Source organism: Fringilla coelebs (genome assembly GCF_963513975.1).
Source record: "Fringilla coelebs genome assembly, chromosome: 13".
In the NCBI taxonomy this organism is placed as follows: domain Eukaryota; kingdom Metazoa; phylum Chordata; class Aves; order Passeriformes; family Fringillidae; genus Fringilla; species Fringilla coelebs.
The window spans coordinates 7181712-7235823 of NC_140039.1; the positions used below are offsets into that span (position 1 = coordinate 7181712).

The 54112-nt window shown below is 43.2% G+C and overlaps 1 protein-coding gene across 1 annotated transcript; it reads left to right on the forward strand.

Annotated features, from left to right (window-relative positions):
- Positions 1 to 15868: 15868 nt before the first annotated feature.
- SFMBT1 (Scm like with four mbt domains 1) lies at positions 15869 to 46833 on the forward strand. Its single transcript, XM_084214399.1, has 20 exons — positions 15869 to 16000; positions 22374 to 22468; positions 26900 to 27140; positions 27497 to 27585; positions 28519 to 28765; positions 29440 to 29537; positions 30288 to 30389; positions 31244 to 31394; positions 33668 to 33750; positions 35648 to 35774; positions 36442 to 36555; positions 37939 to 37981; positions 38859 to 38923; positions 40327 to 40466; positions 42336 to 42445; positions 44123 to 44298; positions 45023 to 45201; positions 45331 to 45576; positions 45802 to 45930; positions 46634 to 46833. The coding sequence occupies exons 1-20, from the start codon at positions 15973 to 15975 to the stop codon at positions 46772 to 46774; spliced, it is 2604 nt and encodes an 867-aa protein (XP_084070525.1). The 5' UTR covers positions 15869 to 15972; the 3' UTR covers positions 46775 to 46833.
- The last annotated feature ends 7279 nt before the right edge of the window (positions 46834 to 54112 follow it).

Consider the following 54112-nt stretch of genomic DNA (forward strand, 5'->3'; position numbering starts at 1 on the left):
AGGAAACTTAAGAGCAGCTCTGAGTTTTATCTTCAACTCCTGAGCAGCATTTGGCTTTAGCATCATTAATCCCCAGCTGCCTCCTAGGAAGGCAGTGGCCTTTTAGGAAAGCTTTTCTGATCAGCCTTACAGCAGTGGAAGGAGCTGGAAACAGCCAGCCAGAGGAAAAAGCCAGCCATAAATTCCACATTTCCTCATTTTTCTCACTGTGTTTTCCCCTACATGTGTGGGAGGATTGCATCCCTCTGTATTTAGATGTAGCACTTTCAGATCTTTCTAATTTCTGTTATTTTATCTTCTCTGCTGGCTTAGAAGAAAGGCAGGACTAGGTAGACAAACTGACTGGTGCACTGGGGTTCATTGCCTTGCTTTTAGAGAAGAGTGCCAGGGATGCAGGGCACACAGCAAAGTTGGAATGTCACATTCCCTTCTCCAGAGCTCTGCTGCAGCAGCAGGCAGCTGTCCTCTTGCTGCACTCTAGAGGCATCAGGATAACATGATGTGCTGGGCAATAGAGACCTCTGAACTTAGAATTTGCTGCTCTTTAGATCTGTTCTACCTGTGTTACTCTAAGCTCAGGGGAAATCATCTTTATTCACCAGTCCAAAACAGATCTGGCGCCATAAACCAAAGGCAAATTGAGTAAGCCTCAATTAAAATTAAAGAGGGATTGCCTAAGAAGAACTATTAAGTAAAACCCACAAAATGACATTATATTATCCTGACCAAGGAGGGAAATGACCAGGCTGAAGGGTCAATTTTCCAAGGTTGAACAGCTGGTGCTGTTTGTGCCAGGGGGCAGGTTCAGAGCACTGGTGGCTGTGGCTGTGTCAGTGCTGTGCCAAATGGTTTTTCTGCTTTGCCAGAGCAGAGGGCTCACAGATGATGCTCAAAGGCTGGTGGCATTCCCCACCTGGGGACTTAGCTCTGTGACTCTTGTGATGGATCTGGCATCATCATTGTAGCACAAACAATGGTTTTCAGGTGAAAGCAAGGAGATATTTCCTCTTCTGAGCAATGAGTATCACAGATCTGGTCCAGCTGACTGCATGGTGCAGGATAGATGTCTGAGGCTTTTGGTAGTTCTAGACAAAAGTGTTCTTTCCCATAAAATAAAAGTGTTATTTCCCACTGTTCAGTGAGTGCTAAGAGGAGAAAGGAAGATACCACTCACCCAAATCATTAATAAGTAACACTGAATTCTCTTGACAATGGACATTTTTTTTATGTGAAGGAAGCTGGAGTACAGGTGCTGTGTTCTTGACAGTGACTGATGGATGCAGCTCAGTGTCTAAACTGTAAGCTGGCTTTTATATTGATAAAAATGTATTTGTGTACCTTAAAAGTTTGGTCTGGTGAGCACAGATGAATTTTTACATATAAGTAAATGAAACGTACTGAAGTGGATAAATGAAACAACTCTTTTCCCTATATTTGAGGTTCAGTTTGTATTCCTGATCTATCATAAATAAAGTTGTACCTTTAAAAGCAGCTGCTAAAGTAAAGATTTTCATTTGACACGAGAAGCTGAAGCATGTTTCCTTGTCTTAACAGGTTTTTTTCCCTTGGAACCAGCACAATTACTGGGGGATATAAGTTCACTTGAGTTTCAGAGGTACCAGACTGTGGTATAGTGTAAACACAGCTGCTATTGAGTAAAATAGCTTCAGTCTTCTCTAAAGTATACAAGTTCAGTGTTAGTGCAATAATAGATGCTTATTTCATTAACTGTTGGGCTGCCTGTGGACTCCCCTGGCAGACTGAAATGATGAAGTTCACCATGGGCTTGGCCTTCCATTCACTGATAAAGGAGGGTGGTGCTGGAGCTTCCCTGGGAAAATCTGCATCTCCTGGTCACCCAAAGGATTGGAGAGAGGGGGAATTCCTTCCTCAGATTGTGTTGGAAGAGTCCATGCAATGAAGTGCAAACCCTGCTGGTTAAGTTAGTTTATATAACATGCCCGAATGCCAGTTGCTGTTGTGTGTACTTCAAATATCAGCACAGATAAGGTCATCTCCTGTTCAGCACTGAGTGGGAAACTGATCAGGAGCAATTAATCAAGTACTGCTGGTGTCAGGGAAGCACAGGTAACAACCATCCATATAGAAATCCTGATTTTTTTTTTTTTTTCATTTTATTTTTTTGGTCACTGTATGCTTGTGTTTCCTGTGGCTCTTTTTCTGACTGAGAGAAGGTGGAGGTTTTTTTTAATTATTTTTTAGTTTGTGGAGGACAGCTTATTTAATGCATAAATGGCATAGTGATACAGCTTAGCTGATAAATGAGAATCTCTGCATGGCTGTGCTTATTTCAGACAATCTGGGCATAATGGTTCTCTCATCAGAACCAGCTTTAATGATATCCCATAGAAGTGTCCCAGCTCTGCAAGTTCTTGGATTGAAAAAGTGAAAGTGCAGTATGGAATTTTGTCCTTAGGGTAACTAAAATATAATTTAAATAAAGCAGGTCAGCTTTGTGTGTGCAACCATCCAGAGACTGACTATGTGAAGCTTGTGAAGTACCAACATCTAACTTACATAACGAGGCTGAATTCCCTCGTGCTGGTTGTGAATTGGTATTTTTGAGGACTCTGCTGTGTAGATCTCCTGGAGCTGTAGGAGCACTGTTCTTCTGTTCACAGAACCTCTGGAGCAAGTGGGTGATGCTCTGGTGGGTGGAAAGCATTGAGAGCAAACAGCTAGAAGGGGAAAAAGGGTTTCAAGGCTTCCCAAACATTATTTGGGACTGATACCCAAAGAAATCAGCTGTTGCTGTAAGTGCAGGTAAAGTATGATCCAAACTCCTGTTTTGCCCTCCATAACTCACTGAAAGCTGCTGTGTAGCTCCAAAGGCAAGTTGCATTGATCAGCCAGGTCCTAGATGACAGAGCTGCCTTCCTGTGGCTTCTCCTGGCACGATGCCTGGGGAGATTTCCAAAATGTGAGAGCCACAGAACTGTGTCAGGCTGCTGTGCTGCTCTGTGGCTGCAGGACAGGCTCGTGCTTGAGCTCTGCTGCACATCCCTTCTCAGGAAAAACAGTCACTGACCTGTGAGCTGGCTGCTGCCAGTGCTGATGTTGCCAGTGAATGCCTGCTCGAGACCTTGGGGCAGTTCAGGTCAATCTGGAAAGTCAACATTTTCTTACCTGAGCTCCACAGTTTCTGGTCTGTGCTTGGATATTTCCTGTGCTCCATCATCCTGTGGAGCAAAGCACACTGTGTGACAGCCAGGGTGATGGGACACTGACAGGCTTATAAATAACAGGAGGCTGGAAGCTTCATTCATCTCTGCTGTTAGAATTGAATACTGTGCCTGATCAGGAAGATGAAGGGGGTAGTAGTTGTTTATAAATCTTATAAATAAAGGTTTAGCCTAGACACAGTCTCCTCTTTGGCTTTGCTGTGAGTTTTTCCCTGTGGAAAGTTTAGTGTGGGGTTGGATGAATGAGTGGGTGTGGAACCACCTTCTTCAGAGTGGTGCAGCCTTGTTTTCCTTAAGTTATGAGAAGAACGACAGCCAGGTTACAAAGAATGTTCACAAGTCTTTTAAGAACATGTAAGTGGTGAAGTCTGGAGACAAACATTTGGAGGTACATTTCCTTGCTGAGGCTGAGCCCTGAGGAGCTGTTATTCTCAAGAAAAGCCTGACCTCTTCTTTCAGGTTCCTCCTCTTTCTTTAACATCAAAGGTTCTCATAGCACATGTTGAGGCAAGAACTTATTTGGACATTTACTGTTAGCACTTTGATTTTTGTTCTCTTCGTTGTTGCTCAGTTCTTTGTGAAAGCAATAAAATAAATTCTCAATTCTTCTGCTGAAGGGTTGGTGGGCTTGGTCCCCAACTTCTTCATGATAATCTCTGTTAATGTTTAAAGAAGGAAATTTTGTTTCTGAAGCAACTGGCTGTTTTCTAGGTATTTGCTCTTCCTTTTCCCCTTAGTTTCTCTGATCCTGAGGGCAAAACTCCAGTGATTGCTTTTACTGATCCTCTTCTTTCCCTTGCTCCCCCTCTCCCCAGCTGTGTGTGTATCAGGAGGAAGAGCCTAACACCCTTTCCTACTTGAGACTTTTCTTATCAAATCTAAGTTTTTCAGGCATGATACTTCTTTAAATATGTATGACCTAATGTGTCTGTGGTCAGGGAATTGAGTGGTGCTAAAAGTGATCTTGTTGTCTGAGGAATATTCTGGTGTTTGCTCTTTATAATCCAATGAGCACTAAGGATGGAGCAGAGCTGTTTCCAAGGCAGTAGTGAATCTCCACATTTAAAAATGCTAAAAAAGTAACTGGTACCACTGAGTGAACACATGTAAGATAATGTTTAAAAGTGCATGGAAAGAAAAAGTGTTTAAAATCTGCCTCGCTCAAGATTTCAGAGTGAGGTTTGAATAAGAAAAGCTCCTGATCTTTACCTGTTGCATTTGCAGCATCTGAAGTACAAAGGTACAGTTTTTGTATGTTTTGACCTCAGCATTGCAAGGCTGCAAGAGCACCGTGTCTGGGTTTGTTTTGTGTTTTTTAAGTAAAGTGCCTTCTGAGTGATCCCAGCTCCAGAGCTGCCAGGTGTTCATTTAACCTTCCAGCTCACCATGACATCTTTTTGACCTGCTTGGGAAAAGCTGCTTCTTTATGGGGTCCCCCACAAGTTGATCCTCTTTTTCCCTTGGAAGTCCTTGCCTCACTGTAAAGACTGATTTGCTGTGCTGTCTCCCTTACCTCACAGCACTGTTTTTCTCTCCTTCCTATTTTGGTAGCTCCCATTTTAGAGAGCTGCAAGTGTGCTGGGTGGCTGAGGATGCAGTTCAGTGCCACTGCAACCTTACTGGGGCTCATCAGCATCTTCACCTTTGCCTTTCTTGCCTTGAGCACTTAGACTTAAAAAAAAACCTCTCCTCCTATGCCAAAGCCTCCTTTACCCTTCACCCTGAGAATTAAAATTAATAGCACTTGGACACATCTAAAAGTGAAAGGTGCCGTTTTTCTGTGGAAAAGAAGTAGATTGTACAGATTATCTATTGCACAAAGGTATGAAATAAGTTTTGTAAAAATTAAAATTCAGGTGGGGGGGTTATGCAGATTACCTTATTTGAATATCTAAATGTTCTTTAGCTTTCTGATGACTGCTTTATCATTGTTTTCCATATATATGCAATGATGCTCATTTACAGCCTTCCCCAATCAGTTATACAGCAAAATACCACTGCTATAAATAAAATGTCATTTGCAGGAGACAGAGTTTTGGAAGTTAAATGAGGAAGAAATATTAGCTGTGATCAGTTGGTCAGGATTTTCTCTACAGTATTATTAAAAGGAGTGGTTGAAATGTGCATTTTCCATTCCTTTCTGATACTAGCCAAGGGATACTTCAGGGCTTTGGATAATGTTTCAGAAAGATTGTCCAAGAGGAAAAAAAAAAAAAAAAGTCTGGGGATGTTATCTCATGTTGCAGCTTAGCCAGTGTAGTATTTGGCAATCAAAAAGCAGCAGTGCTGCTTGTCACCATCCCTGGCCATGCAGTCTCGCCCTCCTCTCTGCCATGGCTGCTGTCTTAATCCTGTAGTCAGCTGTTTCTTCTCTCCAGCAGGAAACTAATAGCTGTTGGGTTTGTTTTTTTTTTTTTCCTTGTTCTTTTCTTGGTCAGATCATGCTTTGGCTTGTTTGGTGCTTCTGCACTGTCTACTAAATAATTCAGATATTTCTGTCTAGTTATTCAGTATCACTGGCTTTGCTTTTAGCATTTGAGCTGTGTCAGTAAACTCATATTTGTCACCATCAGGGAAAATACTCTTATTTTTGCTGCTACACTCTGAAGCCCCAGCAGTATCTGCCAGATGCTCACACAGGCACACCTCAGGCTGCTCCTGCTTCTGCCATGGGCTTTCCTGCACCTGCAGGGAAATCATGTAACCTCCTCTGCAGTTTTATCATGTCTCACATGGGAGTGATAGATCCTGCCCTGGAATGGGGAATCCTGTCTGATCAGTCCTAAAGTAACTTGGATTAGATTAGTTTGGGGTGATTATACTCAAGGCTTCCTCATCAGGATGCTATCTTTGGGGGATATGGGGCAGCTCAGGTCAGGTAACAGCACAGGGGGTGTTCAAGAATGCACAGGAGACCCATGAAACAGGCTGGGGATCAAAGATCTCTTGAACCCAGGCTGCAGAGGGCTTTTTCTTGTACAACTGCTGGAACTTAGGATGTAAGATAACCTGCTCTCAGCACTTATTTTTATAAGGGATCTTTCAGGATGCATTGTAGGAAGTTGAATTTTACCTCATCTAGGATTTCTGATTTGAGGTGATAATTTTCACTCAGTGGTTGAGGTGGAAAGTGATTCTATTTAATAAAAATGGAATTAGAAGTTCTTATATTCACATTTGGAGACTCGAGCAGAGGGACACAGGCTTTGAGGCACATTCCCCAGTGGTGCCCATGCATGGTAGAATTGTGGTTTTGTTTTTGGCTTCCCCTCAATTTTAGGGTGATAATTGACAGTTATGTTTTGACTTTCAAACTGGAGAGTGCCTGTGAGTAGGAAATCACTGTAGTCCTGGCAAAGTTTAACATCTGGATGGTGTGTGGGTAATTGAGCTGGTCTGCTGGGGAGGAGGAGAAGAGAACATATCCTTGCAGAAGAAGTGAGACCTGCTGCTGTTTGATTGTCTGTGCTGCTGCTGCTTCTGTGCAGTGCTGGGGGAGCACTTTGGGAAGGGGGGTCAATCCCAGGCTGCAGGAGCTGTGAGGAGGAGGAGGAGGAAGGGGTGTCCTCACTCCTTGTCCCCAGGCTGGCAGAGCAGGGCTCTCTGTGTCCCTGTGCAGATGCTGTGCTGGTGCTGGCACCTGCTGCCTGCAGAGCTCTCAGGGAATGTTCCAGACTGCTCTGGTCATCAGACCTGCCTTGCACAGTAATGAACCAGTGGGACTGAGCTATGGCAGTGAAAACCTGAGGCACACAGGTCCTGGAGTGATGCTGGACTCTGAATCGTGGGTCTGTGAAGGAAATGACAGGGCAGGCCCTGAGACCTGACTCCTCGAAATCTGTACTCTCATTTATTTGAGTTTCATCTGAAATGAAGAACTGCTTCTCAGCATTTCTGAAAGGCCTGAGCACTGATGGCCTTGAAGAGTGGGGTCAGTGTGTGTTGGGTGTGGCTGTCACCTTTTAGAGTCCTCTTTCCTTTTAGAGTTCATCTTCTTGCTTGTAGGTACCACAGCATCCCTGTTAGGGAAAATGACCTCAGATGTCACTTTCCAAAGAGCACTTCCAGGCTTTCCCTGTTCGTTTGCCTGTTCGGTGCCCTGTGCTGGCCACTCAGGAGTAAGTTAGTTAATTTCTTTGTAAGGAAAATTGTAAGGAGTTCTTAGTCTGTTTTGATCCAACTTGATTTGTTGTGATGACTGCTTTTGCTAAAACTGTGTCCTATTTGCTTCTGCAGCTTTTGTTTGCAGTCATGGAGGTTGTTTTTTTTTTTAGTGCCACTGCTTGTTAAAATAGGTTTTCTGTCTCTTGGACAGTTTGATTTGCAGTTGTGTCTGTTTGTGCAGACCTTATGTTCAAATAACATTAGTGGGCATAAAAACAAATAGATGCTGTGATTCAGGGCTTTTTAATTGAAATTATTTAAGATTAAATTACTTAGATTGAAATTATATGATACCAAAACTGCAAACTTTGAAATAAGTTATTTTCTGTCTTAATTTTCACTCCAGCCTGCCACTGACAATTTGACTAATGGATTGTTTGTCCAAGGAAGAAGGCCTGATGATCCATGTATGCAAAGAAATAGAAATGAAATTCACCTCCCTTTGTTTTTCTCTAGTACAAGTATTTTAAAAACAGGAATATAAAGTTCAACAACTGAGTCAATTTCTAAACCCAAATCTGAGTTGTCCTGTGGTTGTGGTGGCGCTCATGGGAGTGTAGCTTGTGGATGAGAAATGAGTGTAATACTTTAGTTTTTTCTGTACCATGTGCCATTTCAATGGCATGGCAAAAGAAGGAAACGAGTAGGAGTGTGCTTTTACATGCAAAAGGCATTTTATGTCATGGATTTTTTCTTAAATGTCTTACTTGCAAGATACCTTCCTTCCCCCACCAGTCTTCTCCTTTCAATGTTGTATTGTCTGCAGTGATGCCATCCATTAGTTGGTTCTCTGAAACAGGAGTTCATTTTCAAAGAAGGATTTGGGAGATTGTGCTGAGTTTTTTTCCCTTCATGTGACTTGGGTGCTGGGTCAAGCTGAGTGTCCTGTTCAGATTTTATTCAAAGATTTTCCTGTAACACAGGCACAGAATATGAGTCAGTAGCAAAGACTTGTTTGAACAAATCAAACCTCGTGGCAGTGTTAGGGAACCATTTTTGTAGCTTTGTGAAGACTGCATTGACCTTCATATGTTGTCTGCAGGCCTGGCATCCTTTGTAGATTGAAATTTGTTTCCAAAGCTGGTGTTCTGAGGTTTGTCCAGTAATTCTCATGTTTTGAGCACTTACAGATTAATTTGTATCTTTGGTAATTGCCCTGATGTATGTGCAGTGAAGGTACTTTTTGATTTAAAACTCTTTTCTCTCACATAGTGAACAGGCTCCTCAAAGGGAGTGTAAAGGGTTCCTTGCTCTCCTGGCAGATTAACTCTTGCCTATGGCTTCCTCACAGGCAGCATCCCTTTCCCCATCACTGTATCCCATGGCATTCCCTACTTATATGCACCAGGGGTTCAGATCCAGAGGTAGAAGTCAGTTTCTTTCCATCTGAGCACTCTGTTTTATCTCACCATGAATCATACTACATTTTACTGGTAGAATATTTGCTTGTTCATGCTGCTTGTCTTTGTAAGGAGGATAAGAAGCTGCCAGGCCGTTGTCTGGGACTTGGTAGCAGCAGGAACTCCACGTTTTTCCTTCATCTTCTTTTCCAACTTGTAACTTCAGGCAGTTATATTCATGCAATAGGACATGAATTAAAAAGTCAACAATGAAAACAGAGCAATCTGTTCTGTGTGGTTTCTTTATTTGGCCCATAACCCCCAATGTGCTTGTAGTCTGCATGCCATGAACGTAGATGAAGAGAGCACAATAATGCTGAAGATTTTGCATTTAAAAAAGAAACAGAACTCCCAACTATCTTAAAAGTTAGAGGCAAATTGTATTTAACAGCTCCTCTTTGCAACCACTTACAAACATAAGGGAACTTTTTGGGACACCCTGTTGTGTGTTATTCCTCTGTCAAGTCAATGCTCTCTCTGTCCAGTGGCATTTAAATTAGCTGGGAATAGAGCTGTGACTGTTACATTCTCACCTGGACTTAACCTGCAGTCCCATGGAAATTGCTTTACTGGCTGGGGAGCTCAGCACAGGTTGTACAGTCAGATCCTGTAATTTGTTGAGCTGGACCTGTGTGGTTCAAGATTCATTAACCAGGCTTCCCAGTTCCAGGTGTGTTACCTGGATGGTCAGGCAGATCCAGGCTCTGAGTCAGGTCCTGGAAGCCACTGGACTTCACACAGGGGTCAGGGTTGGAAAACAGACATTATCTTTTCCACTTAGAGTAGGTCAATTAAACATCATGTATGGTATCAGCAAAATTCTGCTAAATAGGTTATTGTTCATTGTTTTTTTTCTGTGATGTACAATAGCTCTAATGAAAGACGGAGTTAAAAGTGGGACCGCTGGTCCCATTTTGTGACCAAATAGATTCTCCTTTTCTCTGGTAAATATTTTTATGCTAATAAAATATACATTCACAGACATCTCCACATGTTCAAGGCAGAAAGGACTGCCAGGCTGTAACCTTTCAGTCTGCTGTGAGGTTCCTGTTTATTTGACTGTGTAATGCCAGCACTTGCTGCATTTAACCTGATGTCAAGGGCTCTGGTTCCCTGGTGCAGCACCCCCATGCCCTGTCCTGGTGACACAGACACCCTGTCCCTGCCTGCTGCAGGCAAGGAGGGGCCAGGAGCAGAGCTGGGGTGCTGCTGTGGGAGTGCTTGGACACCTGTCTGAGTCCTGGAGGGGTCTGTGCACGGAGGACAGCAGTGTTCAACCCTGAGAGTACCTGTGGGCTTGGCTGGCTCAGTGTGCACAGAGCAGCCTCTGCTGCTTCTGCCCACCTCGATGGGTCAGACTGGGTCAGTGCAGGGGAGCTGTCACAAACTCAGGCCTTTTATTTTGAGTAAACCCTTGGAATAGAACCAATCCCTTTCTTGTTGCATTGCAGTGCAGTGGTGCAGGCTGCATCCTCTGCAGGGTGCTTGTGTGTGGTTAGCTCCATGTGGAAGGTGTGAGGCGTGTTCCAGAGCCACTCAACTCTGTGAGCCTGGCCTGCTGATGTTGGCAATGGCCTGGATCCTCCTCAGCAGATTCTTTGCCCCTTTTACATCTTACAAGAATGGCTTTGGGAGGGTAACACAAGGTGTGTTCTTTACGTGCATTTCTCTTTGAGGAGTCACAGCGTTGCTGTTACAGTGGAGTGGATGAACCTGAGTTCTCTTCTGCTCAAACAGATTTAATGGGAGCAGCAGGGAGTGGTCAGGGCTACTGGTGTGTGAGTAGAGATTTCAGCCCAGGTGGGAGAAAAATTGTAGTAAGTTTTAATAATGAATCTAACTCTGCTGATAGCTCCTATTTGCATTTATATACGTATATAATCTTCATGTTCAGTGGTATCAGTGGAGTTTTGCAGTTCAGATAAGACAACCTAAAGGAAATGTTCTACCTTGGTAGATGGTGGTTCTACCTGCATAAAAGGTGATTCAGTGGTTTGTTTGTATTTGATAAATCCTTACAGAATCAGGCAAATAAGCTGCTTTTCACAGACCAGCTGTTTCATTTGTGTGTGTAAAAATAATGCCTTAAAGAACTGAAGTCAGCCAAAGGTTTCTGTTCTCCACATTGGGTGGGATAATTCCTTCAACAGCTGTGACTAATGAAGTTGGTAGTATTTTTATTACTTTGTTATAGAGGCATCAAACTTTATTTTGCCTATCCATAGTCTGCTTTCTGGGCCTTGCAGGTCTTGGAAAGATTTGGAGTGTGCTAACAATGCTGAGCCAAGGCTTCTATGACAGGTAGTTTTCTTTCCTGCGGAAACAACCAAAACTAATTTTTTTCTTTTTGTCACAGAATAGCAATTACAATGGCTTGAAAATTTGGAATTTCAGCATAAATTGGACATTGTGAGAAGCCTTCTACTCTGTCTTTTTTTTGTGGGATGTCAGGTACTAGGAAGGCTTGTGAAATACTTATTTTGTTTATACAACTGAAAGTTAGAAAATATGTTATCCAAGGCTTCCAGCTGGTAGGGACTAAAGAAGAGAAGACAAAATTATAAGGAAAGTCTTAAACCCTATTTTGACTCTAAAAGGCTTGGAGAACTAGGAGCTTGCATAAAGTATGGGACTCTGGAGACCCTTTCTTGGAGAAGTGGGACCTCTGCCAAGGGCTCCAGCAGGGAGAATGGCAGCAGGATGGAGCAAGAGGGAAGGGCATAGATGTGTGTACAGTAATACTTTGCTTCCCAAGAAAATATTTTTCAAGCCCTGTCTGACAAAAGAGTTGATGTAGTTGTTGAATGAGAAAACATGGGTTGTGTTCCATGTGGCAGCTGAGAGAGAGGCTGGGTTTGTGCCCACCCTGCTCCTGCAATGTGTCACTGGAGTTAAAAGTCCCTCAGGTGAGGGAGAGGAGATGGGCAAAGCCTTGGTGGCTTCAGGCACTTGATCTGGGAATCTTAAACATTTTCTTCACAGGAATTAAAGATTTCCTACACCAGATGCTCTTCTAAATGTTTGTTTGCTTTTGCCTCTCTCAGCCCTGATTTCAAGGGTGAGGTTTTTGTTCAAAGGAGGCAGAAATCTGCCATTGTGCCTGATGGAGGTGGCTGCTGATCTGCTGTGGCAGGTAATCAGCTGTGTCCTTCCACAGAGCTGGCAGCAGTGCTTAGCCAGTCTCTGGCTTTTTCCCCCAAAAGGATGGGGCTGTTTTAAGGAATTGTGCTGATGCCACTGTGGGAGTTTGGATATTTCTGTGACTGCAAGTGTATTGCTACAAAATGGTGAATGAAACTCACACTGAATAGCTTGAAAATTAATTTTCTCCAGCACCGTTGATTTTGGTTCTGGTTGAGAAATTTGCACAATGTATCTTGTTTTGTGCTGAAGACACTTAACTGAGAGTGATATGAAACTCGCCAGTATACCTGGAATGCATTTCAGAAAAATATTTATGAATCAAGTGCTACATGTTGTAAGTTGAACCTAAGATTACATTGGCTCCTACCCGAATAGTTTGTTGGATTCTTTTTGTGCTGTAGAATTTAATTTTTCTATATAAAACACTTCAACTTAAGTTGTCATCTGAGAAGGTCCTTTCCATTTTTGACTTTGTCGTGTCAGTGAGGAGTCTCAGGCTGGGGTGGAGTCTCTGCCCCCTGAGTGGGTGCAGATGTGCTCTCCAAAGGGCTGATGTTTTAGGCCTGGCTTATCTCCCAGGGCAGAGGACCCCATGCAGCTGCATTTCTGCCTTAGCTCTGCTCATGCATTGATAAGCTGTGTGGCCTGCGAGTACCCAGTCACACACAAATCTCAATTCCAACATGCTCTCCTTTTCCCTGGAGCTGCTATCTCATCTTCGTGTAGCAAAAGGGCTGGCTGAGACCTAAATTCATGATTGACTGTAGTGGTGTTAGGGTAGGAAAAAGGTTTTAAAAAGCTTCTCGGAGTGGTGGGCTTATTGGAGGCTGTGGGGATGGTTGGTTTCTGCAGCAGTAATAGAAGAGCAAATGAAGTGTGGGTTTTGCACAGCAGCGTCAGGAATTAGGACTGGGGGGAGTCTGTGCCCTGTGGCTTGGAGCCCTGTCCCGTGCAGCGCCAGGATCGGGCCCACCCGATCCTAGAGAAGAATTAGTTACAAATGTCTTCTGAAGAAATGCACGTGTCATTTCCCCTCCGAGGAAACGCATCATGGCTGTTTCTCGAGGAGAGGAAGCCCGGGTGAATGAATGAGTGAATGGGCACAGGGACCCGGAGGACCTTGAGCCCTCTCCTGCCACCCCCCAGAGTAACAAAGGCAGGGACCCGCACTGCCCCGGCGGCACAGCTGCGGAGCGACAGAGCAGGGGCTGGGTGCTGCAGGAGCCCTGCCCTGCCCCGCACATCTCCGGAGCGACAGAGCAGGGGCTGGGTGCTGCAGGAGCCCTGCCCTGCCCCGCACATCTCCGGAGCGACAGAGCAGGGGCTGGGTGCTGCAGGAGCCCTGCCCCGCACACCTGCGGAGCGACAGAGCAGGGGCTGGGTGCTGCAGGAGCCCTGCCCCGCCCTGCCCCGCCCTGCCCCGCCCTGCCCCGCCCCGCCCCGCACACCTGCGGAGCAGAGCGAGCAGGCTCTGGGTGCTGCAGGAGCCCTGCCCTGCCCCGCCCCACCCCGGACAGGTTTGCTGCTGCCCGGCCGGGAGCAGCTCCGTGCTGGACCCGGTTTGAAATAGACTTTACTGGGTGCCTCGGCATGAAGGAATTCGCTGAAACCCGACCCTTGCTGGAGCTCTGTCCTAAGGGGTGGCTCCTGACCCCATTGTCTCGTGCGCCTTTGTTTTAAAATGATATTAAGCCTCAGACACCAGCTGATTTACTTTAATTCAACAGCCAACTTATGTTTGATTTCTTTTCATATTCAAGTGAGCCATCTGGCTTTAATGAACTGTAACTGTTTTTAATGCTGCCTCCAGTTGCTAACATCTGAATATTTCATGTGCTGAAAGGAGATTTGAAATGCAGAAGTGAGACTGAAGAGTCCAAAGTATTTCCAGAGCAGCTCTGTTCCAGCAGCACTTGTGCTCCACTTCCCTCGAGATTTATCAAAAGATAATCTTTGGGGTGCCAGACTGTAAGCAGCAGCCACGGTGGGTGCTAATTACAAGTGCTCTCAATTTTGTGTACATAAAACACCACAACCGCTTATGAAATCCCGAGTAACAACCCAACTTGACTTGGGCAGAATATCAATCAGCTTCAACAAGAGCTGCCAGTGTTTGGCATCTTCTAAATCAACAGCCTCTTGGGTGCTTGGGGCTTGGTTTTGTGGGTTTGTTTTGGGGTTTTGGTGGGGAGGGTAGCGTCCTGAATATTTTCATGTTGCATAAAGGAAAAAGAAAAAAAAGAGTGGAGTTGCGTCACACAGTTTAGTTATAGAAGCTAATTGAGAACTGTATCCCATAAACTGAAAATAGCTTAATTGCAATTAATTCTGAGTCTACTGTGCCAGGGCCACGCTAATCTAAAGCAGTGGCATACCCTCAGACTTGTGGAATACATGCTTTGCTCACAGCATTGCCTTTGTTTTGGCTTAGCACTGTGACAGCTGATAGACTTGGGATAGGCCATTACCAAGGCATGTTTTGATGAATGATTAAAAGGTGTTTTGTTGGTTTGTTCTTCTCTGTGTGCTGAGCATCGTGCCAGTGACATCCTCTTCCGGCATCGCTTTATAAAAGATGGAATAGATGGCAGCTCAGTCTGTGTAGGGAGAGGATAGTCTGGGAATGTGTGCTTGAGTTACCTTACCCTGCTCTGCTTTGTCCTCTGGGCCTGGAACAGCTGTGGGGAGCCAGGGCAGAGTGAGAGTGGAGCCTGTGCCCAGTTTCTCAGTACCTTTCTCACAGAGGCAGAGCTGGGTGGGAGTTAATGTGTGACCTTGTAGTTGCATGCTGAGCACAGACTTTCTGAGCTGGAGTGGAGCAGGTTAGAGGCATAGAGCAGAAATTGGCAGCTGGGTTCCATTCCAGACACATTCCTGTGAAGCTGTAATGAATGAAAGTTATTAGTATCTTCTACACAGTAGATTTTTGTGGCATTAAGCTGCCATTCAACAGGAGCTCTTAATGATAACTCTTGCTACTCTCAAATTTTTTTTTCACATGTAATGAAAATTTTTGAAGTTGCCTGTAGTTTTGATTGTACTTGAACTTCCTACATGACTGAGCACTGCTGCTGGATATTTTATTCCATTCAAGTTTGATGATTTATTTGTGTGTGAAGGAAGCTACCAGTGTTGTGTATCTCTAAGGGTTATCAGGTAGTCTGCATAGACACTATAGCTGAGCAAACCTCAAAATCAGAGACTTTTCAAATGTGTAGGACTTCCTTTATATAAAGCTTTGTTATTCAAAGTGTGTTCATTTCAGAAGCACAAACTAGGTTTATTAGAACCTGATTTTTAGTCTTCTCTATTTTTTCAGGTATATCACTTAAATAAAACAGGTGCTCCACAGACAACAAGAATGCAAAGGGTTTTTGAGATTACCTTTTTCTCACAAGAAATTTCAAGCCAATAATCTTGGGTTTCTGACTGCCCATCTCTTTGATTTATATAAAGATGTCAGTCAAAGTGTGTTATTTCTAAAGAAACATGTTACCTAGACTCCTATTTACTATGAAACTTTGCTTTTGTGGAAAATTTTGTAGAGAAACAAAACTTGTGGTTCACTTCTAATGAACTGGGGGCTTGCTTTAGTCCTGTTTTTACTTACTTTCTAGCATTCATAATGAAACAATTATTTAATTAATAATAGGAATAGGTTTGTAAATTGGATATTAGGAAGAAATGTTTCCCTGTGAGGGTGGTGAGGCCCTGGCACAGGGTGCCCAGAGCAGCTGGGGCTGCCCCTGGATCCCTGGAATGTCCGAGGCCAGGTGGGATGGGACCTGGGCAGCCTGGGGGAGTGGAAGGTGTCCCTGGCCATGGAAGGAGATGATCTCTGAGTTCTCTTCCAGCACAAACCACTCTAGGATTCTATCTTAAAAGTAGCTAAAGATCCCATGAAGGTTTCCTTACCTTTCCTTTCAGGTGTTTTCCAGGATCCCTTCCTGAATGTCCCGGCTGCTGTGGAAGGCGGGAGGTGACTCATGACCACCAAACAGTGACAGCCTCGGACCCCCCTGCTTCTGGCTGCTGGGAACAGCCACTGGGCTCCTGTGGAGATGAATGGAGAACAGCAGTATGATGCAGGTAACAGTGCAGCCCAGCTCCCTGGCCAGCCTCTCTAAATCATGAGCAGTGTGGGAGGAAGATGAGCACAGTGAGTGTCCCACAGGGCATGTGCCTGGTGCTGTTCACAGGGAGAAGCTCCAGGTTCACAGATTCTGGGTTGTGCTCTGGCTCTGGGGCTATCATGGCTGTGTTTGTTACTGCTCTGTATCAGAGCAGGGTGTATCACTAGCTTATATGGAAACAAAATCTGGCCCACCTTAGTGGTTGTGTTTTCAAGAAGCTGCGACTTTCCTTTCTGTGGTACCACTATGAGATGGGCTTGTGAAAAGCTTGGTGGTGTTAACAGTTATTGTTTTAAGGCATTTATCTTTCAGAGTGGTTAATACCTACTTCTGTCCTTGTCTTCATCTTCTTAATATTTTGGCAAGCTTTTGGTGCTGGTTGGAAAAGTCAGATAACTGAAGCTGTTTGCTGCCATTGTAATCTGTTTTTCTGCAGTCCTGTTTTTCTGGAGTGCCTCGGTGTGTCCTCTTTGATAGGCTTGTGATATCAATACCTAACCTCCTGCAGAGTGGTGTGTTATGAGAAATCAGCTCAGGTTTTGCATCACCTTGGAACACCAGGCCAGGAAGAGTGTTAGTGTGGGATGGCTGGGAATGCTAACAGCTTTCTGAAAGTTCTGGAAGTGTGGGGGTTGGGACCATCCATTTGCTCTGTCTTGCCTGCCATGGCTTGTCCCTTTTCTTTGGAGAGGTCCCTACCCATCACAGTTTATATAAAACAAATTATAATTTGTAATTATCAGTGTAAACAATTGGATCAAGATTTGATCTGAGTATTACTTTCCTTTGGTACTTGTCTAACAAGCTCCTCTTCTCATAGGATAATTCACTATTGGTAATTTTTCTGCCTTTACTTTATGGAAATCTAATTGTTGTCAGTGTTGCTGAAGAAATGTGAAACATAATTTTAATCTATAGTGCTTTTTAGGAGAGTGATATCATCTGCTTTATGATGCTGAAATGTGCTTTTTGATTATTAATTACAGCAATTCAGTCAACTTGTTGTCAATGTTTTATCCTCAAATAGTCCAGAAGAGGCATCGTGGGTGTGGATGTAGAATTTCTCCTGGCACATGCAAATACTTTTTCCTTGCCTAGTGGAAACTGCAGGCTTCTGTCACAGAGTGTAAGGAAGGGAGAAGAAGAGCGAGGAGTTGTTTACATGGTCAGCAGTGGTGTGTCCACAGGCTGTGATAGCACATCCCTCAGTCCTAAAACCTTTATTGACATTTTTCCACCTTCCTCAAAAAGTAGCAGGTCAGAGAGTCCTCTCTCACTGTGTGCTTTTGAATGGCTGAGGAAAGGTTTGATACTGGCTTGAAATTACTCAGCAGCCATTTCCCTGAGCATCCTTTTGTGCCAGGTTTGAGTACAGGAGGCTGTGAAGAGCAAACAATAAATGATGAGAGCTTTACTTGCATTCAGAGATTGTTCCCAGCAAATACCTGCGTAAGCATAAGCACATTGGTGTTGTTGTGCCCTCTAATATTGTTTTCTGAAGTGCTTTTGAGTTACACTAGTCCAATCCAGTGCTGGAACATTGCTTTCATATTCTTTGACTGGTGTAATTTTCTTCCACTTGATAATTTGCAGCAGCTTTTGGAGGTTTTCCTCTGTTTTTCTGGTTTTACATCCAGGCTCTCTGGCTCCAAGAACCCAGACAGAACTCAGGGTTGTTGGTTGCATGCTCCCTTGTGCTCTGAGAGGAAAAGACAACTTTTATTCATGTCACAGTCTTTTTCAACTCCTGAAATTCCAACCTGTCTTTATTTATTCATGGCCTCGCAGCTGGTGGAGATGAAAAAGATTAACTGTTATTAAAATCAGATTGAACTATATCTACATTTCAGGGTGAGAAACCTTTGGGTTGGCCTTACTGAAGTCTGCAAGACCTTCAATTGTGATGTGCTTAAATGTCCAATGTGACAGTCTTCAACTAAATCACATTAAAAATGCATGAAAGTTATTTGCAGTGAGAATTTAGCTCAAATCCAAAGATGAGAACAGCCTAGTGTAGACTGTTTCCATTTCAGATATTTTTAAGGGCTAACTTCCTTAATATTTCACTACATTCTCCAGTCCAAGTGGTCTAATTCCATATTCTTTCTCTACCTGTATGTATTGGAGACCAGCAGGATGTAATTTGTGATAAAATTCAGAAAGAGTGAGTGTTCCCACTAAGGCCAGTAGAAATAGGGACAAATGGGAAGCGATGCACCTGCCTGGGAAACTGCTGATATTCATATAGAGAACTTCTCACCTCCAAAGTGGATGAATATTCTCTACAGAGCCTCTGTAGGACACTTCTCAGATTTTACTTAAGAAAATGTTAGCTTGATTTGAAAGTTCTCCTGACACAAACTGGTTGCACGGCAAGGCCAGAGAGATGGGAATTGTGTCAGGTTCCTTCCCCTGCCTTTGCCAAAGTTGTGCTTTGCCTCTGGGCTAATGTGCTGCTCAGTCATCCTGTCTAATACAGAGAAATAAGTCTCCACATAGCAGAAAGCTGAATTCATTTAGGGCTTGTAGCAATTAAGGATATGGGGAGAAAGACAGCATAAATATGTACACCCATGCAGAATTAGATGAATAAACTGTGCTTTGGAATCAAATGCATTAAATATGGTTTTGCTTGTTGTCATCTGTCACACTGATTTGCAAGTTTTCTCACAGTAGCAAGAACCTCTGCTGTAAATGTCTGAGGTTTTATTGAACATTCTGAACTCAGACTGATCAGGGTGTTTAATGCAGAGTTATGGCCCCTCAGGAATGTGGCTTCATTAAACTGGTCCTGAGTCTCCAGGGATCTGCCAGCCTGCGAGGATGGAGCTGTGCAGCGGGGTCTTGCAAACAATACCAGCAAAACAGTTCAAAGGCTTGGTTTTAGCAGGGCCTGCTCTGCTGCCACTGTCCTGCCAATAAAACCAGAAAAGTGATTGGATTCTGACTCTGAAAGCCTTACCAGAGAGATGGTCCTTTGCTGCACCTTTGGAGGGTTGAAAAAGAGAGACTTATTTCAGGGGTTTTTCTTTGGTTTTGTAGTCCTACTTCATGCCATGATTAAAAAGCTAATTTACTGCTCTCACTGTGAATCCTCATACAGCATCTTTGCTTGGAGCTTTATCCTGTGAGCTTTTCCTGCTCCACATTGCTCCAGAAGGAGCTGTGCTGAATAACCTGGGGTGCAGTGGCAGGTTTGTGAGCAGCAGCAAACAGGATGGTTCAAACCATGGCTAAGCACAAACCTCAGCTGGGGCAGCCTCCAAAAAGGAGGAAAATTCCCCAGCTCTGTGCTTGGTGGTGGAAGTGAGAGCTTGATCACCTCAGCTGTAAAACCTTGGTGAAATGTGAACATAAGCTGGGTTCAGCTTTTGTGAATGAATGAACAGAAAAAATTGTGGGTGCTTTTTGCAGAAGTCTTTAAAAATCCTTCTGACTGAAGGAAACTCCCTAAAAAAACACTGTAAGAGTATTAAATTTGCCATGAGTGTTGGATAGGGATTTGTGGGGTTTTTTGGGGGGGGGGTGGTTTTGGTTTTTGAGTTAGTTGGGTTTGGTTTGTTGGGGGGGGGGGTTTATTTATTTTTCCTATGCAAATCGGGTTTCTGAGTGAGCTTTTGGCTGTGCTGATGAGCTGTGGGTGCTGTGCAGGACGGAGCCCGTCTCAGCACAGGCCAGCCCTGCACGGAGAGAGCCGCTCTGGGTCGGGACAGAGGGGCTGCGGTGGCAGAGAGCCGCCCTGGGTCGGGACGGGCTGCAGGGCCCAGGCTGAGCGGGTGGGTGCCGCAGGAGCTGCCTGGCACGGAGAGAGCCGCTCTGGGTCGGGACGGGCTGCAGGGCCCGGATTGAGCGGGTGGGTGCCGCCGGAGCTGCCGGGCCGGCAGCCGGGATTGGCTTCGGCCGCAGTTCAAGGCAGGGCTCGCTGAGCAGAGACAGGCCAGCCGGCTTTCCTGGGAGCTCCTTGTAGCAATTAAGTGGCAACAGAAGTTACTAATTGACCCTTTCAGTGTGTGAAGTGACCTGTGGCTCATTTAAGGAGCTTAAGTGCCCCTGGGCGGTTATCTGATGATAACGGGGCTGGGGACTCGCCGTGCGGGGCGGGAGCGGCCCCGGCTCCCTGCGGCGCTCCCGGGGCGCTGCCGCTCCGAGCTCCGAGCCCGGCCGGTGCCGCTCCCGCTCCGCTCCCCTTCCAGCAGTGTCACCCTGTCACCCCCTGCAGGACCGGCTTTTTGGGGATGGAGGGGAGCGGGGCTCTTGCCGCAGGGGGATTTTTGATGGGAAGGGTGAGATGGTTTTCTTTGGGTGGGAGCAAAATTAGAATTCGCTCCTGGGTCTGACTGACCAGAGCTGGTGTTTGTTGCCTTTTGATTCTGGAGCTGTGAACTTCAGCGTTTTTATAGTTATATAAAACTAAAATTCTGTTTAAATGGGTTGAGAAATCTTAATCTATTTTAACAACATTTTCCAATGAAATTTTCTTAGAATGGCTTCAGCCAGAGCTTTGATCAGCTCCACCCTAATTTGCAAACAATTGTGGTCTGTGTCTTAACCTTTTCTTTCCTAAAAAAATTTCAAAATAAAACTACTTATTTATTTTTCCAGGTAATTTCTACAGTAAGTTAAAAATTATTCTTTAAAAGTGATTGAGATATTCAAGCTCTGAATCTTTTGAGCTATGAAAGGCCAAAATTACCAGCTGTGGTTGGCTAAAAACAGACAAAGTTGGGTTCTGGAGAGATAAAAGCCTCTTTTAAAATAGATAATGTCATCAGCAAACAACAGCTAACTGAATATACATTTTTAAGTTTTGGGAAGTGATAACTCCTAGAGTCACAATGAAAAGTCAAAGATGAGCTTAATCATCAGTCTGAAGGTAAAATGAACCTATTAAACTTAAGACTTGTAGGTTTTTAGTCTATTTAATGTATCTCAGACTTTTGGACAAATATTTGCTCCTTTCTGTTGGAAGACTGGGAATTGTCCCAGAGCTTACTTAGCTTGCTTAGCTTGTTAGCCTGTCCAGGGGGCTGATAAGGACACGTGGTGGTAATTAATCCATTTTTTTATGTGTAATGTTTCCTACTCTGACTGCTGCTGGAAAGATCAGTTACTGCCTGCCCTAGGAAAGGCAGGGGGTGGAGGAAATGCCAGTGTCCTGTAACCTTTGCTGAGCTCTCCTTGGGCTTGTGATACACAGAGATTTCTCTGTTTTCAAATATAAACAAGTTATCAGGTTTCCTGGTCCTGAGAGGGGGAAAGCTCTGTTGTTCATTCATAGACAGCTCTGGGGCAGATGGTGGAACCAAGCCTGAAAATGAAAATGAAAGCTCTGCTCTTGTGTGCTGTCACTGCAACCCCATTTTGCTGCTGAACCTGAACCTGGTGTGCCGAGGTTAAAAATGCTGCTTGCATAGCCTGGGACCCTCACTGGCCATCCCACTGTGTTCCTGCAGGAAAAATTAACTAAATAGGGCACCTGAAATCCACCCTGGGCTGGCTTGATGTCTTTTTAGCAAGGTGGATACATGTTGGAGAAAATAGGAGAGCAGGGAAGGAGGCCAAGCCAAAACTGAAGGGGAGACCACTGCTGGGGTCCAGGCTTGACAGTAATAATAGAGAATTTGACTAATCTAGAGTGTGGCTTGTTACAGGTGCTTGCTTCCCTAACAGTCTGAGTGAGCTTTGAACTGTGGTTTGAGTGGTTTTAACACATTTATGCTTTAAATGCATCCCATAATGAGGTTTTCTTGGTCTGAAGAAGCTGTTACACCTTACGAGCTGGGCTTTTGAAGTGACCAAGTTGAAAGGACTTTATTTCAGTTATGTCTCAAGTTGTTTTCTTTAGAACTACCCTGAATCCCTCTCTTTGCTTTTGCTGTTTTAGAACAGCTAAATGTATACTATCTGACTTTAAAAAGAGCACAGTCATATTTCAAAGAATTTTTTAGACTTTCTTTTCAAATCTCTTACTAATGGTACTGCTCTTTCCTGAGTGGTTTTTAATTTAAAACAACAACAGTCCAGTGAGCCTGGAGTTCTGAGTCTCTCATATTTGTTGATACAAATACAAAACTCTTCTGCCTTCGTTTCCCTCTCACAAATTGTAAGCAAATTTGTGCTAAACCAAAATCCCCAGGATTTCACTGTTTTCCAGTCCAAGTCCAGCTCATAAATGCTGTTCACAGGCAATGAAAGGCCAAGTAGTGTTGTCCACTTCTTGACACGTGCTCACTGCACACTTGTGCACTCAGTCATTTGGAATCAAGCCATTGCTGTGGCTTGTAGTAGCCTAAAGCCACTGAATTAGAAGTGTTTGGCTTCTCTTCCAGATGCTGGTTCCAGTGTGGAAGAAATGGAATTCAACTGGGATGAGTATCTAGAAGACACAGGAGCAACTGCAGCCCCCCATGGATCTTTTAAACACGTGAGTAAGGGAGCGTGTGTGTGCTTGGCATCTCCTGCATTGTTTCTTTGATACATGAAGTGTGTAGGGTTTCTTTGGATGAGTTACTGCTCTCAAATTTGGAAGACTAACTAGAATCATGTTTTTTATAGAGAAATGTAGAATTTAACCTTTTTATTACTGTTTCTTGTCTTCATCCCTGTATGTAGCACAGGGTAACTCCAGCCAGAAATGCTGAAATTTAAGGAGTTAAGTCTTTTCTGCACCAGAAGATAAGCTTGATTTTTCTCAAGAAGCTCAAAATATCCAGTCTCTTTCTTCTTTTGGTGGTTGCTCCTGGACAACTGTTATGGAGGAGCAGCTTTAGAAAGCTGGTGGCAGAATAATTCTTGAACAGCAGAATTCAAATGTGCTGTTAGAAAAGGCTTTAGTGGCAGACCTCAAGGAGGCAAGGAGAAAATAACAGCTGTGCCAAACACCTGACTGTAGTAGTTGGAAAACTGATGAGGATAATTGTTGATCACAGGCCTAATGAATAGGATGAAGTCTTGATAAGCCCTTGTCTTTGCCCTTGGACATCTTAAATGTCTGCTGTAAAGTCCTGGGGATCACTGTCCCGTTGGGGGAGACCTGAATGTGAGATCTGCCTTCTTGTACAGGGTCCTCAGTGAAGGTGAGCTGTACAGAGCTGGTGTCCAAACCTGTTGGTTCTCTTCCAACAATTAAAGCAGCTTCCAGACTGCCAGACTGGTAACTGTGTGTGACACATTGCTTGGAAGACACCCTGTGGTGCTCAGGCTTTTGGGTCCAACACCATGACTTTCAGTATGAGGAAACTTAAATGAGCAGGAAAACAGCCTGAGGTCTGTTTGTGAAGGATCACAAAGCATTTTGAGTCCAAGGGTAACCTGGAGAAATGAAGACTATTAAATAATCTGTTAGAATATGTCAGTTGTGTCAGTAGTAAAGATGCACAGAAAATACAGACTTCACAGAGGCTGTTAGAACACTGGGGTGTAATTGTAAGTATTTTGTTCAAAGTAACAATTCAGGTATCTAATTTCTGAAGGGAAGGGGTCTGTGCTTGCTTTATTTCTCCTGGGTGTACTGAGCCTTTAGCAAGAGCCAGCTTAGAGTGGTGGTGTCCATGCAGCTCACACTGAGGGCACAGCATGGAACCAGAGCAATGGCATTTTGCAGTAATACAGGGAATGGTCTGTCTCTTCTGGTGTGCTTTACCTCACTGGATCTCTGTTAAAGAGGCCTGCTATCATAGCTTGAACACTATATAACTAATTGTAATGCCAGCTTTACAGCAGTGGCCAACTGAATTAATGTTGTAGCTGGATTTTGTTAATTAGCAGGAGACACACTTTGAAAGACTCACTGCACCTGCACCAGCTCAGCTGTGTCAAGCCTGAGGTCTGGTGGCTGTGGGCTCAGTTGATAAAAATACAATTAGGTTTTAAAAAGCCTCCACATTTTGTATTGTAATTATTGTTATTATTAGTGAGGAACACGGTGCAGTGTTGCTGGTGAGGTGACATAGTGATGGAGAGTGGTGAGGAGGTGTGGGCAAAGCCCTGGGGGGGTCAGGGGGCCTGGACCTCTGCAAGGAGGTCATCAGTGAGCATGGAAATAGATGCCTGCATGTCCAGAGTGCAACTATTGGGCATTTTCTACCAGAGCTCCTTAGAATTTGTCCAGAGACCAGTGTTGATGTTCTGTGTAATAAACTTGGCATAAAATCCTGAGGAGTTAATGCTGACACTGAATTGACAGACAGAGGGAGGAGCTTATTTATATCATAGTCCTGCTGTTAATAGAAGTGCAGGAGTGCAAGGTCACATGCTGGGGGTTTCTGTGGTCCATCAGAAGGTAATGTGCTGGAAAAGGTGGAGCAGAGAGCCTCACTGCCTCCCAGTGGAGAGTGGCAGCCTGTCTGTGACAGCCCTGAGACAGGGTTAGTGTGATTCCAGGGTACAGCAGGTGAGTGGCTGTCAGCAGCAAGCAGGCAGGCACTGGTGTGCCTGTGCTGCTGATTGTATTCCCTCCAGCTCAAATCTGTGGTCTCAGCTTCTTGGCTTTAGGAATGACATACTTTTATCATCCACCATCAGGAAAGCTAGCAAGCTTTACTCTCAAAAAAACAGAGTGGAAAATTCTGAGTTGAAGAATAGTATTGGCACAAGAGCAAATGAACATGTATGATAGTAATTAGTATAAATGCATTTTTAAATGGAACTGTATAGTTTTAGTTTAATTCTTTTTAAATACTGAAGTAGTGAGCTCCCGTTGTGAGTTGTGGGTGAGAAATACCTAACTCATGTTGTAGGAGAATACATGGTCAGGTTAAGGGAGTATAATCCATGATTACATAGCCTGTGATAGCAAAGCACTGGACTTGCTTATGGGAGAGGTGACTTTCTAAATTTGTATGCTTATATTAATTCTGAGAGTTTTGCCTTGCTATGAGTGAGATGCATTGGAGAATTTAAGCTACTTCTCAAATTAAGTGTGTTCTAATGTTTAATTTGTTAGCGTTTTAAAAATTAAGCAATATCAAGATCAAAGTGACTGTTTGGCATAAAATGTAGCAGGAAAAAGAACTTACCAAAAACTGTAATGTAGCTGTAATGAATGCCAGTGTTGGTATCCCCCCAGGTCTAAATACCCTTCCTCGAGAACCAAATGCTCTTTTGAAATTCCTTTCTGCCCTTCACAACACGTGTGTGACCATGAAAAACAAGTTGGTCTTCAGCGTCATCTGAGCACATTTATTTGCTGTGTGTTCTTGCATGCTCTTATTCCTTTTTATCTGTTCCTTATCATTATCTCCCCCGAACTGAGCTGCATCCCTGGCTCTGGCTTGTGCCGTGGCACAGCCTGGGAACAGCTCCTGATGGGAAGGGGGGACAGGGGTTGGAGTCCCAGCTCCTGCCCGCTCACTGCCCTCTGGGGCCCGCTGCTCCAGGAGATGCTCTGGAGGTGGCCGGGCTGGCCCGGGAGGCTCCTCGGAGGAGTTGGCGGCGCTGCCCCAGGCCGGCGGCGCAGCCGGGAGAGGGCGCGGGCAGCGCTCCGTGCGCGGAGCCTCGGGAAGGGCCGGGGAGCTCGGCAGGGCACCGGCTGCGGGGAGCGCTCCTCCTGCTGCTCCTGCTTCTGCCGGAACCTGCTCTGCCTGCCGGGAGGCTGTGCTGAGAGATCGGGTATAGGCAGCAGCACAGATTTCCCAATTCTTCAAATGCCGCGTTGAGCTCGAGGCTTTTCTCTCAGGAATCAGAACGTGAAGTTTTTTGTCAGCAAGACAACTGTCTTTTTGGAGAGACACCCTCTATAATACCACTTCAAAATGCCTGCAGGTATTGGGTCCTGCTGATTAGGTTTTTAAGAAGAGATTTCTCTAAGTGAAGGGTATTAACCCGAAGGATATGAACAGTTAACACAGGCATATGCTTTTCTTTCTGGTGTAGTTCTCCTAGTTTTATTTTTAGCAAACCAGTATGTGCTGGCTGATGAGACTATAATAGCTATGGCAGTTACTGAACTGTCAGCACAGAACTGGGAATAAATACCCCAAAAAATATCTGCTCCATCTGCATCATGCTGAAAGCCTTTCTTTTAGTTAGGTTCAAAGACGAAAGAAGAGTCTCTTTAAAAAAGAAAACAACCGTGAGTTGCAGCCAACTGAGAATGGGGAATGGACATGTCCTGGAATTAAGCATAGATCAGAACATTCTATAGAGAGAGGAGAACAGAGTCCATCTGCTCTTTTGGGATTGTTTTGGGATTTGGGAGAAATTAGGGATATGAGAAGCTTAAGGTGTTGCCTTCTCTTTTAAGTCTCTCGTTTCAGTGTCTCAGTTCTGTGCAGTCAGATTGGTCACTTGCACACAGCACACCCACATACAAACAGAGCACTCCCAGTGTCTGGTGCTTTATTGTTGTCAAAGCATGAAGAGTACAGATTGTGTTCCATGCAATTTATGTAACAGTGCTGCATATAGAATAATTTAGATTCTTGCATGGAGAGGTTAAAAATCCTTTGTGACTTCTTAGATGAGCATGGTGGAAGAGACAGGTACTGTTACCTGAGGCATGTGTATGTACTTTAAATGGGCTTTTTGTCCAAAGACCTTGGATGACACAATTTAACATGAGTTAAAGTTGTGATGCTGAGTTTGGCCTTTAGTTTTTGCCCAGGTTGCCAGCCCAGCTGTGAGTGAGAAAGTCTTTCAGTGATGGGGGAAGGTATTGTCCAGGGTAGAAAATGAATGGCACAGTGTTGCCTTAAGCTTGGAAAGATACTCTAAAATGCAAAGAAGATTTCATTAATGATGATTCAGTGTGCATTCTAGCTTGGGTCCCATCATGTGATAAAGCTGTTTCTCCAAAGAGGCTGAGTGGCGTTTGACTCCAGAGGCACTCAGGTGTGATGATCTTCTTCCTCTTCAGGTGGATACAAGTTTGCAGAATGGTTTTGCCCCTGGCATGAAGCTGGAAGTCGCTGTCAAGTCTGACCAGAACACTTACTGGGTTGCCACCATCATCACCACGTGTGGGCAGCTGCTGCTGCTGCGCTACGACGGCTACGGCGAGGACCGCAAGGCCGACTTCTGGTGTGACATCCTGACTGCTGACCTGCACCCCATCGGCTGGTGCCAGCAGAACAAGAAGATTCTCAAAGTGCCTGAAGGTAGCAGTTCTGTGTGCAGTCACAGGGGAGCACACCAAGAGGTGCTGTTGTCCTGTGTCAGCTGGGCAGGCAGCCTGTGCAGGTACTGGTGCTGTGGGGACAAGCTGAGGTTATCTGCTGTGTTTTCTTGAAATCCCATGGCAGAGGCTTGTGGTTATCTTAATCATCACCTCTAAAATCTACTGCTTTGACATTTCCTTTAAGTTGTATTTTGTTTTGTTTCTTTATTTTAAGTTATTACTGGTGTGTGGCAGATTCTCTCGAATTAGGCAGTACGAGGTTGTGGTAACGTCTTGTGTCTGAATAATCTTTATCTGGCAGGAAAAATCAGTCTTTCTCTTTCACTCTTTGCTTAGGTATCAAGGACAAGATACCTGACCAGGAGGAGTTCCTTCAGCGGGTGCTGAAGGGGGCCTGCAGTGCCCCTGCTAACCTGCTGGAGGGGGTAAGTGCTGCAAGGGGCTGCATACTGGGTTTTGTAAGGTCAAATAAGGTCCTCTTCATCATTAAGGGGACCTTATTTGAACTGTCAGTTCAATTCCCTTTTTAAGTTTAGGGAGCATTGTAATATGCTGTTGACCCTAGAGTTCCACTCTCTAGTGTTTCCTATTTACAGTATTTAATTTTTATAGTGTTGTCCTGAAACATATCTGTTGCTGCAGGTTTGGGTTGTTCATTAATCCTGGCAAAAGAAAGACCTTTTTCAACTCCCTAAGGTTTCAGTCTTCTTCCTGTTCTGTTCCTCCTCCATACAGCTCTAAGAAAATAATGTTTTATTTATCTGGCTTTCATGTTGTCTCCTTTCTCAATTAACTCCCTTCACTTTGAATTGTTTTGTTTGGGAATTTTTTACTAACAGTCATATTATTGTTTCACTTAATTACATCTTTGCTAGTGAAGAACCAAATTTTTTATTCCCTGCTCTGCACTTGAAACAATATCTGCACCTTATATCAGTGTCTGGTTGTAAAATACAGAACATAATGGTTTTTGGAAAATGCCTTTGACACCTTCATTACAGCTAACAGTTCTGTCTGTATGTTTCTGTCTAGTCATCTTTGTATGCTGGATGACTCAGTTTTAGAAAGAGGTTATTCATGTTTCCTTCAAACTTGGAATATATAAATGATAATGTCTCTGAAAATGGTAATGAGGACTTCAGTGAAATGTGTGGCTGTATCTACAGGCAGTGCAGAAGCTCTGACACAAACACCAACGATTCTGAACATTGTCACTCCTGGCTCGTGTTAGGAAGGGACACAGATTTCTGTGCTTCTGTGCTCATACTTTATTTATGCAGACAGAATGTGTGTAAGGAGGTGGAAGTATGGCATTTGTTTTGTTCTGTTGTGCAGAATAATTTGTATTCTTTCTGTAGCTTCACAGAGGGAAAAATCCATTGGATCTCATCGCGCCCGGCTCCCGGCTGGAGCTGCAGAACAGCCGGGACTCCCTGGAAGCCTGGATCGTCACCGTGGTGGAGAACGTTGGAGGGAGGCTCAAGCTGAGATATGAAGGCCTGGAGGATTTGGACAAATTTGACCAGTGGCTCTTTTATTTGGACCCTTTCCTTCACCAAGTGGGTTGGGCAGCTCAGCATGGATACAGCCTGCAACCACCTTTAGGTACTTGAAAACACAGATTTTGTACGTGGTGATCAGAGTGTAGAGGCTGCTGCTCTAGTGCTCTGAATTGTCCTTCTGGGTGCACGTGGTGGTCCCATAATCTGTGTGATCTGACAAGTCCTGTACCTAATAAAATGTAGGTGAAGGCACAAATAGTCCTACAAGACTTTTCACCCACTTGTTCTGAATGCTTTTGCCTGTCAAAACTTTCCTCCTGTGTGTGCAAAGGAAAGAAGTGAGGAAGGGATTGCCTTCATGATTTTGGGTTATTTTTGGTATGTTTGTTTTTCTGGGGTGTAAAAAGTCTTATGGTTTTGGAGTACTGCTCAGCAGGAGCTCTTGCAGCTCAAGCCTACTGGACTGATTTAGATACCATTTAAAAATACGAAAATCTTAAAAGAAGGAACAAGTGTGTGGAAGCAGAGGCAGAGGTGGACACATCTTTAAGGCATATCCGTGTAAGGGCATCAGAAGAGGGGGACAAAAAGTGGCAGGAACACAAAGGGATGGCTTGTGAGCTTGCTAGTGATGTAATGTGTGTCCTGATGAGGGGAAACCTTGGGATAAAGAATTTGGCAGTTTAAAGGTGCAGAAATCAAACTTTATTGCTATGTGTTCTGAGAGAAAAGAAGAAGAAAAATGACTACTCACTCTTCCCTCTCTTTTTCCTCAAGCCATTAGGTCCTTGAGGAGTGAAGCAGATTGGCAAGAGATCCTGAAGAAGGTGAAAGAGGAAGAGGAGGAGTCATCTGTTCCTACAGATCTTTTTAAGGTAGTTTAATGCTGTGGATACCATGGAAATGCTATATTCCTGAGCAATGATTCAGGGAAGTCAGACACCCAAAATTCTTTATTTTCTTTTTTGTTTTGTTGTTTTTTAAAATTTATTTCCTCTCTCTCTCTCTCTGGTTTAAAAATGTCATTATAAGGGAAAAGAATCATACTGGTATCAATTCTTGGTAAGTTAGACAATGCACCCATCACAGGTATGTGAGTCATCTGTTGTCCTGGTTCACATGTTTTAGTCCTTCAGGTTCTTAGTCCATTTTTCTCAGCTTTGTTTGGACTCATAAGTAGAAGCAGAGGTGCTGTTGAATTTGTTGGGTGATGTGGGTAATTCTGGAGCAGGGGCCCTGTTCTGCAGGTTTCTGTTGGACTGGAAATGGAGGCCTGTATAGTTCTCATTTAGTATAGCTCATGAGGGGTGCTAAAGGTTACAGGGAAAAACCTCCAAGCATTTCTGTCAACTTAGGAGACCACTCTGTATTATCAAATCTTGCTTCTGTGTAGAGAATGGCAGAGGAAGAAGTCACAGGGGCTCAATTCATCAAAAACTGTCAGTCTCAGGGGGCATTGTTGGCCTTTTTGTTCAGAGAATTTGCTGGTACTGGGACATGTTAATTTCTTGGACTGAACTGATAAAAACTCCTTAAAAACTCATCCTCTTCAGTTAATATATGTGAGGTATGTCTCTTTTGTGATGGAGGAGGGCAGGTAATCAGAGCAACACATCATTTTGCAGGATAAACCTGTGATTGGAGTGCACTCGTTCTCTGAAGGCATGAAGCTGGAAGCTGTGGACCCAATGGCTCCCTTTGTTATCTCTCCTGCTACAGTTCTCAAGGTACCAGAGGTCTTGAACCAGTCCTGCTGAGATTCACTTCTACTGCTGCTTCTGTTCTTAAATGCTAGGGAATTCTCATCAATTGGTTATCTTAAAATCTTGTGCTAGTTTCCAAGTGAAGTGTTTTGTATGTGTCCCTCAGGGGACAGGCTGCCTGATCAAACAGCTGCTGGTGGAGAAGCCACAGGATTTCAATGGAGAGGAAAAGTTCCATAAAGATACAAGCTCAAAATATCAAATGATGAAAACTGTCGAACCCAGATTTTTAAAATTGGGTATATTCCCTCGCAATCTGAGTATCCACCTGGAGAGAGTTTTTTAGGGTTTTGATTTTGTGACGGTTATGTCATTACTGCGTACACATGACATTTAGATGGCCTGATTTCCAAATGAGGGGTTTCACAGTTGAAATGAAAGCTCTCCAACATGATCAGGCGTTCCTTTTCTTGCTATTTGCTTGTCCTGCTTCTATTTGCTTCAGGAGTGTAGTGGTTTTATTTGTGACAGTCCATCCTGGGATGCAGTTCAGCCTTGTTGAAATAAGCAGTTTGTTATAGAATAGTAGGAAGACCACAGATGCTAATTTCTGTGCATTTTTCATGATAAAATTCCCTAAAGCACTAGGTCACCTTATCTTTTAAGTGCTCAGACATAAAGTTTTATTAATAAATTTGTTATATTTCTGGATAACACAGATGAGTCTGCTGGTTTATGAATCACAAAGATTCTTTTAATTTTATATTTTTGTAACCCTCCCAGTATTTCAAGGTAAAGGGTTTCCATCAGGCAATGCTGCTGTTTAATAAAGTTATCAGAATGTGCATCTCAGCAGAGCCCATGGTTCTCTTTTGCAGGTGTACAATGATAAATATTTCCTGATAGAAATCGATGACCTGCGCGCCGAGCGCGCGAGCAGCCAGCGCTACGTTTGTCACCTCAACAGCGCCGGCATCTTCCCAGTGCAGTGGAGCCTGAAGAACGGGCTGCACCTCAGCCCCCCCCCAGGTGTGTCTGTGCAGCCTCCTCCTGCCCACCCACCTCTGCTCAGCACAGCACCTGGGCAAAGCAATGGACAGAGCAGCACAGGAAAGATGCAGGGTTGTATTTGTGTAGCCCCCAGACGAAGGGAGGAATGATGAATCTGACTCCGTGTTCTCAGAAGGCTAATTTATTATTTTATGATACTATATTTTATTAAAGAATACTAAACTGTACTATACTAAAGAATACAGAAAGGATACTTACAGAATGCTAAAAAGATAATAATGAAAACTCCTGACTCTCTCCAGAGTCCTGACACAGCTTGGCACTGATTGGCCAATGAGATAAAACAACTCACAGCAGAATCCCACGAAACAATCACCTGCGGGTAAACAATCTCCAACCACATTCCAAAGGTGCAAAACACAGGAGAAGCAAATCAGATAATTATTGTTTTCATTTTTCTCTGAGGCTTCTCAGCTTCCCAGGAGAAAAATCCTGGGTGAAGGGATTTTTCCAGAAAATGTGAATGTGACAATCCAGGTCTGAAAATCAGGAGGTTTGAGTCTGGGGAACTGAGGTTTCCCAGGCATGAGCGTGGATTTGGGAGGATGAGAGAGGCTGAGGATGTCATGCATGATAGCCTGAACACTGGAATGGATGGAGTGAGTGTTCCAAGCCTGAAAGAAATGTTGATTTCAGACTTAATTAGCATGATATCAGAAGCCTGTAGTCTTTGCATTGGATTTTTGCTTCTGGTCAGAGTGGAACATTGTTATCCAACATTTTATAAATTTTTAGGCTATCTTATCACTCAGAAATTAATGAACTATTTTTTTGACCAATGGCCTGTTGCATCAGGCACTGTTGCAGATTGTTGAAACATTGCTTCAGGACATAAGGGAATAGGGTAGTGTTCCTGCACTGCTGAAATATTTATTCATTTTCTCAAACTAGAAATGCCAATGGTACTGTAAAACCTGGTCCTCTGCTCTCTTAACTTGCCACCCCACAATTCAGTGTTTTGTTTTAGCTGCTCCTTACATCAGGGGAGCAGAGACTGTAGGATGTTTGTCTCCTGCCTTTGCTTGGGTGGGGTGTGAAAAGTGGCTCTGCCTGACCAGCATTTCCTAGAATATTGCGTGTGAAAAGTGAAATCTCACTTTATAGGCATGTGACTGGAGCTGACAAAGATTTTAAGTTTCTGTTCTCATTTCCATGGACATGGTGGTCATTCTGAATTGTGTGAGGTCTCAAGAGCCCTAGTGGCACTGGTAAAACTGAGAAAAATTAATAATTCTTTCTGTGGTTCAACTCTTTCTGAGGAAAAGAGTCACAGAATAAGTTAGGATGGACTGGTGAGGTCACTCCTCAAACCCTGGCTTCAGTTTTGGGCCTCTCACTCCAAGGCAGACATTGAGGGACTGGAGCATGTCCAGGGAAGGGAATGGAACTGGGAGCCCCAGTCCTGTGAGGAGCAGCTGAGGGAGCAGGGGGTACCTTGAGAAAAGGAGGCTCTGGGGAAAACTTTGCATCTCTACAATTTTAGATTGTCATGTTGATGCTATATTCTTACACTGGGTTTAAAATGTTGTTTGATTTTTAAACTGTTGTCACAGGTGTCCTTTTAAGGGGAGTGGAATAAGTGCAGCACTTGTGTCCTTGCTAATTTACTGCCAGCCTCAAACTGACATGGCAGCACACTTTTGGGCCCCATTCCCTTCAGTTATTTGCTTTTTGTTAGATCACAGGGAAGCCAAGTACTTCCCCCAAGAAGAATATAATTTTTCTTTGAAGGATTCTCTGTCTCCTGATGGACTCCTTGTTAAGACACTTCCCTTCTGAGTGTGCAGACCTGCAGCTGTTATCAGACTTGATGAGGCTCTTGGCACATCTTACTGCTCTCTTTAATGACTTAGCATTTAACATGTCTTTGAGGGAGCAGTGTGTTGATATTGTGCACATTTTGAGTGCTCTGTTTTAAAAAAATAGCTTCGGAGCTGACACAACAGCAGTTGCAGAAATTTTTCCTGAATTTCATCTGTGCTCTGTGAAACTGTTTAAGATGGGTGAAACTGTTAGGGGTGAAACTGCTTGCCCATGTTTCTGTTGCTGCCCTTGTCAACTTGGCAGATTCATAATTCAGGTTGGAGTGTCTGACCTCACATGGCTCCCTGAAGCCCTAAGTCAGCTCACAAACCTGAGTGACCCAAACAGATCTCAGGCTCTGTGTATCAGGTGGGTTTGAAGTGAGTCTCAGCTGTTAAAGTGTAACCCTTGGCTCTTTGCTGTCCTAGGTTACCCTGGGCAGGACTTCGACTGGGCTGACTACCTCAAACAGTGTGGAGCCGAGGCAGCTCCCCAGAGCTGCTTCCCTTTGGTAAGGTTCTCCTGCAGGAAAATCTCCTCTGCTGCCTCAGTGACACCCCTGATTCCAGGGAGAGGAACTGTATTTGTTTCTTACTTTAACTGCTTTTCCAAGTAGAATAGAATATTTGAGCTGGAAGGGATCTGCAGTGATCAATTATCCCATCCAATGCCTGACCCTCTTCTGGGCTAAGCAAAAATTAAAATGTGTTGTTCAGGGTGTTGTCCAAACCCTGACAGGGATGAAGCTTTGAGCCCCTTTCTGGGAAGCCTGTTCTAGTGTTTGACCACCCTCTGAGTAAAGAGGTCTGCCCAGTGTCCAGTCTGAACCTGCCCTTGGAAGCATTCCCACACATCCTGTCCCTGGAGATCAGCACCTTCCTCTGCCTGTCCCCTCCTCTGGGAGCTGCAGGGAGCAGTGAGGTCACTCCTCATCCTCCTTTTCTCCAAACTGGACAAACCCAGAGTCCTGAGCTATTCCTCCCAGGGCATTTCTTCCAGCCCTTTCACCAGCATTCTTGCCCTCCTCTGGACACATCTGAGCACCTTAACACCTTACCTGTGATAACTCAGGAGGCAGAAGAGATAAGAGAGTATAAATGAGAGTGAACTGAAATAGTTGCATGCCAGCTTCCTAGATAGGGAAGCAGTAGACCAAATGTTTAGTTGTGATAAAGCAGAGTGAAAAAGAATGTTTGTTTTGTGAAATTGAGATGTGTAAGAGTCCGTGAAAGAGACATAGAACAGCATCAATCATTGGCACTCCTGTAACTGTGGAAACAGGGCCTTTTAATAGACCTTATTTTCATTTACTAAGGGCACTCTTTCAATCTTCCATCCTTTCAGCTTGAAAAATTAATTCTATTCTATTAATCAATACGAAGTCATCTTAGATTAGTACCAAATAATCATTTTACATTAACCAGTGCCTGAAGGACGTGCAGGATTTTGGGCTTTTGTTGGTTCAGTGACAGCATTTCTGTCCCCCAAAGCACAATACCTTGTCAAGCAGGAAAGGGTGCTGTTAACACCTGCCTTCCAGTTCCATTTACCATACTTGGGCTATTGCAGTGCTTAGGGGGAGAAATTAGAATAAATAATTACCAGTTTTTGAAGAGAGTGTTGCTGGCTATGAATTCTTGTTGCCCTTGTTCTGTCTTGTAAACTATGGCATCTTAGAACAGGTCACTGAATTTATTATCCCTTTTCTGAGAAGAGTTGATCACTGTAGGCTAGTTCCAGAATTCATAATGTATTGATCCTGTAATTACATTGCAGAGTGGCTCTGGGAAGAAGAGTCCTCTGGCTGGCTGGTATTTCTTATCTTTAATTCAAGAGCTCCAAAGCTGGATAAATACCTATTCTTATGTTTTAGGGATTTTTTTTAATATATATATAAATGCAAACTGTATTGGTGAATAAAGTAAGACCCTACTTATCCAAAAAATGTAAAATGAAAAGAAAGCTTCCTATTCTGCCTGCCAGAACTCAGATGAGGCAGGAATGTTATTTGCATACGTAAAGTGGATTTCCAAGTCAACATGATAGAATAGAGAACCTGGTCAGACTATTTGTCAGACTTATCACTCAGGTGGCAAGCAGCAGAGAATTTCTGATTGCTGAGAATGCACTCAATCTTTTCAGTGAGCCTGAGCATCCTTATTTTTTGTGGACAAATTTGTTAGGTCTGTCTCTAGAGGCTTTTTTAACTTAAATTTGTTGTAGTTCCTGATATATCTTACTTGTTTACAGTGTGCTAATTATCTGAAATCTCCTCTGTCTGTGTTGAGTATCTTTCTGTGTTATTCAGGCTCTGTGCAGGGCTTTGTGTTGCTCCTGTTCATGGATATTCATATCCTATCCTGGATACACAGCTGGTGCCTTACTGAAGTATTCTGGCTTTTTCCTAGTTAACTTCTGACCATGGATTTAAAGAGAACATGAAACTCGAGGCTGTGAACCCAGTTGATCCTGAAGAAGTTTGCATTGCTACAGTCACCAAGATAAAAGATTCATACCTCTGGCTTCAGCTGGAAGGTAAGCTGGTTTGGGGGGAGAGAGGAGTGCTTGCCCATCACTACACTTGCTTGTAGTGCCATCGCCAAACCTGAGGAGTATTTGGAGCAAACTCACTCTGTGCAGAATATGGGCAGCAAGGCACTGTTTCCTCAATGAAATCATAGTCAAAACCCACTTGCATTGTCTGTTTCCAGTTTGCCTTGGCTGGCACTGCTTATTTAAGCCCAAAATGGCATTTGTGCATTGCAGTGTCAGTGCTGGGCTCATGCACCGTGCAAAGTGCTGAGCGGGGCCTTGTGACAGTTTCACAGATGAGTGACTTGCATTCTGAGCAAGCCTTGGCCAGACCTAGGAAGGAAAGTTTCTTCATTAAGATGGAGTAAGCCTGTGTCAGCTGTTCTCCATTATAATCCCATTTCTTGATTGGAAGTACATCAGCATGCACTTGCTATGCACTGTGCATCTCTGCTAAACCGCGAAGGAAAATTCCCATCTCCAGCCTTTAGGGGGAAGTAAATGAGGTCAGGGAAGAATCTGGTCAGTAAAAGGGGATGAATAAATGATTGTTATTGTGTTCCAGATACACCATAAATCAAAGCAGCTTCACTAACAAACACGCAGCAAGTGTTAACCAAATTAGAGGTTTTATGACTTGTTTCAATTTTTCCTTTTCTGAACTGAACAGGCTCCAAGAAACCCGTCCCTGAGTGTATAGTGAGTGTGGAATCAATGAATATATTTCCAGTGGGTTGGTGTGAGACGAATGGATATCAGCTCAGGCCTCCTCGCAAAGCAATAGGTACCAGTTCTCTCCTTTTGCAGGGGTGGGGTAGTGCTGGTAGGACCTGCCAGAGCAAATGACTGCAGAATTGCTGCTGGCATGGCTGAGTTTGGAACCATTCATCGTGCACAGAGAATCTGTGTGTTGCACAACTGCCCCTCTGGCTCTTAGGGCCACTTGGAAGCCCTACAACTTCAAACCCCCCAGTGTTGGCTTGAGGCCCCTGCATGCTGTGGGGACAATCCATTGGCCTAACAAAGAAATCCTGACTGTGTATGAGCACCCCCCATGATCTGCATTTACTTCTCTCTGAGCTGTTCTGGCCACGTGTCTGATCCTGATACTGATTTTACACGTGCACTTGTGCAAAGTCAAGTTAATAACACAACAAAACAGTGTGGATTGTGTCCACGTTTCAAAATAAAGGAAACTGATTTTCTCAATGGGCCAGCTGGTGATGATCCCTAATGACAAAGTGCTGAAGAGTAAACCCTACCTTTTTAACTGCACTAGTAGGTAGAATAAGTGTCTTCTCTCAACTGGTTAGTGAGGCATGTTTACCAAAGTTTAATGAGGGTTGGAGAAACTGTAGAATTTCTTCAGTGTTCACTAAGTAAGATAAGAAAAATTTTAGATTGAAACGAGCTGTCATTTTCTGCAAGTCAAAGCAAGAGAAATTCATCTGCCTGCACTGCCAAGGAGAGATGAGGAAGAAGAGGGGGGATCCTAATTAGATAAAAGATGATTTGAAAAAAGAAAGCCAAAAGTCTGTTGGGGCCAAAGCATGAAATTGCTGAAGAGGCATAATGTTGCATTACCTTGTTTTATTTTACTACCTGGTTGTGAAAGCCAGTATTAGCAAGTGGACCCATCACCTAAATGACTGACTTGGTTGCAACAGGGTTTTCCTGCACAGCAATTGGCTTAAGTCATTGGTGCTTCTAACCAGCTGATTTCATTCCATTTCAAAGTTTAAAGTGCTGAAGTTACTGTGCCAGTAGAGTGACACCCAGTTGGGCCAAAGAACACAACCTTTGGGTGCTGCAAAAGAAAGCATGACATTCCTTTTTTGGCTGGTAGTATAGGTGGTTTAGAGGCTCTGGTGCAAACAAAGAGGCACATAAGGTAAAATTTTGTAGAAAACTGGGCATGTGCATGCTTGATTTAAAGAATTTTTAATAGAAGTTAAAGTAAACCTTCTGGTTCTCTTCAAAGTACTTGGGCCAGTGTACTTGTCATGCAGCTGGGTCAGTTGTCTGACACTGCAGTGATGGGAACATAGATCCTTTTTGCTGTATAACTTAAATAAATGAGTCCACTATAGATATATATGTATATAGTTCTAGATGCTTCATTTGTTTGCCTCTCATACTTTGCTCTTTTTTTCTTTTTTCCTTTCAGTAAACAAGCAGAAAAAAATTGCAGTAGTTCAGCCAGAGAAACAGTAAGTAACAGGTTATTTGTTGTTTTTTGTTGAGGTTTTTCTCTTTATTTTTCAACTGGAAAATATGCTGTGTTAGGGAAGATGTCAATTTGCAAAAGTGCTGTACTGAGGGTGGGAGATTCCACAGTCCATTTGTGTTAATGCTAGTAGATTCTGCTGATGTTCAGAAACACCTTTTGCACTACAGCAAGAGGAGATAGAAAGCCTGGAATTTGGTTTTTTAAAAATTGTTCCTTCCCAGATGAAGTTTGGCCCAAAGCAGGCAAAAAGAAGAGGTCTGCTAATATCTACAATGAGTCTAGAAACTGTGTGATGCAGTGGAGCTCAGGCTCGTGAGCCTGCTCAGAAATGCTCCATGGAATGCTCACAGTTGGCTTTATTGACTCTTACAGCTTTACAAACACCAGAGCTGTCAGTAGTCCTGCCAGTGTTTGCATTGCTCCTAAAATACTGAGCAGCCTGTTCCCCCGTGTTTTGCAGTTGGGATCCTTACCAGAGTACTGGAATCATTTTGGTTGTATTTTCTTTCCAATCCAACTTTTTCAGAATGCATAAGATGAGGGTGCACTGCCTTGTGCTGTGAAATGTGGAGTTAGGAGGAGTCAAGGGATATAAACTCCTGTGGGTAGCTTTGGGAGGTGTCTGTCACCATGGTGGCCCATGGACTTCAAGCAAGGAAGGACTGCTGCTGGCTGTAGCAGGACAGAAATCCTTTCCAAATGGAATTTGGTTGTTTCTGCATGTTACTGTGAAACAGGGGAGGTATGAAAAGCAGGCTAATGAGGCTGGAGCTGAGGCAAAAATATGTTGTGGTGTTTTAGTCACAGAGAGGTGACTGTCATGACTGTTTGTTTTCCCAACCTTCTTTCAATTTCAGAATTTTATCTTCAAGAACAGTTCATGATGGACTAAAGAACCAGGAACTGAACTCTTCTGACTCAGGTATTGATCACAGAGGTCAGGCTAAAAAAGGCAATATCCTGTAGGAGTTCACCTGCTCAGTCCTGTTAGGAGAGGGAAGAGGAGGAAAGGGTTTGGAGATTTTCATCTCCTGATGATTTGTTGAACTTCAAAAATGAACGTAACCAACAAAAACCTGCAGTTACTTGTGTTCTGCATTTAATATGCGCATTAAGCCTGGAAATCAGATTCTTACACCAGAGGATATGTGAAGCTGAATGTGCACTGTGGCTGTGCAGGTGACCTTCTCTTGTCACCTGTTCAGTCTGATAATGTGGGAGAAGCAGCTGTGCTGTATCTGTGCTCAGAGTTGTTGGATTCTGGCTTTAAGAAGCGGATCTCTCTGGTTTTTTTGTTAACTTCATCATGGTGATAAACAAAACCAATTCAAACAGCAAACTGCTTTGTGTGCCAGATGGCAAAATCTAATAATTTTCTCAACTGTTGCAAGAAGGAATGTGATGAATAAGTACATCTGCTGGTGAAAGTCACACAGATCCATCCATTTGGCAACACAGTGCCTCCTCCTCTTCTGTTTTCTGTACAGTGAAGTGCACATCTGAAGCTTCACTGGAAGCAAGATAAAAATGATGTGTCCTTGTTTATCATTTTAATTGGCTTTTAATAGAGTCATAATGTAAATTTGACTTCATTTATTTATCTGCCAGTTTTCAACTGCTGAATTTAAAGTCTTTAAGTGGTAGTATTGCTCAATCAAGAAAAACTACAACACTGCTGGGTAAAACAATATTGGTTTTGTACATGAGTGTATTGCAATGTATAGTAATACTTGAATTTTGAGCAATGCTGAACCATTAAATAGATTCAGAGAGCTTGATGTCGCTTCATCAAAGGTCAGTCTATCAGTTGCTGAATCTTTTGTTTGCTAATCAAAGGAAAAGGATCAAAAAATGCAAAGCAATGTGATGCTGCAGTTTAGGATAAAAGTGGAAAAAAACTGCCAGTTTCTCTGGTGGCAGAAGTTTGGGGGAGAGAAATGTATCTGTAATTGCTGTGTAGGAACTGCTTCTGCTACCAAAAAGTTGACATAGTCTTTGTCTTTTCTGTTCTCACTGGTGTGACGCCATGAAGCAGCAGACTAGCCAGGAGGGAATGTTTCTTTTCTGATACATGACCATCTTTATTTACTGCAGCTTGACAATTTGCAAGCATGGGTGTGAAGTATGGAAAATGTTTTGACAATGTGGAATAACTAATGGTGCCATTGCAAACGTGACACAGAAGCTACCTCAAATCCCTGTCATTCAAGACTTTTTCCCCTCCTTTTTTTACAGCAGATAAACTGTTACCTACTGCGAGATTCTTTCCCCGGGCATTTGCAGCGTGTGATTTAAATGTTTGTTTTCTCATTTCTCACTTCTCAGTGGTAATTAATGGCAAGTACTGCTGCCCAAAGATCTACTTCAACCACCGGTGCTTCTCGGGGCCTTACCTGAACAAAGGCAGGATTGCAGAGCTGCCCCAGTCCGTGGGACCTGGGAACTGTGTGCTGGTGCTGAAGGAGGTGAGCTGATGGATACACTGCAAACACAGAGTATCTTAAACACCAGAGTATCTCTCTAATTACAGATGGGTAATTCAGAAATTTAAGCTGATGATAAGTAAAGAGTGTCTTTTTGCATATAATAAAGTATAAATCATGAATGGTTTTATGAATGGCTGGTAAGAGTAAAAGCCTCTCATTTATCTAAGTAACACTCAGCCTTCTACTGCTGAATTTTATTTTCTGTTAAAACAGTATAACCTGTAATTGCCACAATCAAAGGAGTTAGTATCTTTTTATAGCTGTAATAAATGTTTCCATTTTAATTAACAGAAATTAGCTGGAGATAATCCCAAAATTCCTTTACGGTTTGCACTGTTGATGGTAAAACAGAGGAAATACAGATTTTCTTAGTCAAAATGGCAAACTACATACAGTAATTGGGAAATGAAAAGAGTTATCTGTGCTTTATAAGTTGGCTACAATTTGCATAGATCAGGTGAGATTACAGTTTGGCTTCTTGATGTAACTGAGGGAGGAGGAGGCCATTCTTTAATGCCAGAGAGCTTCTTCTCTAGAAGGTGTTTCGCAGCAAATTTACAGATACTTTAATGTAATAATTATTTTTCTGAAATTTCAAAAAAGATCGTGAGGTGGTTATTATCTGACCTGAGAGGCTGGAAATTTCCCAGACATAACTAACTGGATATGCACACTTGAGCTGTCATTAAATTATCACTTTATATATGAGAATTGGCTCAACATACCTGGAATTTTTACCTTCCCTACCAAGTATCTTAACGGGGAGAGACCTTAAGAAAGACTTTCTGGCAGATATGCTGTAAAACAAGATTCAGGTTGTCAAGAATCAAGCAGACTATTGAAAAAGGTCCAATTTTGCATGCAGAAAAGTACCCTATCCTTTCTGCCTGTTTCAGTATTTTATGGAAAGAACTGCAAAAGAGCAAATGTGAAATTCTGTGGCAGCTTCATTTAATCTTGAAGGTTTACTCTGCTTCATTGCCTGAAAGCAGAAAGTGTGCACAAATCCTGCTGATGTGCAGGTGCTGAGTGGTGCTGAAAGTTCAGCCAGTATGCTCAGTTGTATTCATTTCAGTTGTGAGTCTTGCTCACTGTAGGAATCCTAGAGAGAGTTTGGTGCTTGAATTATATTTAACACTTTTCTTTGCTTTCTGGACTGCTACATTAGTAGCAATAAAACTGCAAATTTGTAATGTCAAGGTTGTTATGCACCCAGTTGGGAATGATTTGGAATAAGCACACAGTGAGCATAAAAAGTACAATTAGAGTGCACATTCTGTACTATCCCCCACTAACTTCAAGTTATTCACAACTTCCAAGTTACTTTACAGTACTCGAGAAGTTATTATTTTATTAAAATACAGACCTTATCATGGTTCATGGAAGCAAAACAGATGAGACTTTAGGATTCTGCACTGTGGTTTTGTTGTAAGCGGGAGGTTAGCAGGCAGCAAAATCCTGCAGAGTTTTTTGGCACAACTTCACATGACGCACAATCTTTAAGATAATCGCTCAGATTTAGCCAAGGTTATGCAAGTTTGGGACTTCTCAGCCCCAGGCATTAATTTAGTGATGTGTAATTCAAGGGCAATGACTTGGAAATTGCTGGATACACTCGTGACTCTGCAGACGAATTCTGAGGGCTGGGAAGGCCCAAAGTGTCGGCTGCTCTCAGTGTTCATTTTGGCACTGTCGGGAGGTGTCTGTAATCCTGCTGTGAATGACTGCTTTGATGCTAGATAATTTGGATGAATAGGAGTAATTTCCTATTCTGCCCTGGCACTTTAAAACAGATTTATTGTACAAATAACTTACACATGTTTTCTGCTCTCCCCTCCTGCACTGTAGGTTCTCACTTTATTGATCAACGCCGCCTACAAACCCAGCCGTGTCCTGCGAGAGCTGCAGCTGGATGAAGAGGCTGCCTGGCATGGCCATGGAGAGACCCTAAAAGCCAAGTAAATTCCTGTCCTGTTCCCTGGCTCCTCAGTCCCAGTAGCTGTCCTCTGCAGGCTGTGCTTTAGGGAAGCAGGAAAGGATAAATCACTTAGAGCATATCAGGATGCCAGCAGCCATTAAGTGTTGCATTCTTTATAAATTTCTTTATGAGTTCTGGTGGAGTGCATGTGATTTTAATGCTCCATAATATGGCAGTGTACTCTGCTACAGGCATGTGAGCAGCTAAAGGCTGGTGTGGCACTGGTACAACATTGTACTGACAGACCTGTGGGTGAAATTTAAGATTTTTTAATTCACCTGAAGATAATTGTCAGTGTTTGAAAGCAAAAACATTTACTGCTTGGGAAGCTTCTCAGGCATTTCCACACAAATTTCTTAGTGGAAAAAGATTCTTCAGAATAAAGTTAGAAGCTTTGAAATGGCCTGACATGGATGTCTTTCTACAGCAGTCTACCCTAAAGCACTCCCAGTTTTCCTGCTGAGCTTTTTGGGTTGAAGCTTCTTTGCCAGATTATTTTTACAGCCAGGAAAAGAGCAATGAACGTATTTGCATATATTTGATAAGTCCAGATACTCCTTTATAGTCTAGGGATGGTTTTGTAATTAGGTCACTGTGTTTGCATATTAGAGATTAGATTTTCCCAATGTGCCACTGCACACTTCCCTTCATAATTTTGAACGTGTCAGTAATTCTTTTGTTGGATCAGTTTCATGTATAAAAAGATATCTTTCCATATATTGGAGGACTGCTCTGAATTGGGCAATAGGAAGATGACAAAGGTTAGTATAAATAGAAGGTATAGCTGAGGAATAAAGAAAAATATATTTGTTTAGTCTCGCTGAAGTTGCTGTTTGCTTTTTTTTGCCACAGTACTGACACCAGGGGTATCTGGACTATGATGATACAGCTGGTTTTTACAAGGTATTACTTAGGTACTTGCAGGCCTGAAACATCTCTGGTAGATATCAGCACATGCTTGTAGCTGTGCTGGAAGGGCAAAGCAGAAATGCTGGGCAGCTCTGGTAGATATTGCACAGTGCAGCTCTTTCAGTGTAATGGCAAGGTTGGTGAACAAAGCAAATAAATAATTTCTTACTTTAAATCAAACAGGAGGAGCATGTGGAGTCACGCAAGTGACTGTCCCAGGGAATTGTTCAGCAGTTGGACAAAAGCTGATTGGAAATGTGGCATTGGTCCCCTTGCCTCCATAGGATGAGCACAGAAAGGCTCACCAAAAGCTGTCTGCTGTTACCTGAATGAGCTCAATGGGTGCTCTCAGCCTTGGTTTGAGGACCCAGCTGTCCATGTCACAGTGGGCATTTCTGCAGTCCCATAAAAGCAAAGAGAGAGCAAACCATCTGTGAACAAAGAAAACAAAATATCTGAACTCTGGGACAGTCCCCTCAGATGGTGTTTTGTAGCTGTTGATGAGGCAGTGTTGCTCTGTTTGGTACTGCAGCCACCTCTGTGATGGATTTTCTTTATTTGGGGATCTGACAGAAGAGACAGGAGCTTCTGTTTCCTGGACTTGGCAGTCCATAAAGTTCATCATTGCTCATATTTTTTCTCAGTTTGATCTCAGTATTTTTGTACACCTTTCAAGGAAGTCCTTTTATCCTGGTAATTAGAAGATTCCTAATAATATTCCTAATTATGCCTGTATTTTCAATGCTAGATACAAAGGCAAGAGCTACCGTGCGACCGTGGAGGTTGTGAGGACGGCGGATCGGGTGGCAGACTTCTGCAGGAAAACCTGCATCAAGCTGGAATGTTGTCCAAACCTCTTTGGCCCTCAGATGGTGCTGGATAAGTGTTCAGAGAACTGCTCTGTCCTGACAAAGACAAAATACAGTGAGTAGTTCCCCAGTCCACACCAAGGTAGAGTTTGGGGTGTTATATTTTAGTTTCTTTTGGCTTTGACGCGAGAAGGAGCAGCTCAAGCACTACATAAGAGAGGCCTACAAAATATTCACGTTCCAGTATGTAGGAGAGAAAAAATTAATTTTTAATTAAGTGGTAGAACCATGGCTTGGCTTCTGTTGCGTGCTTAAAACTTTATCTTTTTAAAACAACTTTTGGGACAAGAACTGACTAATGCTATAATTTAACTGGCATTATAATTGCTTTTACAGATTTTTGGTGGGGAAAAAAATGCAACACATTCAAGCTCTTTTCTTAGTTTTTAGGGTTTTTGTAGACTGGCTTTAACCATTTGACACTGCGAGAACAAACACTGCATTAAGGCTATGTTTAAAAACTACAAATCATCATAAAAAGCACCATTAAATTGGACCAAATCCTTGATAAGTTTTTTATAAAATAGGATCATTTGGGGGCTTTCCAGAGATGCAGGAAGTAAGTCTTTACAGGTCAAACAAAATTGATCAGTAACCCTTGTTTCTTAAACCAAATTGAAGTGGAAAATACAGACACAGTGATTTTGAAGATTTGCAGAACTGGGATTCCTATTGGGAAGTGTCCTTCTACTGATTTTCCAGTCCTGATGAGGGACAAGCATAACTAGTGACACTGAAGGTGCATTTCAACAGTGTGCTCCTTCCTTCTGTCCTGGCAGCACACTATTATGGAAAGCGGAAAAACAAGCGGATAGGTCGGCCCCCGGGTGGCCACAGCAACCTGGAAGTAGCCATGAAGAAACCAAATAAAAGAAGGAAGAGACGAAAACATTTCTTTGTTCATAAGAAAAAACGTTCTTCTGCGTCCGTGGATAACACTCCAGCTGGATCTCCCCAGGTAGGACAGTGCTCATGGATCTGGGATGTGATCTTTGACTGCTTCATTTGAAACAGCAAATGTTAGTTCCTTGTAACTTCAGGGTTACAGCTCCTTTTTTTTTTCTTTTCTTTTCTCCTAACTCTTCAGGGCAGTGGGGCAGAAGAGGAGGATGACCAGGACGAGGTGGATGAAGAGTCTCTGACTGAGGACAGCACCTCAGAGCACCAAGATGAGCTGCTTGAAGAATCAGAGGTGTCAGAGAAGAAATCCCTATCATCATCTCCCACCCAGAGTGAACTGTCTCATTCCCTGGCTCAGGACCGAGACAAGCGGAAGAGGAAGCTCAGGACCTTCTCCTTTTCTGATGATGAAAATAAGCCTCCTTCACCAAAGGTAACTTGGAATGTAGATTTCTGCCCTGGCTTGCTCCCTGCTGAGCAAGCACCAAAATCTTGGGGGTATTAACCACAATATGTGTGTTCTCTGTTTCCCTGTGAAGGGTGTTGTGACAACTCTACAGAATAATTAAAATCCCTGATGTTTGTTATGGCTGGGTCATAGGACTGTAATAAAGGCCAAGCATATGTGATATTTTGGGAATTCTTTTGGCTTGTCTAGGACATAAAGATGGAAGTTGCTGAAAAGCTGCAGCTGGACAGTAACCCTCTGGAATGGAGCGTAGCTGATGTGGTACGATTCCTCAAATCCACTGACTGTGCTCCCCTGGCAAGGATTTTCCTTGATCAGGTATCATCTTCTGGCTCTTGAATGTTGAATCTGTCACTTGGCTTCTTATCCCCTGGGATGTCAGAAAAAGAATTTTTTTTTAAATAGAGTTTCTGAGGAAACAAACACTTGTGCAACCTGCAGCAGTTTGAGAGGAGAGTTCAGGGAATTACCAGAATTTTCAGGTTTCTCACTACTTGGGGGAAGGATATTTTGGTCTGCAGAGCATCTGAATCTTAAAACTACAAATAATGCCTACAAAAAAGCACCATGACAAAAGTCAACATTTTGTTTGCATCTTGGTTAAAGTTTGCCATAAAACCAGTATCTATTAAAACTGTACTATTAGAACTAATGGTTGGGGTGGTTTGTAGTGGTGGATGTTGCAGATATACTTCACCTTGTGGAACCTCTGTTTCTACACAAAGATGCAGGGGTTGGTTAAAATTACTTTCTGCATGAACTTCCCTTGGTTTCTATTGTTGGGTTGTATTTTTTACAGTAGAATCTCCCGAGAGTCTGTGCCTCAGTGGATTTCAGCTGGCATTTTAAGAAAGGAGTTAATTTGTTGTGTGTGAGAGAGATTTTTTTCAAGCTGCCTGGGGGAACATGAAAGAAACATCTAATTCACAAACAATCACAAATCTGAAATTAAAGCAAGCCAAAGCTGAAGGAGCAGGGAGAATAACAACAAAGTCACTCTGGAATTTTTGTCTTCTGACAGGAAATCGATGGCCAGGCACTGCTGCTGCTGACCCTGCCCACTGTTCAGGAGTGCATGGACTTGAAGCTTGGACCAGCTATTAAACTCTGCCATCACATTGAGAGGGTCAAGCTTGCCTTCTACCAGCAGTTTGCAAACTGAGGAGCAGCCAAGTTGAAGTGGACCTTTGAAGCACAACTACAAAAACATGCTCCTTACTCTCTAGCAAGTAAAGCCAAATGAACTTAAACTGAGGCCCTGGTGACCTAAAAGTGTGTGTCAGCCTCAATTTTTTCTATTTCAACAGAAGGAAGACAACATCTGGAGCAAAATGCCAATGCAAACACAGGGGCTACTCTACCAGCTGCCAGCTCGGGAACACAATAGTCTCTTGCTCTATGGTTCCCTTTTTTTAATGTATTTTTTAATGATGACAGAAAAGTCTCCTCTTGTGGGAAATGACATTTCAATAGTTCTGTTGGCACGGAACTTTAAAAGGAGAAACAGATCCTGTTTACGTTCGCATGTAGGCTGCCAGAAATTACCTTTCTGTTCCTGATGTTTCACAGAATCCCCTGCCCTCCCTGTGGATGAACACTTGCTTTACCACAGCACTGACTTTGGAATGTGTTCTTTGCACATTCGTGTGTTAATGTTGAGATTTTTAATGAATTTGTTCATTGTTAGGACAACAATGTGGCCACAGGGTTCTGAATGTACAGTATAGCAAGAGTGTGGTTCCTTTTGAAGTTTTTTTGTTTGTTTGTTTTGGTTTGTTTCACTGTTGTTGGTTTTGCTTTTGTTTTTACTACCTCTGTAGCCTGAACAGTAGAAGTGATGAACTAAAAAGGGAGGGAACTGCTCTTTCTGGACACGTGGTCTGTGGCTGCACAGCAGTCTGGCTTCTGTGGGCATGTCCAGAGTTCAAACCAATGTCAGCTTCTGTTCCAAAGCTTTAGCTGAAACTTCTGTAGGCATAACCTGGATGTTTCCTTTTTTCAGATGTCAGAAAACTGAATTATTTTGCACTTCTCTTACAGGCAGGCTGTAGGACATAAGGAAGGAAAGAGAAAGTGCCTCAGCATTTTCTACATTTGGGTTGTCAGATTTTTTTTTTTTTTTACTTTATAGTATGAAGTCATTTCCTTTTTCTTCTAGCAAACAATTGGGCCATGTACATAGAGCCTGTCAGCAGACTTTTGCTTTGCTACCTGAACATCTATTTAGAGAATACACTAAGGAAACTGCAATCAATAGAGGACTGCAACATAGCTCTGCCAGTGTTTGCATTCTGGAAACTCTTATGAGCTTGACTTTGTATTTTTAACTGTCTACAGATGCTCAGGATCAGACTTGATGAAAATTTCTTGGGTTGGCAAGGGATTTGTGTGCTTTTATTACAGAAAAGGAAAAGGACCAGTGGGACATCTTAGTTCTATCAGTAGACTCACTGTAGGATGAACTGCTGATTTTAATTTTCCATGGTAATAAAACCCAGTCAGCCGCTTGCTGTAGGCCAGTCCTTTACACTTGGAGTAACAGGGCTTACGTTACTTTCCATTAAAGGTGTGGGGAAACTCACATCAGGCTCAAGATCTGCATCACATCAGTGCTGAGTTTCAGCTGGCTTGCATTCATTCTGAGAACTCTGCCTGTTCTCAGAGTGTTTGGAGGAGCACAGGCAGGAGCTGGTTGTGTGCAGCTCTGCTCCTTTATGTCCTGTTCAAATCCATCTCTGCAGGAAGCCCCTGGCCTACGAATGCATGGGAGTTAGGAAGGTGCTTGCTGCAGGAATGGGTTTAGGAAGGATGCAGTTATTGGGTTCTGATGAACAGGGATTACTCTGGTCAAATGGAATGATTGGAGTGTCCCTTAGGCCCAGTGTGACTGGCCATTCCAAAGCTGTGAGCTGCAGGATTCAGCAAGGATGTGGTCTGTAGGCTGAGAGCTGAGTTGGCACAGCCTGTGACTTTACCTGCCACCTTGGTGTTGAGGGGGAGCTGCCTCCAGTGAAAACTGCTGGGACTAAGTAGAGCTCAGTAACTGGGGGTGGTTGCTTTTGCTCCTTAGAGTAACTCCCCAGTCAAGGCAGAACTATTCATGCAATTATTAAAATCAGATTTTTTTTTTTTCATTCCAGAATCAAAAGGTAAATGTCAGATTATTTATTAGCTGAATATTACTGAGGGAGGGCAGTGTGTGGCTAGGACAATTTTTCTCCCACATTGTAAGCAGAGTGTGAAGACACAATTAAATTGAAATCAAAGTGTTCCTTTTTCCTCCTTTACACAAGATATGTAGCCAATAAATGGATGTTTTGGCTCTTCATATTGTGCTTAGATCATTTGCCTGTACTCCAGTCCCTTAGGACAAACTCATTCATAAGCCATTAGGCTTGAAAAAATTTCTAAAGAAACACTGCTGCTTTGCTGTCAGCATCTTGTCTTGGGAAATTTGACCAGCAGAGAACTTGTGGGCTGGAAGATGATGCTTTTGGGTCAGTGCAGTAGAATTCCCAGGGTTCTGTTGTCCTGATGCCTGGCAGGATTGCCCTGCATAGCCAGGAGATGTTGCTTCCACCTTTCCCCATGGACAGATAGATGTCTTTTCAAGTACTTGTCAGGAGAGAACAGAGCTGAACATGTCATTTAGTGGACCTGTTAACATGGTGCCTGGGGTTTTAAATACGAATGTCATACTCCTTTTCTCAGTAAATAAAGCAGTCAGCAGTTTCAGCCGTTAGTGGGATGCTCACTGGTCACCTTTGGCATGTTTTATAGGCTGGATTTTTCTGCCTTGTTTTGGGAGGCACTGACAGTCTGGTCCCAATGGGATCTATTTTTGTTGAGATTTTCAAAAGGGATGTTTTCATTATTTGTGAAATGTTTTTATGCTGCACACGGGTACTGTACACTCTGTTTCCTGGAAAAAAAAATGCACTCTGTTTTATTGCTGGATTTAAAAGGGATAATTGGGGCTTTATCTTGATGGATGGTGTTTCTACTTGACTCTGTTTCAAGTTCCTCTTTCTCTATGCGTGGCAGATGACACAACTGCACTTACTTGTTCATCTTACTCCAGTATGACTTGAAATGAGCTCACATGCTGCTTTAGTCACTCTGTTTCTTCAAAACTGGATTTTGTGTAGCTGGTGGCTGAATCTTGGATTTGGGTGACAGCAATGTTCCACCATCAGAAATCACTGGGACTGCAGTAATTTAGGGTTCAGGGCTTTGTGCTGTCCTCTAGCACATAATTCACCATACAGTACAACAAACTGGAGTCCAGGAAAAGGCACTGATGTCTTAACAGATGTCTCCAGTACAAGAAAATGAACTCTCCACTGAGCCTTGTGTACTGTTAATGTGGCTGGTAACAGGAGTTTACTCTTGGCTTGACCCACTGAGGGTTTGTGTTCTTGCTTGTCATGTTTTCATATGCATTGTGCAGTCTTGGGTTTGCACATTGTAGCTTTAGAAACCTGGTGGTGCCACTTTGACTGTGCTAAGCTTAGCCTTGTTAGGCAGGAGGATTTTGCTGGGTCACTGTTGTGTGCTTTCTGCACCAACTCAAGGATTCTGTAACAGAGAAGTATTTGACCTCCAAAAATGCCATGGAGGTTTAATGTGGTAGAATTATTCCCAAAGCACAAGCAGCTTGCAGTCCATCCTAAACTGAAAGCAGTCCTTCCAGGAGAGGAGAGGTACAGCACTGATCTTGGTGAATGAAGACTACTTTTTTCCTATATCTAAACATTTCTGAAAGTTCCTCTTTGAGGAATGAAATAAAAGGCAGATTAATTTCTGTGTTGTATAGAACTCCAGGAGTGTTTACAATCTCTCCTGGGGTTAATGGAAACAGTACATACAGAGTTTGGGAGTGGTTTTAAAGATTACTTTCTCTGTCACAACTTTTAGCAGTATTTTGTTGTTGTTTTAGGATTTGCTAGTGTTTGTTCTTTATTCCAGTGATGCTTTAAAGGAGGGAAGGAGTATTTAGCTGCTAGGTCCACAGAAGTGTAAATATATTTACAGGCAATTGGACTGAGCACTCTATTCTTCTGTATGAAGTACAAGCCTTGGTACTTCGTTGGCAGAAAGCCCAGTGGCTTGTGAGATTTTTGAATGTAATGGAATAGGCTTCAAAACTATTGAGCTCGAGTTGGAGACTGGATACCTTTGGACCAAATCTGTTGTTACTAGATGAAGTAGCCTTACCAGAAAGCCAAAAATATGATCCTGTACAAAGCTACTCCTTAACCAGTCCTGTCACAAAGTGTCAGCCTGGTTACTGCCTACTGTGAGCTCAGATTACCTAAAAGTAACTAAGCACAAAGACATAGGCTGGGTCAGGAGACTTCAGATGTAGGATGAAGGCTCCCTTTCCAAGGGACTGTGTGCTGACCCCTTGTTTCAGAGTGCTGCTGCCCTTCCCCAAACATGCATGTAGCCTTGTTTTCAAAGGCAGCCTTTTGGGTGGAGGATTGCAATGGGACTTGGGAACACCAGAGACAACAAGCCTCTTTTATTGTTGTAAAACCAAAATACCAATCTGGATGAAACACAACAAAAATGAGTTAAGGTTAGTGACACTTTGTCTCTCTGGTCATTTTGGTGGTATCTGTTCTGAAATGCACCAGACATGCAAGTGGACTTTTGATGAGAAGACAAAGTTGCTCAGTCCAGGTGCCCAGCCAGCAGTGTTTGGCTCGGCTTTAAGCCATGGAAACGAGCAGATCTTGTGCTGACAGAGCTCCAAGGCAGTGGGTCTGAGTGACTTAGCACAAACAATGGCAGCCCTGGCCTGGCACAGACCAGGGAGAGCAGCCCTGGGGCTCGGGGACAGCTCGTGGCACGGAGTCAACACTGAGCTCTGGGCACAAAGGAATTCTCACCCACTCTGAAAGTTGTTGAGCACCAGTTTCCAAGAAACCTCATGGCAAAAGAAACAAAAAAAATCTGGAGGTGTCATGTTTCTCCTCTCCTTTTTATTTTTTTTATTATTTCTGTTTAAAATAAATTTTAAATAATCTCTATAGACAATCAGAGGTCTTCTAGGAATCTCTACCCAAAAGGGTGCCAGCTCCACACCTGTGGGCCTCTTTCTTATACTAACTCATTGGAACTGATGCACTTTTCCTGTATTTTGCCTTTTTTAATTAGCTGCTTGTTCTTAAACAAAGATTTAAATGCATATTGTGTTGTGTCCCTTCTGCTTGTTTTATCTTTCTTTATCTTTTAAAAGAAAAAATATATATGCAGTGAGACTGAAGTACTACATGGAAGAGAAACATGCACAAGAAAATATGCCTATTAAGTCCCACCATTGTTTGAGCAGGTGTAACAATTTAATCAGAGGATTTTTTAAAAAAATATTTTGGATGGATATTTTACTTGTTTTGTCTGTAAATAGTGTATAAAAGTTTGTGTTATATGACAGTTTTAAGTGGTTGTAAGAAAATTAAAAAAGATACTTAAACTGTTACTGATGACTTTGGTATTAATATCATAAATACTGCTGCTGACCATGAGCGATTTTCCATCTTGGAAAACTGTGGAAAGTTGTCTGGAATGTTCCATTGCTTCCATCAAAGGTAAATGCAAGCCATATAAGTACCACTTGGAAAGACTTCATGTTGAAGAGCTTGATTGGGTTTATTCAGTTCCCTCAAATGCAGGAGTCCTCTTTATCAAAGCTTCTTCTAAGTAACAGGTTTTGTTTCACAGGATGCTGAATCCAATTAATATACAGGAGCTGAGGACAGGGCCTACAAAATTACTACAAATTGGAGTAATTTTCTTTTATTGCCTTCTTCAAACCTTGGAAGATGCTTGATACAATCCACTGCAAACCTTGCAGATGCTGCAGCTCCTGGATGGTTTTGTAAAGGTTAATGCTACTCCAGCAAGCTGAAATTTTAAAACACTCTGGCTTTGCTTCCTCTGAATAACATGACACGTTTCAGAAAACTTTGCTTTGCAAAGTTCTTGTTTCCTTACTTGGCATTCCAACAGATTGTACTCAGCACTTGTTTCTTGGCTGCACTTCAGTTACCTTGAGCTGATTTTACACTGGGTGCAGAAAATGCATAGGAGTGGGATGAAACTGATTTGCTTAACACTGTCTTTAGACCTCTATAAATAAGTAGGATTTAACATAAATCTTCTACTTGCCTTCACAGAGCACTGTCTGCTTGAGAGAAATCTGAAGGCTTGTGAATAGTACATAGCAGGAGGCAGTGATTTGTCTGCCACAGGTTTCAGAAGGGCTTATAGGAGTCATGATGAGATGAAACCCTTGAAGAGGCATTTTGGGGGAATGATCTGGTTTAAAGCATGGAATTTGGAGCATGAGGCATAAGCCCTTTGAGTTAAGTTTCCAGATTCATGTCTGAAACATAGGTTTTGTGCATAAATAGCATTAGGTAAATCTTTAACCAATATTGGGGTTAAGGTCAGGTATGTGTGTGGGATGTCTGATGTTCAGCAGCAGCTGTGAAAGCTAAAAAACCACCCTGGGCGACAAGCAAATAGGTCAAGTCCAGGTTGCAAATGCAGTGCTTGATGGCTGTTACCATTGTGTGCAAGGGGGAGAAAAAGTAACCTGCTTTGGTCCGTGTCTTTTCTGTTAGGTAACTCTTGCTTTTGGCAGCTCAGAGCAGAAGAGTGTGGACCTGGGGCCAGAGGCACTGGACAGAGCATTTTGGCTGTGTGCTCCCTAGGTAAGAGAGCTGAGAGCATTTCTTTTTCTAGCTGCAACTTCCATCCATCTATGACACAGCCTAAAAATCAGAAAAATCAGTGTCGTGTGCCAATACTGTTTGGCATTACCTGCCAGGAAGGACAGTCACGTAGGTAGGTTTGCGATGTAGACACAACAAATGTTATTTAAAGAACTATTGATTTATGTGCTTAGCTTTGCTTTCTGATAGCCTTAAGCATGTGCTTTCTGGGTCATATTTATAAGTGAGTTCATATTTAGACAGGGATTTTAAACTATTTAAGGAAATTAAAGAAATTGTGTAAGAAAACAATACAATGCAACATGACCTGGGTTGATCCTGCTCTAAAAATAAGAGCCGAAACTTGATGCAGTTGTGGCTGGCGAGGATGAAGAGGGGTACAGCACAACGGGGCCAGGCGAGGCTCACTGGCCAACAGGTCCAGCTTCACAGTTTTCCAAATGAAAGTGCTGACATGTTTTGTTTAATCCATTGGGCCGGGGGTTGCCCTTTACAAAGGATGAAACATTTTTGCTAAAGAACCCAGGTCATACTTTCCTCTTGCTAGGGCGATAGCAGCCTTGCCTGACCCTGTGCAGTCCGGGCTCAGCAAAGCCTCCGGTGCTGCCGTTCTTACCCGGGGATTCCTCGGGCCTGTGGTGCAGTTTGGAAAAGAGGTGGATGCTGGAGCGGGTGTTTGGATGCTGGAGCCAGACGGTATGTGGATACTGGAGCGGGTGTTTGGATGCTGGAGCCAGACGGTATGTGGATACTAGAGC

Coding starts and splice junctions, on each gene's coding strand:
- SFMBT1 (XM_084214399.1), top strand. CDS start 15,973: ATGAATGGAGAACAGCAGTATGATGCAG. Junction 30,390..31,243: donor CTCCTGCTACAGTTCTCAAG/GTACCAGAGGTC, acceptor TCTCTTTTGCAG/GTGTACAATGATAAATATTT. Junction 31,395..33,667: donor GCACCTCAGCCCCCCCCCAG/GTGTGTCTGTGC, acceptor TTGCTGTCCTAG/GTTACCCTGGGCAGGACTTC.